The sequence below is a fragment of the Pyrus communis genome, chromosome 2 (assembly GCF_041283825.1).
Source record: "Pyrus communis isolate YQ-2024b chromosome 2, ASM4128382v1, whole genome shotgun sequence".
Classification (NCBI taxonomy): Eukaryota; Viridiplantae; Streptophyta; class Magnoliopsida; order Rosales; family Rosaceae; genus Pyrus; species Pyrus communis.
Window position 1 is genome coordinate 13,240,421 of NC_142566.1, and position 72,089 is coordinate 13,312,509.

At 39.3% G+C, this 72,089-nt stretch overlaps 2 protein-coding genes and 1 pseudogene across 2 annotated transcripts; 1 reads left to right on the forward strand and 2 right to left on the reverse strand.

Annotated features, from left to right (window-relative positions):
• Nucleotides 1-11,682: 11,682 nt before the first annotated feature.
• On the reverse strand, nucleotides 11,683-13,162 carry LOC148698587 (fructose-bisphosphate aldolase 2, chloroplastic-like). Its single transcript, XM_088678360.1, has 2 exons — nucleotides 12,873-13,162; nucleotides 11,683-12,726 (listed from the first exon to the last, which is right to left on the reverse strand). Exons 1-2 carry the CDS (start codon nucleotides 13,160-13,162, stop codon nucleotides 11,715-11,717), a joined length of 1,302 nt encoding a protein of 433 aa, XP_088534486.1. The 3' UTR covers nucleotides 11,683-11,714.
• Nucleotides 13,163-28,296: 15,134 nt separating this feature from the next.
• On the forward strand, nucleotides 28,297-53,059 carry LOC148698588 (uncharacterized). The gene is made up of 2 exons (XM_088678369.1): nucleotides 28,297-30,567; nucleotides 52,976-53,059. Exons 1-2 carry the CDS (start codon nucleotides 28,297-28,299, stop codon nucleotides 53,057-53,059), a joined length of 2,355 nt encoding a protein of 784 aa, XP_088534495.1.
• A 4,031-nt stretch (nucleotides 53,060-57,090) lies between these two features.
• Nucleotides 57,091-57,984, reverse strand: LOC148698589 (inositol-tetrakisphosphate 1-kinase 1 pseudogene; annotated as a pseudogene).
• Between the last annotated feature and the right edge of the window lie 14,105 nt (nucleotides 57,985-72,089).

Sequence of the window (72,089 nt, forward strand, 5' to 3'; positions counted from 1 at the left end):
AATGAGAAGTTGTTATCCTCCCCTTCTCCCCCCCCTTCCCCCTCGCCTGATGCTAAGGATGAATAACTTAGAGACAAAGTTGTATGCACCAGCTCCAATAAAGTAGTCAGGATAAAGCAAAACTAGGCATACTATGTTGCTTCAACTAGTAGTGGAGGGTTCAATGGAAAATCTTTTCCCCCAAAGTTGACAACACCACCACTTTATAAGCCTCCATTAATGGCCAATTAGGGGGGGAATGGACTCAAACTGAAACAACTAGAAATGGTTCTGGAAGAGTGAGATCATCTATGAATATGCCAAAACATGGGGAAAACCAATAGCTCAAGAATGAAGTAGCTAATTTAAGGAGGCTAATCTTGCAAAATGCACAGCCTCTGGCTTGCCCAATGTTAAAGATAACTTACCATATTGTGCCTACATTAATGAATAGAATCATTTTCCTCCAAACTTCAAGATGTCTTCTGTCCTCGCTTTTAGTAAAGAGAACTTCAACATTTCTTCAAGGGATCACATTTTTAAGTTCTCTAACCATTGTGTAGCATTCGAAGATAAACCAAACTACAAGTTAAGGCTGTTTGGAAATTATTTGACATGATTAGCTTCTTAGTGGTACTCTCTCTTGTCTTCCAACTCCATTGCTAATTGGGATCAAATGGAGACGATTGTCAATGAATAGTTTTATACAGTAAAACTTGAGGTGACATCCAAGACCAAGTGGACGTAAACAATATGAGCATAAGTCAACTAAGGATTTCATGATAATGTATCAAAAATACCATAATGAGATGCCAACCCCTATAAACCATAGGCAACTCATTGCAATTGCTCAAAAAGCCCTAAGGTTGCCGCCGAAAAATAAGTTATATCATCTGTAATTCAATAAGCTGAATAAACTAGTGATTGCAACCACTAAGTATGAAAGGTTGTTTGTTGAGGAGTAACATCTTAAGCACTCTTTAAGCCTCCATTTTTTGTGAGCAAGACTCGAATTCATATCTAGAGCTTGAAGATTTTGGACAAAATGAAGACAAGGGAGCATCTAGAGGGAGAGATAGAGGTTTATGCTACAAAGATGATTCCACCATTCAAACCATTGATGGTGAAAGGATTGGTCAAGCCAATCAAAGATCAAAAGGTAGTAATGAAAGATGAAGGGTTTGTGCCTACGAAACCATCAAAGTTCCAAACCTACTCATTTATCTCACCAAAGTCTGCAGACATTTATGAGGAGTTAGTAAAAGCCAGGGTGACCTTGCTCGATTCTAGAATTCCGTAAACCTGAAGAGATTACATAAAAGAAGTATTGCAAAATTCATTACACATTCAACCACTTCATTACAAATTGTGTGCAATTCAGGTACTGGATTTAAAACATAACTGTCAATGGAAGACTACTACTAGAAAAGAAGATCGCAATGATGATCAATGTTGATCCATGTCATAAGGCCCCAGCCAATATGGTGAATCTAAATTGGCGTGAGAGAAGCAAGGGGAAGTTCACCTTGGACATAGGGTGAGAAAAGAAGAAAGAGAGAGAAACGTGGGTGTAGCAAAAGGTTGCTCGATAGGCCTAAGACTACAATAATCAAGGAAATTGTTCTTTGTAGTAGGTCTCAATGTAAGTCTAAGCTGCAAATCCGAACTCCCAGAGCCATAATTAGCAAGGACTTGCGAAGGAAAGGTAAGAAGCAATTGAAAGATGCCTTAGCCCCCAACCAAAATTATAAACCTTACAGTCCGAAAGAAAAAAGGATGAAAAGTGATAGTATGTTTAGAAGGTTAGTGATGCGTGATTTATACGCACACAAATTAAACCCTCTTTTCGTCAAATTGTAGTATATGTATAAGTAGGGGTCGTTCTAGACCGGGGATTAGGAGGGATTGTTAACCACTTGGATTTGACTCAAAAACGTAAAATAACAATATGAAACACTATACTAGACTCAAAGAATGCAAAACTAAACTTTAAAACACTAAAACAAACCAAAAGACTCAAACATCACCCAAAACACTCAAAACTGCCTTAAAAACACTTTCTGGGCAGTTTTGAGCACTTTGGTGAATTTGGACGAATTTGTGTAATAAATTGAATCAAAACACTTAGAAACATAAACTAAGACACTTTCTAACTAAATTGGACAATAAAGTAAAGGGGGATTTAGATTTATACAAAAATTGAAATAACAAAACAAGTTAATAAACTAAACAGATTGTAAAACGAATTTGATGGAATGGAATGAATGGATGATAGAATGGCTAAGGGGTTCATCTCCATACATGTTATACTTGCATAATAAACGATTTCCAATTGCATTTCAACAAATCATTAATTCTCAACACCCCAAGTTAACCGTGATGCACTAATTAACCTTCAAATCTTCCTAACGTTATTGAATTGGATGATTGCATACGACAACCCAAAACATTCCCCACAAGTCCCCTATATGATTGCATAATAGAGATACAAGCAAGAATCATTACGCTCTATGAAAATTATAAGTGTTGACGAGGCATTCGTTACTATGATTGCATGAAACTTATGCCAAGAATTCGTTTAACGCGATTGTTTATAAGCAACCTCCACTACTTGTGAATATAAGTTCGTAACTATTAGGTGAAACTCACTTATATTCTAGCGTCATATTCATGCATGAAAATTAAGCGTGCACTCTCAATAAACATACATAAATAAGTTATCAATCAAACAGTTAAACAAATTGAATCCACAACTTATGAAACACAATTAGAAGTAATCAAATCAAAATGCAAGCATAAACATATATTTCGAATTACCCCCTAACCAAGGGGGATTTAGTTCCTCATGGTACAAAACAAAGAGAATCAAAGAAACACCTAAACATTCCAACAACTCAAACTTGAATTGTATGAATGTTTAGGTCCTCTTCTCTTCCATTCCTCATTCGTACAAAACAAAGAGTATTGAAATTAAACATTGAAATCAAAGAAACACCTAAACATTCCAACAACTCAGACTTGAATTGTATGAACGTTTAGGCACTCTTCTCTTCCTCTTCGTTGTAGCACAAGGTCTAAGGATAGTTTGATGGTGTGAATGGTTTGGGTAGTGGTGAAAATGGAAGGATGGTGTTTGGATTGTAAGGGAGACTCACGGCACAAAGGGGGAAGTGTTTGTGGTATGTACAATGGAATGGATTTCTGAAATGGAAGTGTGTATGAAATGTGTATGAATGAGTGTGAATTGTGTTGTGAATGGAATGTGTATGGTTTTTATAGGGAGATGAATGGATGGGAGAGGGAACATGATAGCTAGGTTAAGTGAATGCATGTGCAAAACAGCTAGGATGGCTGAAATTGTAAGGGGAATGCATGTGCAATGTTGGAAATCTAATGGGAGAAAGGTGGATGCATGTGTTGGCTGATTTAAAGAATGTGAGGGAATGATGAAAGGGGAAACATGACAGCTAGGATGAATGCATGTGGAGTGCATGTGCAATGTTTTAAAGGATGGAATGCATGTGAATATGCTAGAAATCTGATGGGAATGAATGATTAAATGTGAATGGCTGATTAGAATCTAGGGTGCATGTGGGTTAGAAATGCATGTGGGTGAATGTTTGAATGATTAAAGGGGAAACATGACAGCTAGGTTGGTTGGTGGCTGCCATGGAGGTGTGGAATGATGGAATTGCACAAGGGGAATGCATGTGCACGGTTTTGGTGTGGAGAAATGATTATGGATGCATGTGTTGAATGATTTCTTGGGGAGGGATGTGGAGTGGCTGGAATGATGAAAGAATAAAAGGTGCATGTGGGTTAATTAATTAAAGGGAGTGCATGTGCAATGTTGTTGTTGGTGCAATGATGGAGGAACAAGTGCATGTGGCTGAAATGTGGAAGGTGTGTGGCTACTTCAAGTAGGAATCCTTGTGACATCAACTCTTCAATTTCGTCCATTCCTTTTGCTCCAAGTATAAGTTATCCCTTCCAAGTCCAATTTTGCTCCAAAATGCTCCAAAATGCATCTTTTTGCTTCCTTAGCCAGATGAACCTAAAAACACACGAAAATGGCTTAAACGCCAAAAAAAACTATGAATTAACAATATAAATGCACGAAAACAAGCTAAGTAAGTCGCCTAAATATGCTCCTATCAGTTAGGAGGATGTTCAAAGAAGAAAAACTTATCTGAAATATTTTGCAACTATCAGCCATCCCAAGTTGCGAATAACACTCATCTTTAGAGAGAAGTAAGCACCAAAGAGATAGTGGACGTCAACATCCCTCCATCATCTAGCAAGAGCAGCTCAAAAAGGAAAGGGCTAATAAGGCATGTGAAAGTTTTGGCCCCAGAAAATAGGGCGGCATCAGCCAAGATTGGCCAAAAGTGGTTTGTTGTATGAAATAATGGCTAGCCTATTGATAGGAGCATATTTATGTGACTTTGTTAGCTTGTTTCTTTGCATTTAGTGAGTTAGTTTCTATTTATTATAGTGATTTAGTTTATTTTCGTATTATCGTAGGTCCAATTGGTGAAAATGACAATAAAGGGCTAAATGGAGCATTTCAGAGCAGTTTTGGGCTTGGATTGGTTAGCTTGCGTATGGAGCATAATGCATGGACATTTTTGGAGTTTTACATGTGCTAAATATGTCCTACAATTTGGAGAATCAAATTTGGAAGTTTGGAAGACAAGGAATCAGCTGAAAAGAAGGAACCTTATCCAATCTTATCCAAACTAACCTTATCTAATCCTATCTTATCTCATCTTATCCAAACATTATCCCAAGTTATCCAACATTATCTCAGATTGTTTCCAAGTGCAAAATGAGTCCTTATCCTATTCTAAATCCTTCCTATCTGATTCAAGGAGTCCTAAAGTAATGCAAAGACCCTGTCATTTTCCTCATTGGTTTCTACCAAACCCTAGCCTATAAATACACATTGTTGCCACAACTTTCAGGGAGCAAGTTTTTTTTGAGAGAAAATAGGGGTGTGCCGCAGGTTTCTGAGAGTTCTTAGAGACTTGTGCTGTGCTTGCAAGGAGAAGGAGGACTTGTGTCGTGACCCTGCATCCAAGGATTGTGCCGAATCTGCCTTTGGATTGCTGGAGCGTTTCTAGGTGTATTATATCCTTTGTTTTAGTTCAATGTTTAAATTAGATTGGTTTCGTTTAATTGTCGACATGTGGAACTAATTTCGTTTTAGCTAGAGGTGAATTCAAAGCCATGAACATATGTGAATTGATTACATCCAGTTATTGTTTCATAAATCTTGAATGCAATTTACTTATCTGTTTGATTGATAACTGAAGGAAAATTTATGTCCCAGCTAAGAACATGTAAAGAACATTTGAATACATAGGCAAACTATTAACAAATTAAAGTAGGCATGCATCCAAAAACAATTCATAAAACCCATGACTTTCAAAGCCTAGTATATGGTGAACCATAACTCTTTAACAACATTAAAGAGAAGAAAGGATTTAGAGAATCATTACCCTTGTAGCTCATCCTTGATTACACAAGGGATTCACCCAAGTGGAGGGCCTTCAAGTCACCTCCTTTGCTTCCTTGAGGATTTGAGGATATGTTCTCCAAAACACCAAAAGCTTGATGTCTCCAAGTCTCTACACCAAAGATTAATTGTGAAGATAAAAATGGATGACTTAGGGGAGAGGAAATTGCTAGATATCCCTCCCTAAGTGGCCGGCCTCCCTTGTTGAAATAGAGAGAATAATTTCACCCAATTTCATCAAGAAAAACCCTAAATGAAATAAAGTTATAATTTTGAATTTATACTTCATTTCTTGTGAGTGGCAAACTTGTAATTAACACAAGTTTGGTATCCCTCACTATTCATGGCCGGCCTCTCTAAGTGTTTGGGCTAATTGCCCATTTTGTTTTAGTTGTCATACAACTTAAGCATAATGGGCCTTGTGGACCAAAACACTTTTGGGCCCCTAAACCCAAAACCAACTTAGAAGTCCAATACGAACGTTTCGTATAATTAATTAACTAATTAATTAACTTTGACCATACTTCAATTAACCATTTAATTGCTTATCCATTTCATTTAATTACTTCACTTTCATCCTTACTCAGTGTACGATCCATTAGGTTCCAATTAGCGAGGCAGTGGGCGATGTTACTCTTAACTATCGATTGTGAATTGAAACCATATTTCAATTCTCCCTTAAGATTAGTGTTTGCTAATCTTTAGGGCTTCCACAAACCATGAGTGACACCTAGCAGCATGTCATGGTTACCTAAGCTAAGTAGAAGTGGTTGGAGAACCTATCCAGTTACAACTACAATGCAATACGGTCATTCTCTAATACAATACTCTTAATCACATTGTTGAAGTGATAGTTGAAGGAAGATTTGTGAAAAACAAGTTCATTTGAGCAACATCAACAACATGCAATTAACAATTAAATGGCGGAATCATGTTTATATGCACTCAAAAACAAAACTTAACCCATGAACTTCAAAGCCTAGTAGATAGGTGAACCAAGACTCAACTCAAAATAAAGTGAGTTGAGAAATCAATACCTTTGTAGATTCCTCTTTGCATAAGCAAAGGCTAATCACCCAAAGAGAGGGCCTTCATTCCTTGCATCTTAGATCCATGGATTTGGATGGATGAAAAGGTTTCTCCAAGTTCCCAAAATTGAGAACCTCTAAGTCTCCACACCAAGGCATATTGTAGAAGAAATGAGTGACCTTGGAGGAGTTTGATTGCTAGATGATCCCTCCAAGGTGGCTGAAATTTTAGAGAGAAAAGAGAGCTTGTGTTCTCATCCTTTCCCCAAAAATTGAACTTTTAATGAATTTTGGCTATAAAGTCATACTTATTCCTTAATTCATTTGAGTGGCAAACTTGTAAATAAGTCCAAAACCACTCCTTCTTTAACATGGGATTTATTGGGCTATTTGGGCCTTTGTGAATCATTATTCATTAAGTTGTCACACAACTTAAGTCAATGGACTTGACGTTCGAAGCCCATTGGGCCTTAAGGTCCAAAACTATCCAGTGGTCTTTTAACGAACTTATTCGTTTGATTAATAATCATATTAATTAATCCTTGCCATAAATAATTAAACCATTTAATTATTCTTGCTCATCTCCGTTGAATCTTCAATCTCTATGTAAACACGAAAAGTTCCTGAAACAAGAAACAAGAATACCGTGTACAAAATATCTTTTTGTGTTTAATGATTTTGGGGTTACAATCTCTTTGTAATTTGATCCTCTGATTCTATCTTCGTAGGGTGTAGGTTTGTGGATGAGCTGTTGATCCAAAGGGCCGTCGGGGCTTGATCTAGGGATGAACAGTTGATGAACGGATCTTCGAGGGCTTTTGAGCTTGATCTTGAATACTGGGTGTATGGATTTCTTCAAGGGGGCCGTCGGAGCTTGATCTTGAGGGTTGATGGATGAGCGGATCTTCAAGGGCTTTTGGGCCTAATCTTGAAGACTGAGTGTATGGATTTCTTCAAGAGGCCGTCGGGGCTTGATCTTGAGGGTTGATGGATGAGCGGATCTTCAAGGGCTTTTGGGCCTAATCTTGAAGACTGATTGGATGTGTGGATTTGTTGAGGTTGTTGATCCAAAGGGCCGTTGGGGCTTGATCTTAGGACGAACGGATGATGAACACTTTCTTCAAGGGGCCGTCGGGGCTTGATCTTGAGTCGGCGGAAGTTCTTCAAGGGCCGTTGGGGCTTGACCTTGAAGGAGGGTTTGACGAAGAACGAAGAGTGTTTTCTTGATCCTTCGGGATTTGCTTGAGAGCTTTAGAGTTTCAAGGCTTCAAGGTTTTGGTGTGATGTAAATTCCCTTCTTTCTTTCTTTCTTCCTTTCTTTCTTTCTTTCTTCCTTTCTTTCTCTCTTTCTTCCTTTCTTTCCCCCCCTAAATGAATGCCTTGGCTTCCTATTTATAGAATTTCAAAACTTGATTTTTGGATTTAAATAATCAGATGAAATAAATCATTTCTGCCAAGTAATGACACGTGTCCTATTTGATGACTTTTCCAATTTATTTCGATTTTTCATTGAGTCACACGCTACATGTAAAATTTATGTGACACGTGAGTGTTGAAATTTTAATTATTGGTCAACATTCATTTCACCGAAATTTCGATGTCCACAAATGCCCCCACTTCAAGGCGCGTCGTAGACATGTGCTTGTCACGTGTAGAAGATGCGTTTTGAAGTCCCTTAATGTAGATGTCAACCCAAGGGCCGTCGAGGCTTGATCTTGAATTGAGCTGGAAATTTCTTCAAGGGCCATCGAGGCTTGATCTTGAGTTCGACTGGAAGATTTTCTGGTTTCCTCCAATCGTTGATTTTCCACAAGCTTAATCTTGAACTGGGCTGGAAGATTCTTTTGGTCTCCTCCGAAGGTCTGAACTTACTCCTTTTATCTGGAGTTGAATTTGATTCAAGGGTGGTGAACACTTGATTTTGAATCGGACTTGTGATTTCTTCAAGGGCCATTGAGGCTTGATCTTGAACTGGGCTGGAGGATTCTTCTGGTCTCCTCCGCTCGTTGATTTTCCTTTGTGCTACTCTTGAACTGGGCAGCAGGATTCTTTTGGTCTCCCCCCGAAGGTCTACGAGCGGTTTCAGGATATGGCAGGCAAGTACGAAGTGGAGGTGCTGACCTGTTTCTTTGTTCAATCTTTCCAATTCGTATTGAATACGAATCGGAAAGATTGAAGTTTCCTTGTCCCTTCTCTGGCAGTGTATCAACCGTTGAAGATGACTACTCGAGAGCAATACTAGGTAAGCAATCAGGAATAGATTCCAGGTAGTCGGTTCCAGATCGGAAGACTTACTCCAAGTGCCGCTGACTGCTCTCTTTCACTTTGCCATGCGAGTAATAACAGGGACTAAGGAAAAGACAGGGAAAAAGCATGATATGAGATACCTTTGCTTTCGAAGAAGCAGCGAATAAATCAGCACATATATTTGTTGTGCTTGTCTCCACATGCTTCGATGTATCATTTTCGCTTGCCTTACTTGCTCCCCTTTGCAGAAGTGGTATTTCCTTATGCAGGTTTAGCATCTTCTCTTGTAGTATTTGTCCTCCGATGCAGGAGTTGAATGCAACCTTTGCATTTAAATGGTGCTTCACTCCTTGGTGGCAACTGGTTTGAGTGGAGGTTCCGACATATTGCTTCCTCTGTCCTTATCTTGGCAGGTGAGAACAAGGGCAAAGGAAAAGATAGGGAAAAAGCATGATATGAGATACCTATGCTTTCGCCCTTGATGATATGAGATACCTTTGCTTTTGAAGAAGCGGTGAATGAATCAACACATGCTTCAATCTATTGTTTCCTCCTGGGTCATCTGTACTCCAGGCATCTGGTATCTTCAAAGGTTGAATAGGTTTTCTCAAAGGAAGAAGAAGAATTGTGTATTTCGAGAGGCTTTGCTGGGAGTGCGCCCTCAGAGGTGAGGAAGAGTTGGGCATTTTCTTCAGGTCTGCCTTGCCATAAGAGACGAAGGTCGACACATATAGGGATTTCTTAATAGCAAGTGGTGGTACCGTTCTTTTACCCTTGTCGACAAACGTCTCTTCGATATCTGAACGACGTCTCTTCGATTTCTGAACGACGCCTCTTCGATTTCTGAACGAGCGCCACTTTTGACAAAGTTGCACGCGTTTTCTGAAAAGCAGAGAAAGCGTCGCCGAACTTTGCGCTTGTCGGCTAAAGACGTGTAGTTGCGATGATGGCCTCCACGTGTTCTCGACTTTGTCAGATATCTTTTGACAAAGTTGAACGCATTTTCTGAAAAGCCGCGAACGCGTCGCCGAACTTCACGCAGGAAAATCCGGATTTTTGAATCGGTGGTCGTGTCGCTTGGCTTTTTACAGAGGTATCGATCATTCCAACATACACACTCTGAAAATTGCCCATTCTTGAAAATCGTCTCCGGCCTTTTGAGAATTATCTTCATCCACCCATTCTCTCTGAACACCTTTGAAAAAAATGACTAACTCATCGAACCTTTGCTTAGATTTGAGTCTCAGCAGCGATCCGGTTGCACCCGGTCAAGGTAATGTATGGCGCCCTTCTTTTTTATCTTCTAACGGTCCTCTTACAGGTGAAGACTTCGTGATGCAGGACGCCACAACAGCTACAATAGTAGCTAGGAACCTCCTCACTCCAAAAGATAGTAGGCTGCTGTCAGGACGGTCCGATGAGTTGGCCGTTCAAGAGTCACTCGCTCTCAGCGTTCAGTGTGCAGGCTCTGTGTCCAACATGGGCCAACGCCTACTTGCTCGCTCCCGTCAGGTTGAATCGTTGATGGCAGAGGTGGAAAGTCTCAAGCAAGAGATCAAGCAGCTGAAGTATGAGAATAGAAGTTTGCACGTGCTTGCAAACAACTATTCGACGGGCATGAAGAGGAAGCTTGATGAGCTGCAAGAATCTGAAGGTCGGATTCAAAGTGATCGTCAAAGGTTTTCGTCTTTCCTCCAGAGGCACCTTTTTCCTGGGTCTTCCAACGTTTGGCCAAGTATTGAGGCCTCGAATGCTCTATCTTCGATGCCTCCCGCTCTGATGCCTTCCGCTCCGAGAGTTTTGCCAAATAATGGGGCTTCACGTGAACATCCTTTGTGAAAGCTCCAATCTTGTATTTTTTTTTTTTTTTTTTTTTTCATGCTTATAATTTCTTGAAGATTAATGGACATGCTTTATTTTATTCAGTGTATTGTGATAAATACAGATAAAACATATACATCACTAAGATTTTTTTTATTTTTTTATTTTTATTTTTATTTTTATTTTTATTTTTATTTTTTTTTATGTTGGATAGTGGCCAACTTGGCTATGCTTTTGGCTAGACAACAACTTGCAAATGCTTTTTGGCTATAAAAAATTATAAAGGAAGAAAAGGAGAAACATCTTTCCTTGTTTTGAGGAGGAAAAACAGGAAAATGTTTTTGTTTTTTTTTTTTCAACACCCGTTGGTTCAAGAAGCACCATCATTGTTTTTATTATATATATATATATATATATATTTATATTTTATTATTTTTTTTTTTTTGGATGGTGCTGTCCAGCCAGATTCCATCATTTTTTTTTTCTTTATATGGTGATCGGCAAGGCTGAGTTTGTGAGTGAAAACCCAGGCCGAGTCCGAGAGAAGACGGAGGAGATCTTTGGGTGTGAGTTGACAAACTTGGATTTTGTCAATCACATTCAAAGGCAGCAGCCATGGCGGAGGTGCAGAAGCAGCCAGATCTTGAAGTAGTGCAAAGCGTCGAGCTTCGCGATCGGCTAGTCGTTTGACAGCGGTCACTGAAGTTCTTCTCCAATTCAAATGCAGCAGCAGAGGCAAGCAGATGTGAGTTGACAAACTTTGTTTTTGTTAATCATATTCACAGGTAGCGACCATGGCGGAGGTCGATGATCGAAGGGAGAAGGCCGCGCTACTCAACCTTAGAGAGAGACAAACTGCCCATACAGCAGCATGAAGATCTTACTGGGGTAGATGGGCAGAATGGAGAGCATGGACGAAGAGCTCAACGAAGACGCTGCAGACGACGTCGCTGGAGAGCTATTGAACTGCTGTTGCTGTTTGCTACAAGGGACACCGCTCGCTGCGGAGGGAGTGCGCTGGAGCTTGTACCTGCGCAGCTTCCATGGCATACATAATATGAAGCAAGTTGCTGTCTTGTTGGTCAGAGACGAAGATTTTGACAGAGAAGTGAAGAGAATCTTCAAGCGAACTTCATGTTTCTGCGGTGGTGCCACCTCCACTTCCTCAATTGACAGCGGCTTCCCCGCTTCCCATGCCACCGCGGCTTTGCACTTGATAACCTGACCAGCCGTTGACATTCTGGAATGAGCTTCTGTTTTCTTGTGATGATTACTGTATTTTTGTAATGAGCGATGTGATTGATGGCGTTCAAAAGACAGTGCTTTTGGTTCATTGCATTCAGGTTGAGGGTTGCTTCTGCTTCGGATTGTCCCCCTGACAAAAACATGATTCCAGGTACTGCAGGAGGAACTCTCCTTTTAAGAACTGTGAGGGTAGCCTTTGCAATGGCTTCTGGAGTAGCCTTTTCCTTGTGTTCAGCCCCTGGGGTAACCATGCTGGGCTTAAGAAGGATTCCTTCGAACACCACATTGTTTTCGGCCAAGTAATAGAAGACTTTGGACCAGACCTTCTCTGCCACTTCAAGTGTCCTTTCGATTGGGTGGTCCCCGTCGAGAAGAATCTCAGGCTCTACAATGGGCACAAGGCCATTGTCCTGAGAAATGGCAGCATAACGAGCAAGTCCCCATGCAGCTTCCTTAACAGCTAGAGCAGAAGGACCACAAGGAATGCTAACAACTGTACGCCATTTAGCAAAACGAGCACCTTGCTTGTAGTACTCAGCAGATCGTGAAGCCAATCCATCTAAGCCTTGGCACCAAGATTCATTGTTTGATCCCGGCAGGGGGACCAAACCCTTGTCAACTTTGATTCCAGGTACAATTTTCTGGTCACACAACACATCCACAAATTTCTTCCCATCGGTTGTAGACTGGTAAAGTGTTTCCTCGAAAAGAATGGCACCAGAAATGTATTCGCCGAGGCCAGGAGTGGTCAACAAAAGCTGCCTGTAAGCCTGTCGGTTAACCTCGGTATTGTCCAACCCAATAGAGTCTAACCTCTTTCCACAAGTTGCATTTGATTCATCAATGGCAAGTATACCACGACCAGGGGATGCAATGGTTTTAGCGGTTAGTGGTCATGTCCTCCGGTCTTTGCCAACAGTAGTGGTCAGTGTTCCCATCTCCGACCTCTCCGTAGAGGACATTGGGTTCAGGATGAGCTTTGATGAAATAGTCAGTGCCCCATTTGACAGCCTCCATGGCATGGCCGAGCTCACCGCTTGCAGCCATTTGCTTGCCGTACTCGATTATAATCCAGGACATCATTGTCACCTGCATCATAGTACCCTCCCACCAGATCCACCCTATTGGCCTTGCCATCGTACAAGCCAGAATTGGATCTCCAAGTGACTCTCTGGTTGCGGGGAAGAAACCCAGATCTCTGAGCTTCAAAGAACAGAATGCTCTTGCTCAGAGCCTGCCCGTAGTCATGGCCGGCCAAAGCAAAAGGCAAACAGAGCAGCAGAAGCAGAGGAGCCATGGAAATTACCCTCACAAATTTCTCCATATCAGCAGTAAAACAGTAAGAAGATGGAAGCTTTTTCTTTGCTTTGAAGCTGTAAAAAAAAAAAAAAAACAAAAGAAGAAGGCAATGTGTGGTGGTTTATCAGCTAAAATTTCTGATAAACCAAGGAGAGGGAGTTGGGAGAGAGAAGTGGAGGGATTCAAATCTGGCGGACCAGAGCTAAAGCCCCTTGTCAATAGAATCGGAACCACCATTGTCAACCCTAGAGCGCTTAGCATCTCCGCCGTTCAACAACCGAGCCGCGATCTCCTGCGCCTTCTGCTTGGTCAGCTGGAAATCTTCCATGGGGGGAGGAACGCTGTTGTACGACGTCGGTGCAGGGTCGGGGGACGATGACTTGATGGGGGCCGAGAAGCCGGTGACTCTGCGGGTGGACGGCGGCGTTTGCTCCTCATACTTCCGCTTGTTCCCTGAATCTGGACCGGATGAGTATTGGGCTTCGTCGGCCATTGTCGTAGCTGTAGAGGAAGAAACCCTAGAAGATAGAGAGAGATGGGGGAGAGAGCTGGGCCTGGATTTGGGCTGCTCCTTCTTGTGGAACTTCTGTTTGTTTGAGTTGGCATGGGTCTTTAAGTGTAGGCAAACCCACTTTAACATGTATAATTTTTTTTTTTTTTTTTTTTTTTTTTTTTTTTGAATATACATTTTTTTTTTAATACATAGTAACATATGTATATATATATATTTTTTTTTTTAATACATAGTAACATATGTATTTTTTTCTTTTCTTTTGTAATAAAATTGACTTTCTTTAATGAAACATTTATTTATTTATTTTGATGTGACTGTACTTGAAGTTTTGAAGTTTCAAGTTGCCTACGTACTCTTCCAACGAAGAGATCAAGTCATAACGTAGTTCAAATGAGTGATGGTTTTGATGATGATTTTGCCGTACACAGTTTATGCTCTTGCGGGCCAGGAGCATTTGATTGTCGCCTTTTAGGCTCGTGCGAACGAGGAGCTTTTGGTTGTTGTTGTCAAGCGATCTTAGAGAGGCGTTCCTTGCAATCTTCATAGCAAGGAGTCTTGACTGAGTGATTGAAGAAGTCTTTTGGGAAGAAATCGCGCATCGTGATGGCAACGGACGATCTTTGTGTCATAACTTCATCATCCTCAACACTTTCATGTAGCTTTGAAGGTTGACGGTAGCTGCTTTGCCCCCTTTCCGATTGGTGAACTTGTGGAGGAGACCTATGTTTCTTGTGCATTTTCTTTGGAGTGACATAAGTCCATCCTTCATCTTCACTTGACTTGACTGACATGGTTTTGGAGTACGCCCCCAGCGGTTGCGGTAAAGATTTTGAGTTCAAAGAGCCAGAAGTGACGGAGGTATAGTTTGATTTCACCACATCATTAAGATCTAGCTCGATGATTCTTTTCTGAGCCAACTTCATGATGAGATCTTTTAGCACAGAGCACTTTTCCGTCGGATGACTAATGAAGCGGTGGAATTTACAGTACCTTGGACTGTCAGTACGGTTCATCTCTTCCGGCCGTTTATACTCAGGTAGGTCGATCACCTTTTTTTCCAGCAAGTCATCTAACATGGCAACCACGTCAGAGTCGGGGAATGGATAAGTCTTCTCCTCAAGCTTTTTCAAAGTGCGTCTACGTATCTCTTGATCACGAAAAGCTTCGGTTTGAATCACCTTGCCTCGTGTATGGGTTCTGACTGGAGTTGTGTTGACCGTCATTGCTTCCTTAGTGGGTTTCCACGCAGCCTTATCCACCTTGGGCCCCAAAACTTTGTCATTCTTGTAGTCGGCGATCTGTTCTTTCTTCCCATGACGGGTGATGCTTAACTCCATATCATGGGCGCGGGTGGCTAACTCCTCAAATGTTCGTGGTTTGATGCCTTGAAGGATGTAGTGTAGTCCCCACTGCATGCCTTGAACGCACATCTCAATGGCAGAGGTTTCAGAAAGCCGATCTTTACAATCCAGACTTAAGGAGCGCCATCTATTTATGTAGTTGATGACAGGTTCATCTCTCCACTGTTTCGTACTGGTCAGCTCTAGCATGCTTACAGTACGACGAGTGCTGTAGAAACGGTTGAGGAATTCCCTTTCTAGCTGGTCCCAACTGTTGATAGACTCAGGTTCGAGGTCAGTGTACCAGTCAAAAGCGTTACTTTTCAGCGAACGCACGAACTGTTTGACGAGGTAGTCTCCCTCTGTCCCAGCATTGTTGCAAGTTTCAACGAAATGGGCGACATGTTGCTTCGGGTTGCCTTTTCCATCGAACTGCATGAATTTTGGGGGTTGATAACCCCTTGGCATCTTCAAAGCATCAATCTTCTTGGAGTAAGGCTTTGAGTACAGTACGGAGTCATGCGAGCTTCCTTCGTACTGTGTCTTGACAGTGCTTGCGATCATCTCCTGTAGCTGCTGGATAGAGAGAGATCCCATGAATGCCGTTGCTTGGTCTAGCTTCGGCTTCTCTTCAACTTTCTCTACTGGTGGCTCCTCTTCTTCGTCGTCTTCTTTCTTTAATAGGCCAATATTTGGGTCGACTTTCACGTCGGGCAGCGCATCTAGTTGGTTGACAAGTGCGGCAATCTGCAAGTCCTTCTCTTCCACAGTTCGTGTGAGCTTTGCGATTGCTTCATTCATCCGAGCTAGCTGCTCCTCGATTGAAGTTGCTCCAGTGGTCATGACTTGCATGGTTGTACTGCCGCTCGACTCAGCGTCGGAGAGTAGGGACTCTGAGTATTTCCTCGGGCTTTCGTCTTCTTTACCTTCTTGAACCGTGATGTAGAAAACATCTTGGATCTCTTCTTCAGTGCCGTTCTCTTGGGTTTGTTGGCATGAAGATTTGCCAGTGTGGACGATGATGCGCCTCCTTACCTTCAGTGGTCCTTTTGTGTCGACCTCTAGGATTGGTTGGCGCTCCATCCTTGAAGGAATCAAGCTTCGAGCGTCGTCTTTTTCTCCTAACCCATCGAGCTTTTCTTCCTTTGGTGTTGTCTTCCTCTTTCCAAATCTTTCTAAAGTTGATCGTTGCAGAGGAGAGATAGCTGTGTTGCTTTGTTTCTTAGGCTTTAACAACCTTTCAAAAACAGAGCTTTGGGATGTCGGCGCGTTAAGCCTCTTGAAGACAGAGGTTCGGTCTTGACCACCAATGCGATTAAGCACTGAAGTTCTGGAGCTTGAATGGCTCATCCTATTGAAGACCGACGTTCGAGGGGAGGGTTTAGGCTCTTCTTGGTCTTGTTCAATGCTCACGCTGATGTGTTGAGCGCTAGCTTTCTTCACTTTGCTTGAAATCTTCACGGGTGCATTTGGTGTGAAGCCAAGTCCAGCCTTGTTGTTGTCAACTCCATAATCATGCTCCTTCAACTTCTTTTGAGTCTCGGTGAGGTCGCGATCTTTGTTGTTGACGGTGTTTGAAACCTTCTTTCCAAGATTTGAAGAGGAAGCAAAGTCATGCCTAGCCTTTGACATGAGTTCGTAGGCATTTGGGTTGAAGCCTTCTTCGGTCCTCTTAGTTGGAAGAGAGCTTGGTTTCACTATAACACCATGTTGCGCCTCCAGACGGTTGATGAGTCCGGCGGTTTGCAAGTTTTTCTCCTCTGCAGTCTTTATCAGCCTTGCAATTGTTTCCTTCATCTGAACCAGCTGTTTTTCAATGGAGGTAGTGCCGATAGTCATGACTTGTTCTTTGTTTGAAGCCATGGACTGTGCTTTGAATATCTTGAACGGAGACAGAGATGAGAGGTAGAGATGGTCCCACCGAGCGTGCCAAATTTGTAAACACGAAAAGTTCCTGAAACAAGAAACAAGAATACCGTGTACAAAATATCTTTTTGTGTTTAATGATTTTGGGGTTACAATCTCTTTGTAATTTGATCCTCTGATTCTATCTTCGTAGGGTGTAGGTTTGTGGATGAGCTGTTGATCCAAAGGGCCGTCGGGGCTTGATCTAGGGATGAACAGTTGATGAACGGATCTTCGAGGGCTTTTGAGCTTGATCTTGAATACTGGGTGTATGGATTTCTTCAAGGGGGCCGTCGGAGCTTGATCTTGAGGGTTGATGGATGAGCGGATCTTCAAGGGCTTTTGGGCCTAATCTTGAAGACTGAGTGTATGGATTTCTTCAAGAGGCCGTCGGGGCTTGATCTTGAGGGTTGATGGATGAGCGGATCTTCAAGGGCTTTTGGGCCTAATCTTGAAGACTGATTGGATGTGTGGATTTGTTGAGGTTGTTGATCCAAAGGGCCGTTGGGGCTTGATCTTAGGACGAACGGATGATGAACACTTTCTTCAAGGGGCCGTCGGGGCTTGATCTTGAGTCGGCGGAAGTTCTTCAAGGGCCGTTGGGGCTTGACCTTGAAGGAGGGTTTGACGAAGAACGAAGAGTGTTTTCTTGATCCTTCGGGATTTGCTTGAGAGCTTTAGAGTTTCAAGGCTTCAAGGTTTTGGTGTGATGTAAATTCCCTTCTTTCTTTCTTTCTTCCTTTCTTTCTTTCTTTCTTCCTTTCTTTCTCTCTTTCTTCCTTTCTTTCCCCCCCTAAATGAATGCCTTGGCTTCCTATTTATAGAATTTCAAAACTTGATTTTTGGATTTAAATAATCAGATGAAATAAATCATTTCTGCCAAGTAATGACACGTGTCCTATTTGATGACTTTTCCAATTTATTTCGATTTTTCATTGAGTCACACGCTACATGTAAAATTTATGTGACACGTGAGTGTTGAAATTTTAATTATTGGTCAACATTCATTTCACCGAAATTTCGATGTCCACACTCTACCTTACACGGTGTACGATCCATTAGGTTCCTTTTAGCGAGGCAGTGGGCGATTCAAACTCTTTCAAATCGATTGTGAATTGAAACTTACTTTCAATTCTCCCGTTAGTGATATTACACTTTTAGGGCTTCCACAAACCATGGTTGACGCCTAGCAGCATGTCATGGTTACCCAAGCTAATCAGAAGAGGTGGAGAACCTATTCAGTTTTAGGATTACAAATGCAATACGGTCTTTCTCTAATACAATACTCTTGACCACATTGTTTGGTTTGATAGTTTATTCATGTCTACTATCCAATGTGAGTCTTGTGCTTATATGATTACCTTGAATGTGATTTGGAACACATTCCTAAATCTCATTCATACTCTGGCCAGAGATTCTAAATCATATCATAGAGTATTCTCCCTCAAACAGTTTGAAGGTTAGAGATCCCTTGTTGCGCATTCACTTGTCTCCATGGCTAAGTGGCTTAACCCCAACGATGCCGTGGACACCCTCCTGATGGAGTGACTTTGACATAATCAAAGATTAAGGACCTAACCACAAGACAACTGTGATGCCTCAGGTCAAAAGACTAATTTGCATTATCCCAACCATGAGTTCTCATGTGACATGAATATGAGAACTCTTCGTTGATCGTGTTTAGTGAACTCATTCTCTATTGAGCACCTACGTACTTGTCTTGATGTCACACACACCAATGACTCGAGACTAGTCACTCTCCCTGAGAGAAGACATAGCACGTACTGATCTTAACGGACTGTCAATGCCCAATTGACAATCCTATGATCAGGAACGTTTAGGATGTGTCAACGAAAGAATGGTCTCATGAATCTAACTTCTTTAGATCGCATTCTTCCAATCACATATTCCTTGGACTTATCGTTTAAGCATATAACATTTATATGAGACGGCTCAAACAATAATCTTTGCCCTTTACATTAAACTAGATTAGTTTAACATGTGAAATGTCCATAAAGTATCATCATATGATTGGTTTTAGGGCACATTTCCAACAATCTCCCACTTGCACTAGAGCCAATCAGCTTAGTCATCAGTGATGATACCTCTTCTGTAGTCATTTCATAAATGGCTGAGTAGTAGGCCTAGACAATGGATATCTATATGTTATCCATAGAAGCAACCTTGAGAATAACGACGTCACCATTATACATGATTCTCAATCATGTGGTTCAGTCTCTCATTTGAGTTCGGACCTTGATGAGACCTTGATTCCCTGGCTTGAGCTATCGCCCCATTAGTGTCATACACTTTCTGGTTGGAACCGAATGGAGAGTTCATAAATGAACTTTCCCATCCAAACAACAATGTTGTAAGCTTCTATATGGCAATATATTTTGCATACATGATGGAACACATTAAAGTCATTACTTTTAACGTTTCCACCCAAATATCTCTTTAGTCATAATAAAGAGATATCTCATTATCACTTCATTCATAATGAAGAGATATTCTATGATGGATTAGATTCATAATCTAATACATTTACGCTTCCATTACGTTACTCTAATTCTTCCTCATTCTTGAGACTCCATCCTTAGTATTTCTTAAATACCTAATGATTCACTTGACAGTTGCCATGGTTCTGATCCTGGGCTTGCACTGATATCATCTTGTACCGTTCTAGGTACAACTTATATCAATGTTTTCATACAATATGAAATACATAAATCACCTTTCTGCGTATGCATAAAGGATTCTATTTACGCGTTATTTCTTTGGGAGTCAAAGGGTACATTCCCTTTGAGAAGAACAACTTCCTAGTTTCACTAGAATTGTCATTCTAATTGAAGTTTATCATCATATGAGAAACTTCCTAGCATCTCTTGTCTATTTTAGGGATTGATATAATCCAATTATATCTTGAAATATATCATTATAGATTTCCATCCCATAGACTATATCTCCCATATACATTCTATCATTATAGAATGTTTAAAGTCATAACTTTAACGATGAAGAATTCCTTTCATTTTCAAAATTAATATATATCATGTATATATATTCAAATTTAGGAATATGATTAACTCCCACTAATCTTTTGTAAACCTAGTAAACAAAAGATTCATTTACATCTTTATGAGAAATCAAACGATTTGATCCTTTTTCTCATAAGATGCTTATAGCTCCCACTAAGTGTAGTCATAAGGATTTTCATTCTTATTTCTTTCGAATTAAGAGGTGTAACTCTATGACATAGTCATAAAGTTCAAACCATTCAACTGAGACGATTTATAAATCCTTCTCGACTACCTTGGAGCTTGTGGTGTAGGAACTGGTTGTTATATTTGTTGATCATATCAAACAAATATTGCTTATTAGCACACAACCCCAAATCTTAACATGTTTAAGATTTGTCTTTCTTTCCAACTACATCTTATGGAGTTATGAAAATTTTGGAAGATCTTCTAATTGACAATCATATTGTTTTAGAAGTATATATATCCTATATATGGGTAATAGATAACATCCAACGAACTAAATTTTATTCAAGTTCGTTCTTCTCCTAATGGAGAAATTCATTATCTTATGATGCTATTTTCCTTGATATCTTTCAAGGAAACTCATCTAAAGTGTTATCTTTCCTTGGATCAAATCTAAGGAGGTAAATACTTTAGACGTCTTACTCATCTACTTACATTTCTTGAATTCTTTGAAACCTTTTGCAAAGTATTCGGACTTGTGTTTATTCAAAATAAACTATAGTCCAACCGAGAGTGATCTTCGGTGAATGTCATACAGCATGAGTAGTATTATGTTGTGGACAAGTGCCACTAACATCTAAGTGAATTAACCTCAACAACTTTGTGATTCTTTCTTCTTTCCAAAAGAATAAAGATTCGAACATTTCGCCTCTATACAATTTTAACAAGAAGGTATTGGATCCGGATCTAACGTTCCAAAGCATCCATCTATGACCAACTCGTAACTTATGTTTTAGAGGTATCACAACTCAGTTGGGATTAGTCACTACCTTGCAACCTTTTGGGTTTTAAGCATCATCGTATTCTAAACAGTTAAACTACCGCATCATCTCTACTATAGAGACAACCAATTAAATTACAATAATCTAATTATTGATTAATAAAGAACAATGTTTTGTCAAACAAAACATTTATCCATCTCTACTATAGTGACGGATTTAAGTTCCTTAAAATTGGAATGTAAAGACAATCTTTAGTGTTTTCCAATTTCTTTGGTAGTTCATATGAGGAAGTAAGTACAATCCGCTTTCGCAGAGATCTATATTTTATTCACTTTCCGAATGTGAAGTACTTTCTCTTCTGTCATTAATCTTCTACTTTTTATTAGCACACTTTCAGAACAATTGTAAAACATAGTTGCTAATATAGAATCATGTATTCAAGTAGAAGAACCAACTGTTTTGAACTATTTCAAGAACATATTACAACACCTTCGAAAGGTGTGTTCTTGACACTTGCAAGACATTTCTTGCAAATACCCCTTCCAATGTCCATCATTTCATAGAGAAAGTTTGTTCCCTTGGAGTTATTTTGCCTTCTTCATTTGACTTCTCCTTTGACTACAATAGTCATGGTCCCTAAACTCCCACTATCTCTCTTGAAACTTATTTCAATTGTGTTATACACATCAAACAATTTGGAGAGTGTGTGGTTATTGTTCACTTTATAGTTTACAATAAACTTAGTGAACCATTAGGATAGGGACACAAAGGTGAAGTCCTTGCCTAATTTCCGTCTCGTTAAGTGGTTTAACACTTCAACACTCAATGATTCAAAATCATCATAAGTCCATGTTGATGGACTCTTTTTGTCAACCAACCATTATGTTCTAAACATAATTACAAACTTTCAAGAGTTGTTCAAGGCAACTCTCATTTCTTCATACAACAATTTGTATTTGAAGAATTATGACATTAAAAGTGTTGTCCTTCTCATGTTAGACTTATCTAACATATTCTTCCAATGATACATTATCAATAGGAAGATTGTGAGGATGAGACTACTTAGTTACATCTACAAGGCATTAAAGACAATCTATGGGTTTGTAGAACTAAGTTCGGAAATTAAAGCATTCGGCTTTTCTTTGTCAAGTTTTGGATAGCGTTTGCAAATATATTGGTAAACAAATACATAACGAATATAAATTAATTGATTTTAAGCCATTTGATTCGGGTCTTTAAATCAAATAGCACCACCCACTATTTTTGGCAAATTCCATATCCCTCATCGGAATTCGAGAGTTTTGGAGGAAACTCTTAGTAGGGTATGGGAGGCTCACTATTACCAAGCCCACCTCACGATGATACGATGTTGGCTAGCATTAATAATAATGAGAGAGTACTCTTACTCATTTGCATCTCTTGCAAGTACCCATCTTATTTGGCCTCTAGAGAATGTTGCCTCACAATGATATGATATCGGCGCCATTGCACTTAGTTAAGTTATTCCCACCATGCTTAGTTCATGAAGGGGTTCAAGAATAGCCTCACAATGATATGATGTTGGCCATCCTCGTTGCCTACACTCACCTCATCATATGCGTATAGACTCCTCCTGAGTGTAAGCATGCACTTTGTACTCCCCCATGATAGGGTGAAGCCTGTGTACAAGTCACAAACGATTGGAGCCTACCACGGTGGAAGGCCACGAAGAGATATTCAAAGCATCTTTCGCTTATCAACTTAATAATGGTTTGGTTGAGGGTTTTAGGTCTCATCACATAAATATTCATTTTAATCTAATTAAAACAATTTTGATCCTATTACAACTATTGGTCCATTTGATTGATTTAGTTGTATATAATACTCCCACTAAGCTTTTAAAACGGTTTTTAAAGCAAGAGTATATGATACTACTAACATAAGGTTTGCATTCATTGATGGACTATATAGTTGCCTTAGGGCCTTAGGATGACTATGAACCTTTGATTCGATTCAACACGAGCCTAGTGTTGAATCTCGGTCTAGGGATGGTGATTGATTTTAGTTACGCGTTTAATCACATTAAGGCGTGTTGTCTTATTGGGCGTTGGACCCAACTACTCCAATTTCATGCATATCGAATAAAACAAGAAAGGAGTACTTCAAAGTAAATAAGAGCTTATGCTCTTTTACAACAATTGATCAAATCAAATTACTTTAAAGTAAAGAAGAGCTTATGCTCTTTTACAACAATTGATCATATCAAATTACAACCAAAATTTAATCTACTCATTCCCATGGTTCAAACAAATTTGAAACGGCCATTCACATAGCTCAATTATCGTAGGCTTAGGTTCATAATCACCCTTTCTTTAATTAATTAACGCTTTAACTAATTAAACTTGAATGCAACATTTTCATTTGGTTTTTGTATCCATAGAATTGATTTAAATGGAGCTAAATGAAATGAAAATCCAATTCTCATTTAAAGAGACAAAACAATTTTGTTCTCTACCTAATTTGGGCCAAAATGCTATGACCTCAACTTTTGGGCCATTTTGCAAAACTTAAACTTTTGGGGTCACTTTGTAAAAACACAAAAGTCCACTACTTCATGTAATTACAACTATAACCCAAAAATTTCCACAAAAGCTAAAACTTCATTAAAGGAGCAAAACAATTTGTCCTTTTAGTGATTTTGGACCTTTACGTAAAAACGTAAACTTTTGGGTCAAACTACAAATACACAAAAGTATCAAAACTTTATGTAATTGCATAAAAGCCCCATAAGGACCCTAATTGAGTAGGGTGGCCGGCCATTGAAGCAAAGTAATAAAAAAAATTTCAAAGTTTTTGTAAGTGGGGTGGGTGAAATGGAATAAATCATTACACACCTACCCACTAAAATTTCTTTAATCTTTCAAAATAAATATCTAATATATTTAAACATAAGAAATATTTCAAAACAAAAACTTTATGAAATAAATCAAAACTTTGAATCAAAACACCAAACCTTTTGTTCTTGGCAAGAACATATCAAGAACAATGAAGAACATCCATGAAAACCCATAAGAGCTCCATGAACATTCTTCACCCAAAAACATACCAAAACCACTCCAACTTAAGGGAAATAACATACAACCATACTAGGGTACATAGGGGTTCCAAAAGTCACTTTAAAACACTTTTAACAAGTCAAACAAGAACCCAAAAATCCACCCTTTGGATTTGGCCGAATTTCCCCAAAAACATGGCACCAAATTTTAGCTCCAAAATTCATGCTCATATGAACTACATCTACAACATTTGAGATGGCAAATTTTCTAACAAAATTTACATACAAAGAAGCAAGAATAAAGCTTGTAACAATTACAACATTCAAATCACAAACTATGAACTACAAAACCCAAAAGGATTCACCAACTACTAGACTTAGGCTCTGATACCACTTGAAGGAAGATTTGTGAAAAACAAGTTCATTTGAGCAACATCAACAACATGCAATTAACAATTAAATGGCGGAATCATGTTTATATGCACTCAAAAACAAAACTTAACCCATGAACTTCAAAGCCTAGTAGATAGGTGAACCAAGACTCAACTCAAAATAAAGTGAGTTGAGAAATCAATACCTTTGTAGATTCCTCTTTGCATAAGCAAAGGCTAATCACCCAAAGAGAGGGCCTTCATTCCTTGCATCTTAGATCCATGGATTTGGATGGATGAAAAGGTTTCTCCAAGTTCCCAAAATTGAGAACCTCTAAGTCTCCACACCAAGGCATATTGTAGAAGAAATGAGTGACCTTGGAGGAGTTTGATTGCTAGATGATCCCTCCAAGGTGGCTGAAATTTTAGAGAGAAAAGAGAGCTTGTGTTCTCATCCTTTCCCCAAAAATTGAACTTTTAATGAATTTTGGCTATAAAGTCATACTTATTCCTTAATTCATTTGAGTGGCAAACTTGTAAATAAGTCCAAAACCACTCCTTCTTTAACATGGGATTTATTGGGCTATTTGGGCCTTTGTGAATCATTATTCATTAAGTTGTCACACAACTTAAGTCAATGGACTTGACGTTCGAAGCCCATTGGGCCTTAAGGTCCAAAACTATCCAGTGGTCTTTTAACGAACTTATTCGTTTGATTAATAATCATATTAATTAATCCTTGCCATAAATAATTAAACCATTTAATTATTCTTGCTCATCTCCGTTGAATCTTCAATCTCTACCTTACACGGTGTACGATCCATTAGGTTCCTTTTAGCGAGGCAGTGGGCGATTCAAACTCTTTCAAATCGATTGTGAATTGAAACTTACTTTCAATTCTCCCGTTAGTGATATTACACTTTTAGGGCTTCCACAAACCATGGTTGACGCCTAGCAGCATGTCATGGTTACCCAAGCTAATCAGAAGAGGTGGAGAACCTATTCAGTTTTAGGATTACAAATGCAATACGGTCTTTCTCTAATACAATACTCTTGACCACATTGTTTGGTTTGATAGTTTATTCATGTCTACTATCCAATGTGTGTCTTGTGCTTATATGATTACCTTGAATGTGATTTGGAACACATTCCTAAATCTCATTCATACTCTGGCCAGAGATTCTAAATCATATCATAGAGTATTCTCCCTCAAACAGTTTGAAGGTTAGAGATCCCTTGTTGCGCATTCACTTGTCTCCATGGCTAAGTGGCTTAACCCCAACGATGCCGTGGACACCCTCCTGATGGAGTGACTTTGACATAATCAAAGATTAAGGACCTAACCACAAGACAACTATGATGCCTCAGGTCAAAAGACTAATTTGCATTATCCCAACCATGAGTTCTCATGTGACATGAATATGAGAACTCTTCGTTGATCGTGTTCAATGAACTCATTCTCTATTGACCACCTACGTACTTGTCTTGATGTCACACACACCAATGACTCGAGACTAGTCACTCTCCCTGAGAGAAGACATAGCACGTTGATAGGAGCATATTTAGGCGACTTACTTAGCTTGTTTTCGTGCATCTATGTTGTTAATTCATAGTTGTTTTAGTAGTTTAAGCCATTTTCGTGTGTTTTTAGGTTCATATGGCTAAGGAAGCAAAAAGATGCATTTTGGAGCATTTTGGAGCAAAATTGGGCTTGGAATGGATAGCATATGCTTGGAGCCAAAGTGTTGGACGAATTTGAAAGCCTTGTATGCACTTTGGACATAGAACAAAGGGCCTAGCCCAATCAAACAATCCTTTGAGCCATGCAAAACCTCTAGCCCAATCAACAACCCTTAGCCACATGCATTCACATGCATCACAACCCCAAAACCATCAAGAAACACCCATTGCCGTGCCTTGCACTCCCCCTTGCATTTTCAGCCATTCCACTTCATCATTACACCACCTTCTCCATCTTTATTCCACATGCATTCATCATAATTCACCCTAGCTACCACCATTCACACACACATGCACTCACATGCATTCACACACACTTCACACAAACAAACAACTCAATGCCGTGCCTTCCTCAACCATTTTAGCCACATTCTTCACATGCTTTCCAGCTTTCCACCTTGCATTTCCAGATTATTCCTTCATCATTGCATCCATTCCTCATGCATTCTTCATCATTGCACCACAAATCACTCATCCCACACTCAATGCCGTGCAATCCCATTACCTTTCCAGCTTCCTTATGCAATTCCAGCATGCATTCACATGCATTTTCAGCACCATTAATACCTTTGCCGTGGCATTCATTCCCCTTTCCAGCTTTCCCTTTCATTTCCAGCTCTAACTCTTCATCATTGCTGCCACCTACATGCATTATTCATTAACCTTTCATCATGTAGCCAGAAAATTAGCAAGAAAACATCAATGTCGTGGGCTTTCAATGCAATTCCAGCATCTTCACATGCAATTCCAGCTTTCACATGCTTTCCTACCTGTTTGTTCATCATTAATTAGCCACTTGCATGCTTAAACAAACAGCCATTTACACCTTCATTCTCCTACAAAAGCCCTTGCATTCACTCCCCAAAACATCTCATTTTTCATACACAACACACAACACAAAATCCTCCATTCTTGCCGTGCATATCCCTTCATTTTCTGCATATTTTCTCTTCATTCCAACCACTCCAACCACTCCTCATCCCCCAAAAACTCACCTTAGACCTTGTGCTACAACAACGAGGAAGAGAAGAGTGCCTAAACGTTCATACAATTCAAGTTTGAGTTGTTGGAATGTTTAGGTGTTTCTTTGATTTCAATGTTTAAATTCAATTCTCTTTGTTTTGTAATGGAAGAGAAGAGTGCCTAAACGTTCATACAATTCAAGTTTGAGTTGTTGGAATGTTTAGGTGTTTCTTTGATTTCAAAGTTATGAGGAACTAAACCCCCCTTTAGCTAGGGGGTGATTCAAAATACATGTTTATGCTTGCAATATGAATTGATTACTTTTGGTTGGAATTTCATAAGTTGTGGATTCAATTTGTTTAACCGTTTGAATGAATATGACGCTAGAATATAAGTGAGTTTCACCTAATAGTTACGAACTTATATTCACAAGTAGTGGAGGTTGCTTATAAACAATCGCGTTAAACGAATTCTTGGCATAAGTTTCATGCGTATTCCATAGTAACGAATGCCTCGTCAACAGTTATAATTTTCATTGAACTTAATGATCTTTGTTGAATGTCTCTATCATGCGTATTCCATAGTTAGGGACTTTGATTAAGAATAATTTGGTTGTAATGCGTATTCCATTCAATCCAACGAATCTAGGGAAATCTGAAAGTTAATTTAAGTGGACCTAATTAACTTGGAGCATTGAGTTTCATAATTTATCGAAAGACCAACCGAAAATCAATCTTGTATGCAAGTGTAACATGTGTGGAGAAGAACCCCTTAGCTATTCCATCATCCATATTTTCATCACATTCATCTTTACTATCTGTTTTAAATTATAATCTGTCCGTTTAATTTAATCTCGTCCAACTACAATCACCCCCCCTTATTTTGTTAAGTCTTAATCATTTGATTTGTCTTATTTTATGTTTTTGAGTATTTGGAGTCTTTTAAACCTTGTTTTGAGTCTTTTAGTTTGTCTTAGTGTTTTAAAAGTTAGTTTTATTTATTTGAGTCAAGTATTTAGCATCCCTAGTTAATCCCCGGTTAGAACGATCCCTACTTACATCATTACTACAATTGTCACAAATAGGGTTTAGTTTGTGTGCGTATAATTATCGCATCAAATTTTGGCGCCATTGCCAGGGATTAGCAAATTTGCTAATCCCTTATCTTGAGTCTTGTTTAAATTGTTTAGTTTCTGTTTTGTTTTAATTTTTTTTTTTTTTGCACCGTGTGTATGTGTTTTGTTTTTTTTGCCAAGTCTACTAAGTTGATTACTTATCCTGTTTACTCTTGTGTGTAGGTACTAGTTTATGACCCGTAGCTCACAACCTGTTCGTGAGCATATCTCCGACTTTGACGGTGATTTCGAGAGGACTTTGAGAAGGAAAAAGAAATCACAAGCATCTAATCCTCCTAGTCCCGAACCTGAATTTAAAGAAGAAGTACCAACCATGGCAGTGGACAATCGGACCATCAAGGAGCTCTCTGCCTCAGGTATGGGCAATGCCGCTCCTTTATGCATACAATACCCTACGGCAGCTGAAGGTAAGACAGAAGAATTTGAACTTAAGTCTAGTTTATTACATCATATTCCTAAATTCCATGGGTTGTCCATGGAAGATCCTAACAAACATCTTAAGGAATTTGAGGTAGTTTGCTCATGTATGACACCCGTCAACGTTGATGGGAGTATTTTGAAGATGAAGGCCTTTCCATTCTCACTTATGGACAAGGCCAAAGATTGGTTGTTTGAATTGTCTCCTGGAACTGTCAATTCTTGGGAAAGTATGAAACGTGCATTCTTAGAGAAATTCTTTCCCACTGCAAAGATCATTCTCTTGAGGAAACGAATTAGTGGCATTCAACAAAATCAAGGTGAGTCGTTCCCATCTTATTATGAACGTTTTAAATCACTTGTTGCTTCATGTCCACAGCACCAAATGAAGGAGGAGCTGCTCATTCAATATTTCTACGAGGGACTCCTTCCCATGGAACGTCAAATGCTAGATGCTTCGGCGGGTGGTGCATTAGTGGACAAGAATCTAATGGATGCCAAAGCTCTAATTGCCAACCGAGCACACAACGCTCAACAATATGAAGGTGTTGGACAAAGAGAGGGGCCACGACAACAAAGTGTGAATGAGGTAAGTGCAATTTCTGATATTCAGTCACAATTGGCTAATCTTACTTCTCTCGTGTCTCAGGTTGTCAAGGGGTCAAAACCACAAGAAAACCAAGTGTGTGGCGTGTGTTCAATGCAAGGGCATCCATCGGAGACGTGCCCTCAGTTAATAGAGAATGGAGGATGGGAATCTGCCAATGCCGTGGGTTTTGGGAACCAAAATCAACCACGCCATGATCCATACTCTAATACCTACAATCAGGGTTGGAGGGACCATCCAAATTTCAAATGGCGGGATCCTCAACAACCCCAACAACAAGGAGGATTTAGGCAGCAACCACCGGGCTTTTATACAAAGCCATTCATCCCCAATCAAAACCAAGTGCAATCTGCCCCAACAACCTCAGGTATGTCTTTGGATAATGATCAAGTTGTTAAGTTACTTACTACTTTGACGCAGGAAGTACAAACTCAAAATAAGGAGAGACAAATCCAAGACAAACGGGTGGATAATTTGGAGAAGCAAATGGGTCAAATTGCCGAGTTTATGGGGCAAATTAGAGAACAAGGCACATTGCCTAGTTCAACCGTTATGAACCCGAAGGGAGGATTTGAAACCGCTAAGGCCATCATGTTGAGAAGTGGTAAACAGGTTGGAACGGACTCAAATACATCCAAATCAAGTCAAGACGAGGAGGACAAGTTGCTGCAAGAAGAAGCACGGGGAGCAAAGCCCACGGCCAAGGATGACCAAACCTGGCCGAATTCATCTAGTCCTCCTAAACCATTCCAAACCACCGAGGTAAGTCCCAATTCAACTTTTTCTAGTTCTATTCCACTAAATGTGCCCTTTCCTGGCAGGTTTAGGCAATCAAAGAAGGAAGAAGCTGAGAAGGACATTCTAGAGACCTTTCGGAAAGTTCAAGTTAATATTCCGCTCCTTGATGCGATTAAGCAAGTCCCGAGGTATGCTAAGTTTTTAAAAGAACTTTGTACAACAAGAAGAAGGATTTCAAACAAAGAGGTGGTTCAAGTAAGTGAAAATGTCTCTGCTGTGTTACAAAGGAAATTACCCCCTAAATGCAAAGATCCGGGTAGTTTTACAATTCCGTGCGTTATGGGTAATACTAAGTTTGAACAATGCATGTTAGACTTAGGGGCTTCGATTAATGTTATGCCATACTCTATTTATGCATCTATGAACTTAGGTGAGCTTAAAAATGATGGTGTGATAATTCAATTAGCCGATCGTTCTAATGCATATCCAAAGGGTGTTTTGGAACATGTTTTGGTACAGGTTGGTAACTTGATTTTTCCAGCGGATTTCTACGTGCTTGACATGGAGGATTCACCCCATTCCACCCCATTGCCGATTCTATTAGGGAGGCCCTTCATGAAAACAGCCCGCACCAAGATAGATGTGTTTAAAGGAACTTTAACGATGGAATTTGATGGGGAAGTTATTGATTTCAATCTTTCTGAAAGTATTAAATTTCCTAAGGACGATCATTCTTGCTTTTCTATTGATATAATTGATGATTTGGCGCAGGATTTTCTCGATTGTTTGGAGAGGGATACACTTGAAACAACAATTTCACAAGGAATTGGGCAAAAATCTGGTTTTGCCGTGCCTAGAAGTGTGGAGGAGGCCGAGATAGTGGCTGCCCTTGAGTCACTACCTCAACACCATGGTAAGCCTTCTAACCCAATTTCAATTTCAGTTTCCACTAATAAGTTGTTACCCTCAATGATTCAGGCACCCGTACTTGAGCTTAAACCGTTGCCCGATCATTTAAAGTACGTCTATCTGGGAGACAACGAGACATTGCCCGTCATTGTCTCCTCATCACTCACCGCCATAGAGGAGGAGAAGTTGATCCGAGTGTTGAAAGAGCACAAGACGGCCATTGGGTGGACTTTGGCCGATATTAGGGGAATTAGCCCGACTACGTGCATGCATCGCATACTTCTAGAGGAGGGGGCTAAACCAACTCGAGAGGCTCAGCGCCGTCTCAACCCTCCAATGATGGAAGTTGTGAAAAAGGAGATTATCAAACTTCTTGATTGTGGAGTGATTTATCCGATCTCTGATAGTCGTTGGGTGTCACCGGTGCAATGTGTTCCAAAGAAGTCCGGAGTGACAGTGGTGAAGAATGCCGAGAATGAGCTTGTGCCAACCCGTATCCAAACAGGTTGGCGTGTGTGCATTGATTATAGGAAGCTCAACGCCACCACAAGGAAGGATCACTTCCCTTTGCCGTTCATTGATCAAATGCTTGAAAGGTTAGCCGGTCATTCTTTTTATTGTTTCCTTGATGGTTATTCTGGATATAATCAGATTGTCATAACGCCGGATGACCAAGAAAAGACAACTTTCACGTGCCCCTTTGGTACTTTTGCTTATCGTCGCATGCCTTTTGGTTTATGCAATGCTCCGGCCACGTTTCAAAGGTGTATGGTAAGTATCTTTTCAGATTTTGTGGAAAAGATTATTGAGGTATTTATGGATGATTTCAGTGTGTTTGGTGATTCATTTGATGGTTGTTTGGAAAATCTCACAATAATTTTGAAACGATGTGTAGAAACTAACCTTGTGCTTAATTGGGAAAAATGTCACTTTATGGTTAGACAAGGCATAGTTCTAGGGCATATTGTTTCTGAAAGAGGAATTGAAGTGGATAAATCGAAAATAGATCTTGTGCGCTACTTACCCTTTCCTACTTCGGTTCGAGAGGTTCGTTCGTTTCTTGGTCATGCAGGATTTTATAGGCGATTTATCAAGGACTTCTCCAAGATCTCAAACCCTCTTTGCCGTCTCCTCCAAAAAGATGTGGCATTTGACTTCAACGAGGAGTGTGAGAAGGCGTTCAATCACCTCAAAGAAATGCTAACTTCGGCCCCTATCATAGTTCCACCGGATTGGAGCCTTCCTTTTGAGCTTATGTGCGATGCTTCCGATTACGCATTAGGAGCTGTTTTGGGGCAAAGGAAGGAAAAGAGGCCGCATGTTAACTATTATGCCTCTCGGACTTTAAATGATGCACAATTGAATTATTCTACCACTGAAAAAGAACTTCTTGCTGTTGTATTTGCTTTAGATAAATTCCGTTCTTATTTGCTTGGTACTAAAGTTATTATTTATATTGACCATGCAGCATTGAAGTATTTGTTCACCAAGAGAGAGGCCAAACCACGACTCATTCGTTGGATGCTTCTTCTCCAAGAATTCGATATCGAAATCCGGGACAAGAAAGAAAGTGAAAACGTGGTGGCTGACCACTTGAGCCGTATGGTGCATGAGGAGGATGCCGTGCCTATCATAGAGACATTCCCAGATGAGCAACTGATGTCCGTCAAGGTAAGTGAACCCTGGTATGCTGATTTGGTGAATTATTTAGTGTCTAAACATGTTCCTAGTGAATTACTTAAACACCAATGTGATAAATTGAAGAAAGAGGCACGGTTTTATGTGTGGGATAACCCGTATTTATGGAAATATTTGTTGGAAATGTGCCCTAAAACCAATCATATGATGATACTTTATGGACATTTCACATGTTAAACTAATCTAGTTTAATATTAAGTGCAAAGATTATTGTTTGAGCCGTCTCATATAAATGTTATATGCTTAAACGATAAATCCAAGGAATATGTGATTGGAAGAATGCGATCTAAAGAAGTTAGATTCATGAGACCATTCTTTTGTTGACACATCCTAAACGTTCCTGATCATAGGATTGTCAATTGGGCATTGACAGTCCGTTAAGATCAGTACGTGCTATGTCTTCTCTCAGGGAGAGTGACTAGTCTCGAGTCATTGGTGTGTGTGACATCAAGACAAGCATGTAGGTGCTCAATAGAGAATGAGTTCACTGAACACGATCAACGAAGAGTTCTCATATTCATGTCACATGAGAACTCATGGTTGGGATAATGCAAATTAGTCTTTTGACCTGAGGCATCACAGTTGTCTTGTGGTTAGGTCCTTAATCTTTGATTATGTCAAAGTCACTCCATCAGGAGGGTGTCCACGGCATCGTTGGGGTTAAGCCACTTAGCCATGGAGGCAAGTGAATGCGCAACAAGGGATCTCTAACCTTCAAACTGTTTGAGGGAGAATACTCTATGATATGATTTAGAATCTCTAGCCAGAGTATGAATGAGATGTTGGAATGTGTTCCAAATCACATTCAAGGTAATCATATAAGCACAAGACTCACATTGAATAGTAGACATGAATAAACTATCAAACCAAACAATGTGGTCAAGAGTATTGTATTAGAGAAAGACCGTATTGCATTTGTAATCCTAAAACTGAATAGGTTCTCCACCTCTTCTGATTAGCTTGGGTAACCATGACATGCTGCTAGGCGTCAACCATGGTTTGTGGAAGCCCTAAAAGTGTATTATCACTAACGGGAGAATTGAAAGTAAGTTTCAATTCACAATCGATTTGAAAGAGTTTGAATCGCCAGTACCTCGCTAAAAGGAACCTAATGGATCGTACACCGTGTAAGGTAGAGATTGAAGATTCAACGGAGATGAGTAAGAATAATTAAATGGTTTAATTATTTATGGCAAGGATTAATTAATATGATTATTAATCAAACGAATAAGTTCGTTAAAAGACCTCGGGATAGTTTTGGACCTTAAGGCCTAATGGGCTTCGAACGTCAAGTCCATTGACTTAAGTTGTATGACAACTTAATGAATAATGATTCACAAAGGCCCAAATAGCCCAATAAATCCCCTTAAATTCGGCCATTTAGAGGAGGGTAGTGAACTTGGCTTAATTGCAAGTTTGCCACTCCATTGTGAGGTGGTATAAAGACATCTTTATGGCCATTTCATCCTTAGGGTTTTTTCTAAGGAGTAAAGATGAGAACAAACTCTCCTTTCTCTCTAAAATGGCCGGCCACTCTTGAGGAAAACATCTAGCAATCTTACTTCCTCAAGGTCACTCATTTCTTCTCCAATCTTACCTTGGTGTGGAGACTTAGAGGTTCTCAATTTTGGGAACTTGGAGAAACCTTTTCATCCATCCAAATCCATGGATCTAAGATGCAAGGAATGAAGGCCCTCTCTTTGGGTGATTAGCCTTTGCTTATGCAAAGCGGAATCTACAAAGGTATTGATTTCTCAACTCACTTTGTTTTGAGTTGAGTCTTGGTTCACCTACTTACTAGGCTTTGAAGTTCATGGGTTAAGTTTTGTTTTTGAGTGCATATAAACATGATTCCGCCTTTTAATTGTTAATTGCATGTTGTTGATGTTGCTCAAATGAACTTGTTTTTCACAAATATTCCTTCAATATTGCCCTGACCAAGTTATACGTAGGTGTGTGCACGATTCTGAGTTTAATGTTATTCTAACCTTTTGTCACACTTATGCTTGTGGGGGACACTTTGGCACTCAAAGAACAGCACTTAAGGTGTTAGAATGTGGTTTCTATTGGCCTACCATTTTTAGGGATGCTAGAACATTTTGCATGTCTTGTGATAGATGCCAAAGAACGGGCAATATTGGTCCTAAACAACAAATGCCGCAAACCCCCATTTTTAGTGTTGAAATCTTTGACGTTTGGGGTATTGATTTTATGGGTCCCTTTCCTTCGTCACATGGGTTTCTGTATATATTGCTTGCTGTGGACTATGTGTCGAAATGGGTGGAAGCAAAAGCCACCCGAACTAATGATTCTCGAGTGGTTGCAGATTTTGTGAAAACTAACATTTTTGCAAGGTTTGGAATGCCACGAGTGCTAATCAGTGATGGAGGTTCCCATTTTTGCAATCGAACCATCGAGGCGTTGCTCAAGAAATACAATGTCATGCATAAGGTGGCCACACCTTATCATCCTCAAACGAGCGGGCAAGCCGAGGTTTCGAATAGGGAAATCAAGCAGATTCTTGAGAAGACCGTGGGGTCTACAAGGAAGGATTGGAGTTTGCGCTTAAACAATGCATTGTGGGCGTATCGCACTGCCTACAAAACCCCCATTGGGATGTCACCTTTTCGGCTCATCTATGGGAAACCATGCCATCTTCCCGTCGAATTAGAGCATCGTGCACATTGGGCCGTCAAAACATTCAATATGGACCTTGATGCCGCAGGTTTACATAGGAAGCTTCAATTGTGTGAGCTTGATGAAATCCGAAATGAAGCATATGAGAATGCCCGGATTTACAAGGAGAAAACGAAGGCATTCCATGACAAGATGATTCGTGCCAAGACGTTCTCTATTGGGCAGAAAGTGTTGTTGTTCAATTCTCGCCTTCGGTTGTTTCCGGGTAAGTTGCGTTCCAAATGGGTTGGTCCTTTTATTGTCACTAATGTTTTCCCTCATGGTGTAGTACAAATCAAAAGTTCAAGGACGCAACAAGAATTCAAAGTGAATGGGCATCGATTGAAGCCCTATTACGAGACGTTTGAGGAGCATGTCGTGGAGGAGGTACCCCTCCATGCCGTAGAACCTAGTCAAGCTTAAACGGAGGTACCGTCCGGCTGCAAGACGTAAAAGAAAGCGCTACTTGGGAGGCAACCCATGCATTCAACAAAGGAAGACTTAGAAAGCACTCCAATTCCAGATTCCTAAAAACTCTTCTCTTTGTTGCTATTTCGTTTCTGCCTTGTTAGGTTGTTTAGTTGTTATTGTTTGTTTGTTTATTAATTGTGTGAGTCTATGATTGTAACATTGAGAAAATGTTTGATTTATTGATAGGCACTGCTAAACAAAGAAAGATGGAGCCTTCACAAAGGGCGTTTACTTGAAGCCCCACTACGAGGCGTCGAAGCAGAAGGCATAGAAGCGGGAGGCATAGGGGCAGAAGGCATTGGTGCAGAAGGCATCGGAGCTAGAGCATTCCAGGCCTCAATACTTGGCCAAACGCTGGATGACCCAGGAAAAAGGTGCCTCTGGAGATAAGCCGAAAGCCTTTGACGGTCACTTTGAATTCGACCTTCGGATTCTTGCAGCTCATCAAGCTTCCTCTTAATGCCCGAATAATAGTTGTTTGCAAGCACGTGCAAACTTCTATTCTCATACTTCAGCTGCTTGATCTCTTGCTTGAGACTTTCCACCTCTGCCATCAACGATTCAACCTGACGGGAGCGAGCAAGCAGGCGTTGGCCCATGTTGGACACAGAGCTTGCACACTGAACACTAAGAGCGAGGGACTCTTGAACGGCCAACTCATCGGACCGTCCTGACAGCAGCCTACTATCTTTTGGAGTCAGGAGGTTCCTAGCTACTATTGTAGCTGTTGTGGCGTCCTGCATCACAGAGTCTTCACCTGAAAGAGGACCGTTAGAAGATAAGAAAGAAGGGCGCCATACGTTACCTTGACGCGGCGCGCCCGTTTCACTGCTGAGACTCAATTCTAAGCTAAGGTTCGATAGGTTTGCCATTTTTCAAAAGTGTTCAAAGAAATGGGATGGATGGAGTTAATTCTCAAAGGGCCGGAGTCGATTTTCAAGAATGGGAAATCTTCAGAGTGTGTTTGTTGGCGGTGATCGATACATCTATAAGAAGCCAAGGCGACGCGTCCACCGATTCAAAAGGCCGGAATTTCCGGCGTAATTTTGGCGACGCTTTCTCGGCTTTTCAAAAGACGCGTTCAACCTTGTCAAAAGATTTCTTCTTTTCAGACAACACGTGGAGGCCATCATCGCAATTACACATCTTTAGCCGACAAGCGCAAAGTTCGGCGACGCTTTCTCTGCTTTTCAGAAAACGCGTGCAGCTTTGTCAAAAGGAGCCGCCTCCGCACTACTACGTGTCGTTCAGAAAGCAAAGGGGCGTCGTTCAGAAATCGAAGGGGCGTCGTTCAGAAATCGAAGAGGCGCCACTATTTCAAAAAGCCGGATTTGCGGGATCAAAACGTTTGTCGACAAGGGTAAAAGAACAATACCACCACTTGATATTATCTCTATATATGTCGACCTTCGCTTTTTTTGGCAAGGCAAACCTAAAGAAAAATGCCCAACTCTCTCTCACCTCTGAGGGTGCACTCCCAGCAAAGCCTCTTGAAATACTCAATTTTTTCTCCCCCAAAGAAGATACCAGAAACCTGGAGTACAAATGAGGCAGAAGGAAACGGTCGATCGAAGCATGTGGAGACAACCACAACAAATACATGTGCTGCTTCATTCGCCGTTTCTTCAAAAGCAAAGGTATCTCATATCATCAAGGTCTAAAGCAAAAGTATCTCATATCATGCTCTTTCCCTGTCTTTTTCTTTGTCCTTGTTCTTACTCGCATGGCAAAGTGAAAGAAGCAATCAGCAGATCCATTCCTGATTGCTTACCTAGCGTTGCTCTCGAGTAGTCATCTTCAACGGAGCAAGTAAGGCAAGGGAAAATGATACATTGAAGCATGTGGAGACAAACATAGGCTGAGTTATCCTCCAACCCTTTTCAATACGAATTGGAAAGATTGAACAAAGAAACAGACCAAAGGGGTAAGCTCAGACCTTCGGGGAAGACCAATTGAATCCTGCTGCCCAGTTCAAGAGTAGCACAAAGGAAAATCAACGATGGGCGGAAACCAGTTCAAGAGTAAGCCTGTGGAATCACAAAGATCAAAGCCTCAATGCAATCACCAAGGAGAAGAGGGAATTTACACTCCAAAACCAGATTTGCGTCCCTAAACTCTTCTCTTTGTTAATTACATTCTGCCATGTTTAGTATGTTTAGTTGCTGTTTATGTGTTTACTTTTGTTTGGTGTGTTTTAAGCTTGAATCATTGAGGACAATGTTTGATTTAAGTGTGGGGGGGGGGGGGGGGTAACTAAGTATTTTTTGATGCAAAATTCGTGGGATTTTATCACCCATAACTTCAAATGTTGTTCCTTGCTGTTTTAAGGTGTTTTTAAGTTGTTTTAGAGTGTTTTAAGTATGTTTTGTTTTTATAACTCCGAAAATCACATAAAAATTTGAAAAACCTGTTTTAAAAAGCCTAAAAAGAGTGTTTTGAGTCGTTTTTGTGTGTTTGTGTCTTAGGGTACCTTCCAACACAATGATAAGGATTTGGTTTGTAATTGCATGATGGTTAAAAAGAGTTATTAACATGGAGAAAAGTTTGATTTACTCTTGGTATATGCTTGGTTATGGTTATAACATATGACTTCACATGCAATCATAAAAGAAAAATTCGTTTTTGTAACATGCTTGAAGGAAGAAACTCATAATAAACGCTACATCCCTGTGAGACTCGAGCCATTACTTTCTTTGGAGAGTTATTTTCTGTGATTCTTTGTTTTCTAAAGTTGTTGCATGATCTCATTATTCCTTGCTTGGTTGCTACTTAGAATGCAATTGTATCATGATAGAACTAAATGCTAGAACTTATATCCGTTTCATTCAAAGCATGACATTGAATTGCATAATATATATCAAGATGAAGTTGTGTTGTTGCCACCATAGCCAAATAGCCTTACTTCCCATATTTCGTATATATTAGTTTTAACCCCGTTGAGCCTCGTTTAGCCTATTTTCTTTGCTAACCACATCACCCCTTACCTAGTCTAGAGTAGGACTTTCCTATACCCTTGTTCTTGAAGTATAGTGAGCATGACTTAAATGAATTCCTTTTGATTAATATGTTGCAGAAAATAAGTGTGGGGGAAGGGATTTTTGTGTGTATGTATGTGCATAAGTCTTAAAGGAGGCACGGGAAAAAGAAAAAAAAAATAAAATAAAATAAAATGTGAGAAAAAGAAGAAGAAAAGAAAGAAAAAAGAGTGAAAATAAGTGAGAATGGACTCACAAGTGTGATTGTTGAAGAAAGGGCCCAAAAAGTTTGAAGATGGCCCTAAGTTTTGTGTGACTTCCCCTTGGGTGTTCAAAGTTAACTTCTGCGTTCTAAAGGGAATTCTAAGTGCCTAATTCAATACTTTGCTCACTATTGCTTAAAGAACGTTTGTTTTTCCTATCCTTTCTTTGTTAAGCCAAACACCTTTAGCCCCGTTACAACCCTTATGCTTTTATCTTGATCGTTATGTGTTCAATAATGTGGAGTTTGGAATTGATATGAGCTTATGGTGTCACTGGTTCTCGCATCTAAGTAGGAGCATTCCATTCTTGAGATCATATCTAAACATGCTTATTAACTCCAGAAAATGCTTTCTTTGTTATAACATATGTGAGATACTAGTCTTTCATGTTTACATCAATCTCTCACATATAACTAGTGTAGGGTGTGTAGTCAGAAAATCTGTGTGAAAATAGAGTGCATTCTAGTAAGGAATTGAGTAAATTCTTTAAAGCATGTTACTACAGTTGAAATGTGTTTTAATTGCTTAATTGTGAACTAGTATGTGGTGACTATGATTAAGAATGTACTTAAGTGTAAAGATGGCTAAAATCTGTGAGAATAATGATTTTTAATTTGTCATGTGCATTGGAAATCCCTAAGACGGTTGTTGGAAGGTTTAGGTTGTGTTTTACTTGTTTAGTGTCGTTTTGTTTATTTGTTATTATTTTGTTTTGCTCGAGGACTAGCAAAAGCTAAGTGTGGGGGAATTTGATAGAAGCATATTTAGGCGACTTACTTAGCTTGTTTTCGTGCATCTATGTTGTTAATTCATAGTTGTTTTAGTAGTTTAAGCCATTTTCGTGTGTTTTTAGGTTCATATGGCTAAGGAAGCAAAAAGATGCATTTTGGAGCATTTTGGAGCAAAATTGGGCTTGGAATGGATAGCATATGCTTGGAGCCAAAGTGTTGGACGAATTTGAAAGCCTTGTATGCACTTTGGACATAGAACAAAGGGCCTAGCCCAATCAAACAATCCTTTGAGCCATGCAAAACCTCTAGCCCAATCAACAACCCTTAGCCACATGCATTCACATGCATCACAACCCCAAAACCATCAAGAAACACCCATTGCCATGCCTTGCACTCCCCCTTGCATTTTCAGCCATTCCACTTCATCATTACACCACCTTCTCCATCTTTATTCCACATGCATTCATCATAATTCACCCTAGCTACCACCATTCACACACACATGCACTCACATGCATTCACACACACTTCACACAAACAAACAACTCAATGCCGTGCCTTCCTCAACCATTTTAGCCACATTCTTCACATGCTTTCCAGCTTTCCACCTTGCATTTCCAGATTATTCCTTCATCATTGCATCCATTCCTCATGCATTCTTCATCATTGCACCACAAATCACTCATCCCACACTCAATGCCGTGCAATCCCATTACCTTTCCAGCTTCCTTATGCAATTCCAGCATGCATTCACATGCATTTTCAGCACCATTAATACCTTTGCCGTGGCATTCATTCCCCTTTCCAGCTTTCCCTTTCATTTCCAGCTCTAACTCTTCATCATTGCTGCCACCTACATGCATTATTCATTAACCTTTCATCATGTAGCCAGAAAATTAGCAAGAAAACATCAATGTCGTGGGCTTTCAATGCAATTCCAGCATATTCACATGCAATTCCAGTTTTCACATGCTTTCCTAACTGTTTGTTCATCATTAATTAGCCACTTGCATGCTTAAACAAACAGCCATTTACACCTTCATTCTCCTATAAAAGCCCTTGCATTCACTCCCCAAAACATCTCATTTTTCATACACAACACACAACACAAAATCCTCCATTCTTGCCGTGCATATCCCTTCATTTTCTGCATATTTTCTCTTCATTCCAACCACTCCTCATCCCCCAAAAACTCACCTTAGACCTTGTGCTACAACAACGAGGAAGAGAAGAGTGCCTAAACGTTCATACAATTCAAGTTTCAGTTGTTGGAATGTTTAGGTGTTTCTTTGATTTCAATGTTTAAATTCAATTCTCTTTGTTTTGTAATGGAAGAGAAGAGTGCCTAAACGTTCATACAATTCAAGTTTGAGTTGTTGGAATGTTTAGGTGTTTCTTTGATTTCAAAGTTATGAGGAACTAAACCCCCCTTTAGCTAGGGGGTGATTCAAAATACATGTTTATGCTTGCAATATGAATTGATTACTTTTGGTTGGAATTTCATAAGTTGTGGATTCAATTTGTTTAACCGTTTGAATGAATATGACGCTAGAATATAAGTGAGTTTCACCTAATAGTTACGAACTTATATTCACAAGTAGTGGAGGTTGCTTATAAACAATCGCGTTAAACGAATTCTTGGCATAAGTTTCATGCGTATTCCATAGTAACGAATGCCTCGTCAACAGTTATAATTTTCATTGAACTTAATGATCTTTGTTGAATGTCTCTATCATGCGTATTCCATAGTTAGGGACTTTGATTAAGAATAATTTGGTTGTAATGCGTATTCCATTCAATCCAACGAATCTAGGGAAATCTGAAAGTTAATTTAAGCGGACCTAATTAACTTGGAGCATTGAGTTTCATAATTTATCGAAAGACCAACCGAAAATCAATCTTGTATGCAAGTGTAACATGTGTGGAGAAGAACCCCTTAGCTATTCCATCATCCATATTTTCATCACATTCATCTTTACTATCTGTTTTAAATTATAATCTGTCCGTTTAATTTAATCTCGTCCAACCACAATCACCCCCCCTTATTTTGTTAAGTCTTAATCATTTGATTTGTCTTATTTTATGTTTTTGAGTATTTGGAGTCTTTTAAACCTTGTTTTGAGTCTTTTAGTTTGTCTTAGTGTTTTAAAAGTTAGTTTTATTTATTTGAGTCAAGTATTTAGCATCCCTAGTTAATCCCCGGTTAGAACGATCCCTACTTACATCATTACTACAATTGTCACAAATAGGGTTTATTTTGTGTGCGTATAATTATCGCATCACACGTACTGATCTTAACGGACTATCAATGCCCAATTGACAATCCTATGATCAGGAACGTTTAGGATGTGTCAACGAAAGAATGGTCTCATGAATCTAACTTCTTTAGATCGCATTCTTCCAATCACATATTCCTTGGACTTATCGTTTAAGCATATAACATTTATATGAGACGGCTCAAACAATAATCTTTGCCCTTTACATTAAACTAGATTAGTTTAACATGTGAAATGTCCATAAAGTATCATCATATGATTGGTTTTAGGGCACATTTCCAACAATAGTTTGTTTCATGTCTACTATCCAATGATATACTTCCCTATATGATTCGCTTGAATAAGATTTGGAACAAACTTCCTAAGTCATATTCATATGCTTTGGCCAAAGACTCTCGAATCATATCTTAGAGTATTCTCCTTCCACCATGGAAGGTTAGAGATCCCTTGTTGTGCATTCATATGCCTATATGACTAGATAGCTTGACCCTAACCATGCTGTGGACATTCCAAAGGAATGCCATTTGACACGATCAAAGATCAAGGACCTAACCATTAGACATCTATGATGCCTCAGGTCAAAGGACTACTTTGCATATTGTAACCATCGAGTTCTTACATGACATGTATGTTTGAACTCTCTTTTGATCATAGTTCAGTGTACTCGATTACTCTTTCGAGCACCTATGTGTTTGTCTTAGTGTCCAACACTAAATGACTTGAGACTTGTCATATCCATACTTGAGTCGACATAACACATACTAACCTTAGCGGATTGTCAATGCCCAATTGGCAACCCTATGGCTAGGAACGTTTTAGGAATGAACATAAGAGAAAGGTCTCGAAAATCTAACTTACTTAGATCACTTATCTCTTAGATCAAATACATTCCTTGGATTCCCTTATTACTTAAACACAAGATACAATAAATAGTGATTAACAATAAGCTTTGCCCTCCATTAAACATATAAAAGTTTAATACATTAAGTATTCCAAAAAGCTATTACATCAAATGAGTGGCTTTGTGGGCATACTTCCAACAATAACTTATTCTTGTATGTTGATTAAGGAGGCCTACTTAGTTTGCATGCATGAATTTGATGCTAAAATATAAGGGAATTTCACCTAATAGTTATGAACTTATATTTATAAGTAGTGGAAATCACTATTCATGATTGTGCTAAGTAAATTCCTAGCAGGAGTATCATGTTTTTCATAGTTACGAATGTCATGTCAATGCTTATGATTTTCATAGAACTTAATGATCTTTGATATGTATCTCTATCATGCAGTTCATATGGGGAACTTGATAAGAATAATTTGATTGTGTCGTTGAGTCCAATTCAATGAATTTAGGAAAATCTGATGGTTAATTTGTGCAGTTCACGGTTAACTTGGGGCATTGTCATTCATGGTTTATAGGAATAATAACTAGAAATATGATGGTTAAATTTCGTCCAAACCAAACCCCCCGCCATTTTGTCATGTTAGTTTAGTTTAAAATTCGTTCAAACTTGTCCCCCGTTAGTATTTTGAGTCAAGTTAAGTCTAGAAGTCATCCAAATCACCCTTTAGTTCCAGTTTTGAGTCACTTTGTTTGTTTTGCGCAGTTTTAAGTCATTAGAGTCTAGTTTTGTGTTTTTAAGTCTAATTTGTGTTGATTAGCATCCCTTCTAATCCTTGGCTTAGAACGATCCCTACTTACGTATATTACAATTGTCTAAAAATGGTTTAATTTGTGTTTTAGTTTCTACCACATCACCTATACAAGAGATGAGGGTCTAAATAACGAGAAGGGTGCAGAGGCATCATAAAGCTTATAAAAATTTACATAATGCTTTGTCCCGGGCCCACAACATGAGGTTTTGAGCGATGAGAAGCTTTATTAATACAAAGTTTGGGAGGTAATGATTTTCCAAATCAACATTACCAAGGGGTTTTTAACCTCTATCCCGGGCTCAGAAACTTACTATGTTATGCTCTGTTACTTATTTTCTCTAAAAGTCTGTTTACCATGGGAAGATTCTGTTTACCTTGGGAAGATTTATTGGATTAAGATTTTATTCTGTGAATAAGGAAGCAAGGGATGAGAGGAAGAAAGAATTCATGCAAACACATGTTTACTATCAAAATTCCATGAAAAAGGCACAAAAAGTACAACTATTTGAGAGGTAATGTTTATTATCAAAATCCCATGATATCGCAAAGGAAAACTTTATGAATACTAAGTTTGGGAGGTAATGTTTTTCTGAATGAACATTACCAATGCGGTTTTTGAGCTTTGTACCGAGCCAACTAACTTACTCGTGTTCTGCTCTATTACTTATTTACTCTAAAAGTTTGTTTACTTTGGAAAGATTTATCGATTAAGATTTTAATCCGTGAATAAAAAAGCAATGGATGAGAGGAAGAGAGAATTCATACAAACATATGTTTATTGTCAAACTCTCATGAAAAAGGCATGGAAAAGTACAATTGTTTTGGGGGAGACATGCTCTCACCCCCGGAATAGAAATTCTCCTATAAAGACTACGAAATAAGCTTAGCCGAGGTCATCAACTCTGATGAAATCAAGCAGTCATCAGCATTCACTCCCATATGAATGCAAAGAGGGTTCCTATAAAGAATCCTCTGGAACATCTCAATACTTTGTTGGGATTGAACCCGTATGCGAAGACTGCAAGGAGGATATTGCATAAAGATGAATGTTATGGAGCAAGTTGTAAAAGCATAAGATGCTATTATGTGAGTATATGTTAACTTGTTTTTGCCTAGTCTTGTTTGGCAAAACTAGTAAGCAAAACATGGTTATTTGGTTTTACAATCCTAAACATCAAAGGCTCATAGAGGGAACTGGGCTCAAAAAGAAAACTATGGAGTAGAGGATGAGGCTTTGTAGTGCAGACAGAGAGAAAGAAATCTGAAGAGTCCTAACCGAGAAAAAGCTATTTAAAGACAAAGCAACAAGCAATTTAACCATTGAATACAAAGAGTCTTTGCCTAGAGATCGATGGATACAGAGATCGAAGCTACTCATAAATGAATGGCAGCCTCTTGCAAAATGTGCCCACACGATACGCATAATCATTATTTTTGTGGCGCAGCACTCGAGACCGCACGTCCAAATTCGAAGCGTCTCCACTACACGACAAGAAATTAGATCACCACGGGATGAAAGAAGACTAAGCAGTACGTATTCAAGTTTACTCCAAACGGCATGGTCTGGATAATTATCCGAAGTGTCTCCACTACACCACAAGAAATTAGATCACCACGGGAAGAAATAAGACTAAGCAGTACGTATTCAAGTTTACTCCGAAGGGCATGGTCTGGATAATTATCCATCCTCAAGAGGAACAAGTTGTCTTTTAGATGCATAGTTAGGGGCAATTGCAGGATTATGATTTTCTAGGGTCGAAGTAAGGCTGATCGGAATATTGTTACCTTAGAAGTCCGGTCTTGGACTTAACAGCTCCGAGCGAAATTGGACTAGATAGAACATTGGTGCCACCATCATCCTGTTCCAACGCAATAGGTGAAGTTCGAGCGACACTGCTAGTATAACCATGCTTGTTCCACAAGACACGAGATCAGATTCCTCATAAGTCTTGAAGTTCCTACAGGAATTGGTGTGCACCACAAATAATCACAACTCCTAAGAGGGTACAATATCTACTTCTATATATCCTCTTGGATTCTTACGGTTTAGAACAAGGATTCTATTCTAAAAAGACACTACATGAAAATAAATTATTAGGGGCGATCAATTAGGGTCAGATTAAAAGAATTGCACCTATTAATGAGTTTTTAAAGATGGAAATATTAATTGCCTCTACTAGTATTATTACGTGCATTTAAAATAGCACTCAGTAACTACTTAGTACCATGGTCTAATAATATTTCTCTTCACTTGTAAGTGAGAGGTCTTAGGTTTGATTCTCGCCAAAGACGAACTTGGACCATATTATTGCTAGTCTATTGTAAGGCTTATTCTACCCCCTCCCCCTTAGTGTAGATAATATTTTTTGTTAAAAAAAATTAAAAATTAAAAAGAATAGCACCCAATTTTAAAGAGGGATTGGGTGGAAAATTGCCTCGAGAAAAAAAAAAAAAAAAAAAAAAAAAAAACCCAAAATTTTGCAATTGTCATTTTAAATAACTAGGTAAAGGCTCCTATTATTATTTGTTTTAATTAAATGTCTTTTTAATAAAGGGAGACGATGATTACTAGATTCAGTTTAAGGCTTTAAGCATTTTGCGTCTATTATTATTTGGTTTAATTAAATTTCCTTTTTAATAAAGGGAGACGATGATTACTAGATTCAGTATTACATTACATTAGAATAGACGATGAATTTCAATTCACCTCTATTTTTATTCTTTGGGATGAGTACATTTGGGTCGTGTAGGACTACATACGTACGTGTAAAATATTGAATATGTTTCTAATTTGTCTTTTGTAGGTTAATTTGGATATATTTCTAACTTGTACTCTTTATGGTGCAGAAATTATCCAAGAGGATTGCTTTGTATCCAGAAAGTTGAAAGCTTGCTTAAGGTGAGTGTGATTGCTTCTTAATTGGCAAGGTGTAAATTCTTCGTCATGTTTTTATCTGTATTTTTTGTTTTGCATAACAGGAAAAAATGTATAAAGGGTGGGTACATTTGGATCGCTCCACCAATGAGTATAGTGTAGGGTTGTATTTGTTTATAAATGAATTCATTGCTAATTCTAATCGTAAAGATAAGATAATATATATGTCCCTGCAAACAATGTTGCAACCGTTAATATAAAAATATAATAGCTGTCAAGGGGCATCTTCCTTGGAATGGAATGGATCCTGTGTATGTAACAGCTCGTTGGACGCATCATGGGAAGACCTATATCAGTTCATAAATAAATACAATTCAAATAGATTTTACTGACGAACGGAGACTGGTGAAATGTATGGCTTCCTTAATGATATTTTGAAATTGTACCAAATCAAGTGCTTGAGAAATCTGACTAATATGGCTTTCTCCATGTTTATGGAGATTTTTAGCGATATGTTTGCCTGATAGAAATTGTTTGCCAAAATCCTTAAAACAAGCCAAAGGAATTATTGATGATTTGGGACTTAAGTATGAAAAGATTGATGATTGCCCTAACGATTGCATCCTATTTTGGAAAGATACATCAAATCTAGATGTATGCATGCGTTGTGGTGCTTCAAGATAAACAATGAAAAAAATGGCAGATGGTTCTAGTAGTAAAGTAGGCTAAGATTCTTCAGTATTTTCCGCTTACACCAATGTTGAAGAGGTTGTGTATGTCAAAGCACACTGCTGAACATATGAGATGTATGCAACTGAATGTCCTAATGATGGATATATGAGACACCCATCATATTCTCCTACTTGGAAGCATTTAGATGCTTTATATCCCGACTTTGCGTCCGAAATTCGTAATGTACGTTTAGGATTTGGAAGTGATAGGTTTAATATAATCCTTTTGCAAGCTTGACCAATTTGCATAGCACTTGGCATGTGGTAATTTCTGTTTAAATGTGTATGACACAACCCTTGTCTCTGTTGATTTCGAGCCCTCATGCACCTGGTAATGATATAGGCATATACCTAAAGCCCTTGATTGATGAGTTAAAAGAACTATGGGAAGCTTGTTCCAACATTTACGATGTTTTTTCCAATCAATCATTCAACATGAAAGATGTTGTATTGTGGACTATTAATGGCTTTCATGCGTATGCCAACCTCTTAGGATGGAGTACAAAAGGGTAAGCTTGCATGTCCTCATTATAATCACAAAACATGATCAAAGCGTTTGCCCAACTATCACAAGCAAATCTATTTGGGTCACTGGAGGTTTTTGCCTATTACGCATAGATTTCGAAACATGGCAACATTATTTGATGACAGCTGTGAGGGAAATGCAGTACCAAGGATGCCAGTGGGATCTGAGTGTTTTGCTTAGTTGTCTATTTTGACATTTACTTTTGGAAAAACACCAACTCCCGAAACTAATGGTTCAAAGAAAAGGCAAAGAAGACGCTCTAATGTCCCAAAAGAATCAAGAACTCGTGCTACTAATCCATGGAAAAAGAAAAGCATTTTCTTTTCTTTACCACATTGGCAACATTTGTTGATATGTCATAATTTAGATCTAATGGACATTGATAAATGTATTTCAGAGATAATTTTACACACATTGTTGGGGGCTGAAAAGAAAATGAAGGATGGACTTGAAGCTCTTGCCAACTTTGAAGTTTCAAAAAAATAAGAACTCTTCATTCTATTCAGCAAGGATATAGGACATACTGACCTCCTTCTATTTTTCATCAAACGTTTCTCGATGTGTCAATGTCAAGGATAGAAAGATGTTTGGTTTAAAGAGTCATGACCATTGATGAGTCCATATTATACTATATATTTTACCCTAATCTTAGTATTAATTTATTGATTATTTTAGTAGAATTTTGATACTTTGTTATATATTTCCAATGTCGGACATTCGACTTCCTCTGAAGCATAAAGTGATTAAACAAATGAATTTTGGAGTGATTCCAATTGGAGGATGTTTGTGAGTCTTTCAAGATGAATGTATCAAAATTCCAGATTTTTCTACCAAGCTGTTTGACTGTGACGATAAAATTAAGACCCAGCGCACAGCTTTCCCAGATTGATGTTTCTGGACATTTTGGGTATTTTAGAGGTCAAATGGTATAGTTTCAGAAAGATTCCTTCTGAGGATTTGTAGGGGACGTCTTCAGCTTTCAAAAGAGACCTTTTGGGACTAAATTGAAGTTGATTTGGTCAGTCAAAAGTCTAATTTTATGAGAAGTCCGAATTTTAGCTCAAATAGGAACCTTTTATTTTCTGTTTTATTATTATATTATGTTTCCTAGTTTTATTCTAATACCTTTTAGGGTTTTATTTTATAGTAGCATAAATAAGGCTTTTTAGCCATTAGGGAAAGAGAAGGCACGCACTACTCTAGAGGGTTTTTGAAGTTTATTTTCTAGGTGTTTTCTATCATTTTTCCATTTCAATAAAATTTATTTTGTTTTATGATTGTTCATAATTAATTTTCGTTTGCTAGGGCAATACCTTGAGCCTTAGCATGAATATGTAGTTTTTATTTAATTGCTTATGATATTATGTATGCATGCTTTAAATTATTAATCATTGTGCCTTAAACTGTCTCTATAGCTTAATGCTTAGCTACCATTAGGATGTTTAGATAAGTAATCAGATGCAATTCGGTCGGAATGCCACCGAAGGATTGAGTATTGCTTCTTGTGATTGACAGTTGTCACTGTAAACACGAAAAGTTCCTGCAACAAGAAACAAGAATACCGTGTACAAAATATATTTTGTATTAATGATTTTAGGGTTACAATCTCTTTGTAATTTGATCCTCTGATTCTATCTTCGTAGAGTGTAGGTTTGTGGATGAGCTGTTGATCCAAAAGTCCGTCGGGGCTTGGTCTAAGGATGAACAGTTGATGAACGGATCTTCAAGGGGCGTTGGGCTTAATCTTGAAGAATGGGTGTATGGGTTTGTGGATGAGCTGTTGATCCAAAGGGCCGTCGGGGCTTGATCTAGGGATGAACAGTTGATGAACGGATCTTCGAGGGCTTTTGGGCTTGATCTTGAAGACTGGGTGTATGGATTTCTTCAAGGGCTTTTGGGCTTGATCTTGAAGGTTGATGGATGAGCGGATCTTCAAGGGCTTTTGGGCTTAATCTTGAAGAACGATTGGATGTGTGGATTTGTTGAGGTTGTTGATTCAAAGGGCCGTTGGGGCTTGATCTTAGGATGAACGGATGATGAATGATGAACACTTATCTTCAGATTTTGACGAAGAACGAAGATAGCTTTCTTGGTCCTTCGAGATTTGCTTGAGAGCTTTAGAGTTTCAAGGCTTCAAGGTTTTGGTGTAATGTAAATTTCCTTCTTTCTTTCTTCCCCTTCCTTTTTTTTTCTCCCTTCCAAAATGAATGCCTTGGCTGCCTATTTATAGAATTCCAAAACTTGATTTTTGGATTTAAATAATCAGATGAAATAAATCATTTCTGCCAGGTATTGACACGTGTCCTATTTGATGACTTTTCCAATTTATTTCGATTTTTCGTTGAGTCACACGCTACATGTAAAATTTATGTGACACGTGAGCGTTGAAATTTTAATTATTGGTCAACATTCATTTCACCGAAATTTCGATGTCCACAAATGCCCCCACTTCAAGGCGCGTCGTAGACATGTGCTTGTCACGTGTAGAAGATGCGTTTTGAAGTCCCTTAATGTAGATGTCAACCCAAGGGTCGTCGGGGCTTGATCTTGAATTGGGCTGGAAATTTCTTCAAGGGCCATCGAGGCTTGATCTTGAGTTCGACTGGAAGATTTTCTGGTTTCCTCCAATCGTTGATTTTCCACAGGCCTAATCTTGAACTGGGCTGGAGATTTCTTCAAGGGCCATCGAGGCTTGATCTTGAGTTCGACTGGAAGATTTTCTGGTTTCCTCCAATCGTTGATTTTCCTTTGTGCTACTCTTGAACTGGGCAGCAGGATTCTTTTGGTCTCCCCCGAAGGTCTGAGCTTACTCCTTTTATCTGTTTCTTTGTTCAATCTCTCCAATTCGTATTGAAGAGGGTTAGAGGATAGCTCAGCATATGCGGTTGTTGCTTGTCTCCACATGCCTCAATGTATCATTTTCACTTGCCTTACTTGCTCCCCTTTGCAGAAGTGATCCCTTCTCTGGAAGTGTATCAACCGTTGAAGATGACTACTCGAGAGCAACGCTAGGTAAGCAACCAGGGAATAGATTCCAGGCAGTCGGTTCCAGATTGGAAGACTGACTCCAAGTGCCGGCTGATTGCTTCTTTCACTTTGTCATGCGAGTAAGAACAAGGACAAAGAAAAAGACAGGGAAAAAGCATGATATGAGATACCTTTGCTTTCAAAGAAGCAGCGAATGAATCAGCACATATATTTGTTGTGCTTGTCTCCACATGCTTCGATGTATCATTTTCACTTGCCTTACTTGCTCCCTTTGCAGAAGTGGTATTTCCTTATGCAGGTTTGGCATCTTCTCTTGTAGTATTTGTCCTCTGATGCAGGAGTTGAATGCAAACCTTGCATTTGAATGGACCATCACTTCTTGGTGGCAGCGCAAGTTTGAGTGGAGGTTCCGACATATTGCTTTCTCTGTCCTTGTCCTCGCAGGTGAGAACAAGGACAAAGGAAAAGACAGGGAAAAAACATGATATGAGATACCTTTGCTTTCGCCCTTGATGATATGGGATACTTTTGCTTTTGAAGAAGCAGCGAATGAATCAGCACATATATTTGTTGTGCTTGTCTCCACATGCTTCGATCTACCATCTCCTCCTGGCTCATCTGTACTCCAGGTATCTGGTATCTTCTTTGGGGAAGAAGAAAAAATTCAGTATTTCAAGAGGCTTTGCTGGGAATGCACCCTCAGAGGTGAGGAAGAGTTGGGCATTTTCTTCAGGTCTGCCTTGCCATAAAAGATGAAGGTCGACATACAAACGTCTCTTCGATTTTTGAACAAGCGTCTCTTCGATTTCTGAGCGAGCGCCTCTTCGAAAAAGTAGTCACGGGTGCGGCTCTGTCACCACGCTTGTTGGCAAAGGCGCGTAGTTGGGATGATAACCTTCACGTGTTTTCAACTTTGTCAGAGATCTTTTGACAAAGTTGAACGCGTTATCTAAAAAGCCGCGAAAGCGTCGCCGAACTTCACGCAGGAAAATCCGGTTTTTTGAATCGGTGGTCGTGTCGCCTTGGCTTTTTATAGAGGTATCGATCACCTCCAACATGCACACTTTGAAGATTGCCCATTTGTGAAAATCGTCTCCGGCCCTTTGAAATTTAACTCCATCCACCCCTTCTCTTTGAACACTTTTGAAAAATGGCAAACTCATCGAACCTTAACTTAGAATTGAGTCTCAGCAGTGATACGGACGCGCCGCGTCAAGGTAACGTATGGTGCCCTTCTTTCTTATCTTCTAACGGTCCTCTTACAGGTGAAGACTCCGTGATGCAGGACGGCACAACAGCTACAATAGTAGCTAAGAACCTCCTCACTCCAAAAGATAGTAGGCTGCTGTCAGGACGGTCCGATGAGTTGGCCGTTCAAGAGTCCCTCGCTCTTAGTGTTCAGTGTGCGAGCTCTGTGTCCAACATGGGCCAACGCCTGCTTGCTCGGTCCCGTCAGGTGGAATCTTTGATGGCAGAGGTGGAAAATCTTAAGCAGGAGATCAAACAGCTTAAGTACGAGAATAGAAGTTTGCACGTGCTTGCAAATAACTATTCGTCGGGCATGAAGAGGAAGCTTGATGAGCTGCAAGAATCTGAAAGTCGAATTCAAAATGACCGTCAAAAGCTTGCGGCTTATCTCCAGAGGCACCTTTTTCCTGGGTCATCTAGCGTTCCACCCAGTATTGAGGCCTGGAATGCTCTAGCTCCGATGCCTTCCGCTTCGATGCCTTCCGCTCCGAGAGTTTTGCCAAATAGTGGGGCTTTACGTGAACAACCTTTGTGAAAGCTCCAATCTTGTATCTTTTTTTTTTTTTCACATATGTAAGCACATATCTGTAATTTATCAGAGATATCAATAAATAAACTTTATTTTATTTAGCGTAATGTGCTAAATAGAGCGCATATATATATATATATTTTTTTTTTTTTTTTCACATGGTGCCGGTGCACCAAGATATCTTTTTTTTTTATTATTATTATTTTTTTCCTTTTCTTTGCTTTCGGTGGTGCTGATCCACCAAGATAGATCTTTTTTTTTTATTATTATATTTTTTTTCTTTGCTTTCGGTGGTGCTGATCCACCAAGATAGATCTTTTTTTTTTTTTTAATAATATTTTTTTTATATATATATTCCCCACATGGTGCAGGGAGGAAATGCAGAGGAGCTTGGAGTAGTAGGAGGTAAGAGACGGAGAAAGTCTTTGGGTGTGAGTTGCCAAACTTTGGTTTTGTCAATCACATTCAAAGGCAACAGCAGAGGCAAGCAGATGTGAGTTGACAAACTTTGTTTTTTGTTAATCACATTCACAGGTAGCGACCATGGCGGAAGTGCAGAAGCAGCCAGAGCTTGAAGTAGTGCAAAGCGTCGAGTTTGAAGACCGGCTAGTCGTTTGACAGCGGTCAATGAAGCTCTTTGTTGATTTTGATCAAGGTGGCCAGAGTAAAGCTGAGGGACTTGCAGGCGAGGAGCTGCATGGATGGAGAGGAAGAAGTGCCTTGTCGTGTTCCGTCATCTCAAGCTTGCTCGACGACCCAACAACCACCTGTCCACCGCTGTCGACGACGGCGTCTCCAAGCCCGCCGCCGTGCAAGAATCTGCAGCTGGCTCCGTTCTTGCAGTAGCCTCTGGCGAAATACAAGCAGGGTTTCCACCCAAACCCTGAGTTGGGGTCCTTGATGCGATAATTTTATACGCACACAAATTAAACCCTCTTTTCGTCAAATTGTAGTATATGTATAAGTAGGGATCGTTCTGGACCGGGGATTAGGAGGGATTGTTAATCACTTGGATTTTTTTCAAAAACGTAAAATAACAATATGAATGTATTTCTAACTAATCTAACACTTTAAAATAAATGGGGGATTGGTTTTGGATGAATTTAAACTAAAACAGAAACTTGGAATTAAAACAGATTCTAAAAACGAAATTAATGAAATAGAATGATGAACAACTAGTTAGAGGGTTCCTTATCCACACATGAACATAAGCATATAAATTGATTCCCAGTTATGACTTCAACAAACGATGAATGACAATGCTCCAAGTTAATTAGGTTCGCTTAAACTAACTTTCAGATTTCCCTAGATTCATTGGATTGAATGGGATACGCATTACAACCAAATTATTCCTAATCAAAGTCCCTAACCATGGAATACGCATGATAGAGACATTCAACAAAGATCATTAAGTTCAACGGAAATCATAAACATCGACTAGGCATTCATAACTATGGAATACGCATGTTAATCCAGCCTAGGGTTTACTAAACACAATCGTGACTAGCGATCTTTACTACTCATGAATATAAGTTCATAACGATTAGGTGAAATTCCCTTATACCCTAGCATCAAGTTTAGACATGCAAATTAAGTGTCGACCCTCAACCCACATACATAAACAAGTCTTTAATCAAAACAGAAAAGTAACCCACATCTAAAGTTCATGATTTCATAACTGGAGTAAATCAAATCATAACCAACATATGTCCATGGCTTCAAATTCGCAACTAAAAAGAAGTTAGTTTCACATGTTTAACATAATTGAATAACAAGTTAAATTTCACATGTTTAACATAATTGAATAACAAGTTAAATTAAACATGAAAACAGAAACAAGAAAAGAAAGAACAAATGGATGGAAAGTTAGCTACGGGGTTCATCTCCACATATGTTATACTTGCATAATAAAACGATTTCCAATTGCATTTCAATAAATCATTAATTCTCAACACTCCAAGTTAACCGTGATGCACTAATTAACCTTCAAATCTTCCTAACGTTATTGAATTGGATGATTGCATACGACAACCCAAAACATTCCCCACAAGTCCCCTACATGATTGCATAATAGAGATACAAGCAAGAATCATTACGCTCTATGAAAATTATAAGTGTTGACGAGGCATTCGTTACTATGATTGCATGAAACTTATGCCAAGAATTCGTTTAACGCGATTGTTTATAAGCAACCTCCACTACTTGTGAATATAAGTTCGTAACTATTAGGTGAAACTCACTTATATTCTAGCGTCATATTCATGCATGAAAATTAAGCGCGCATTCTCAATAAACATACATAAATAAGTTATCAATCAAACGGTTAAACAAATTGAATCCACAACTTATGAAACGCAATTAGAAGTAATCAAATCAAAATGCAAGCATAAACATATATTTCGAATCCCCCCCCTAGCCAAGGGGGGGTTTAGTTCCTCATACAAAACAAAGAGAATTAAAATTAAACATTCAAATCAAAGAAACACCTAAACATTCCAACAACTCAAACTTGAATTGTATGAACGTTTAGGCCCTCTTCTCTTCCTCTTTATTGTAGCATAAGGTCTAAGGGATGTTGTTGGTGTGTTGAATGGATTGGGGAATGATTGAAATGGAAGAGGAATGGTGTTTGGATTATAAGGGAGAGATGGGAAGCCACGGCAAAGGAAGTTTGGTGGTGTGTTTGTGGTGTGTTGTGTATGAAATGAGATGATTTGGTAATGGGAATGCAAGGGCTTTTATAGGAGAAATGGAGGTGCAAATGGCTGTTTGTTTAAGCATGCATGTGCTGGAATGTGGTGGAAAACAGCTAGGAAAGCTGGAAAGCACAAGGATCCCACGGCATTGACAGTTTTTGATGTTGGAATTGCATGTGTGTGGGAAGCTTTCTTGCTCATTTTCTGGCTGCATGATGAAGAGTTAATAAATAATGTATGTAGGTGGCTGTAATGATGAAGAGTTAGAGTTGGAAATGAAAGGGAAAGCTGGAAAGGGGTATGAATTCCACGGCAAAGGGTGAATGGTGCTGTTTTGCATGGAATGGTGGCTGTTTTGCATGTGAATTTTGTTTGTGTGAAGTGTGTGTGAATGCATGTGGGTTAAATGATTAAAGGGGGTGGAAGATGGCTGAATGATAGATTGAATAATGAGCCTCTAGGGTGGAATAAATGGTGCGGCTGAGATGGGATGATGAATGAATGGAATGAAGTGTGTATGCACGGTTTTGGTGTGGAGAAAGGGGTGAATGTGTGGCTGATTTGTGGTTTAATTAATGAAAGAATAAAGGGTGCATGTTTGAAGGATTAAAGGGACATGTGGGGTGTAATGCATGTGGCTTGTTTGTGGAATGTAGGAGGGGATACACGGGTTAGGCTTGGTTGAATGATGATGATGCATGTGATTGGTGGGAACAAAAGGGGGAAGCAAGGCACAAGGGTGCTTGAGTGAATGATTGTAGGTGCATGTTTGAATGATTTCTAAGGTGCATGTGGGTGAAAATGCATGTGGATTAATGAATGAATGGTGGTGTAATGATGAAGTGTGATGACTGAAAATGGCAAGGGAAGGCACGGCACAATGTTGTTTTGGTTCTTGAAATGCATGTGAGTGCATGTGAGTGCAATATGAAAAGAATGACTAATTAATGTATGTAGGGAGCAGCTAGGTTGGAAAGGTGTGGATTGTGGCTGCAATTTAGGGAAAGGAAATAGGTTTAATGCATAAATAAAAGGGCAAAGTGGCTGCAATGATGAAGACAAGCTGGAATTAATGTGGAAGGCACGGCAATGGATGGTTTCTTGATGGTTTTGGGTTTGTGATGCATTGTTTGATTGGGGTAGAGGTTTTGCATGGCTCAAAGGTTTGTTTGATTGGGCTAGGCCCTTTGTTTTATGTCCCAAAGAGCATACAAGGCCTTCAAATTCGTCCATCATCTTAGCTCCATGGATAAGCTATCCAATCCATGCCCAAAAATGCTCCAAATAGCCTCAAAATGCACTATCTTGCTCCCTAAGCCCTTAGAACCTGAAAACACACAAAAGAAGCATAAAGGACTAAAATAACTAGAGAAACATAACGTAAATGCACGAGAACAAGCCATTTAAGTCGCATGAATATGCTCCTATCAGTCCTCCAAGCTCACATCGATGACTGAGCAACTTCGTCGGTGGAGCGGGGAGCGGAGCTCTTGTGTGTTTTGGTTTTCTTCAGATCTAGGCTGAAGGAAAACATGTGGGTGCTGCCATTTTTGGACTGCTTCGTGTTGTTGTTGCAGGTATAGAGAAACGCAGGGGTTGCTAGCGTATAATAGATTCTTTGCTGACCAAAGTTTGTTCAAGAAGACACCTACCTGCAAAACAAAATTACTGGGAAAAAATGAAGAGAAGAGAAACGTAGGTTTTGTACCTTCTGATTGTTGTTTGTGGTTTGTTCCCCTTCCCTGCAAGACTCAATTCGAAATCGCCGGCAATGGGATTAGTCTTACGTTGCTTCTTTTCTCTGGCAGTCCACTCAACTGGGTCTAGCCCAGTTATGACATATTTATCCCCATGGATGGACCGCATCACCAGTGGCCCAGAAACTTCATCAGCTTTTTCTTTCCCATACAATTGCTCGACCAGTGCAACAGCAAACTCCATGGTAGTACCAGGTCATTTTTTTACAGAGCAGCACGCAGACTCCCCTGCTTCTCGGAAACCCTCCTGCCACTGCATCTTAAAGATGACGCCGCCATGGTTCACAAACTCTTGAAGCACAATTGTGGGCTTGAGGTTGTCGAGAACATTGTGGTTGAAAACCAGCGCCATTTTGTGCGACTTAGCGCTGCCGTCGTCCACCAGTGGCTTCGCGATTACCGGAAACTTTAGACCCTCCCACGCCTGGCGATCAAACAGCGTTTCCTTGTCGTATATTACAATCTGCTTTGGAATCCCAAACGTGTCGCTCTCGTGCTCGATTCTCAGCTCCGAGACCACCTGCAACATGGAAATCCGATTGTGCAGGCGCTCGATTGCCTCTGGCGCGTCGATTATAACCCCGTCAGGGTTCTTGACCCTGAACTCCGCCAACTCCCGCTTCCAATCGTCTCCGTAGAGCTTGTGCAGCACGCAGTCGAACGGCCCCTGATCTGCCAGCGAGCGCTCAGTGTCGATCCGAACGAGATCGATTCCCCGCGATCTGGCTAGGTTGACCAGCGACTCTTGGATGAAGCTTTGCTGCTTCTTGGGCAATGAAATTGGCAGCGGTTGCTGCTGGGTTTGTTGTTTGTTGGAAGGGGAGGAGGAGGACAAGGAGGAGATGAAATCGAAAACAATGGCTTTCTGGGAGGACTGAAAGTTACCGTACCAGATGAGGTTGATGGTAATTTTACCGGAGAGGAGAGGGCCGTTGTGCTATTTGAGGAGCTGGGTTTGGTCTTGGACAAGCTCGCTCAGCTTCCTTGTTGCCAACGAGACTTGGAACAACCTGCTGGAACCGAATGAAACTTGGAACAAGGCGGCCACAACAAACAGCTTCATAAGCCACTGACTAGAATTCGAACCCATGTTTTCTTTTCCTTTTTTTCTTCTCTCTAAAAAAAATATTAGATTTTGGAGAGGTTCTTCAGATAAGAGCTGGGAGGGGTTGAGATATAGGTGTAGAAACGGAAGCCAAGAATTGAGCGGAGCTGTCGAAGCTGTGCCTGGGCCCAGATGTGGGCTTCAACGAGGGTCTGCACCGTCCGTTTTTTCTAGGGCCTCGAGGTCCATCTACTAAGCCTGGGGCTGCTACTGTATATAAGGAATATATATATATATATATATATATATTTTTTTTTTTTTACGCAGAATATTGTTGCATTTGTAATGAAATTGACTTTCGATAGTCAAACATTTAATAAAACCTAATTTAATTTTTTATTTTGATGTGACTGAACTCGAAGTTGAATGTTCGAGCTGCCTATGTACCCTTCCAAAGAAGAGATTAAGTCATAACGTAGTTCAAATACATATATTTTTTTGTTGGTGCCGTACACAGTTTATGCTCTTGCGGGCTAGGAGCATTTTGTTGTCACCTTTTACGCTCGTGCGGACAATGAGCTTTTGGTGCCATTTGCAGTTTCAGCTCATGCAAGCAAGGAGCGTCTTGGTGCCGTTTGCATTTTCAGCTCATGCAGGCAAGGAGCGTTTGTTGTCGCCTTTTATGCTCGTGCGGACAAGGAGCTTTGGTTGTCGCCTTTTAGGCTCGTGCGAACGAGGAACGTTTGGTGTCGTTTGTAGTTTCAACTCGTGCAGACAAGGAGCTTTTGGTGTCGTTTGCAGTTTCAGCTCATGCAGACAAGGAGCTTTTGGTGCCACCTTTTAGGCTCATGCGAACGAGGAGCTTGTGGTTGTCGCCTTTTAGGCTCGTGCGAACGAGGAGCGTTTGGTTGTCGCCTTTTAGGCTCGTGCGAACGAGGAGCTTTTGGAATTTGTCAAACGATCTTAGAGAGGCATTCCTTGCAATCTTTATAGCAAGGAGTCTTGACTGAGTGATTGAAGAAGTCTTTGGGGAAAAAATCGCGCATCGTGATGGCAACGGACGATCTTTGTGTCATAACTTCATCATCCTCAACACTTTCATGTAGCTTTGAAGGTTGACGGTAGCTGCTTTGCCCCCTTTCCGATTGGTGAACTTGTGGAGGAGACCTATGTTTCTTGTGCATTTTCTTTGGAGTGACATGAGTCCATCCTTCATCTTCACTTGACTTGACTGACATGGTTTTGGAGCATGCCCCCAGCGGTTGAGGTGAAGATTTTGAGTTCGAAGAGCCAGAAGTGACGGTGGTATAGTTTGACTTCACCACATCATTAAGATCTAGCTCGATGACCCTTTTCTGAGCCAACTTCATGATGAGATCTTTTAGCACAAAGCACTTTTCCGTCGGATGACTAATGAAGCGGTGGAATTTACAGTACCTTGGACTGTCAGTACGGTTCATATCTTCTGGCCGTTTGCACTCAGGTAGGTCGATCACCTTTTTGTCAAGCAAGTCTTTCAACATGGCAACCACGTCAGAGTCGGGGAATGGATAAGTCTTCTCCTCAAGCTCCTTCAAAGTGCGTCTACGTATCTCTTGATCACGAAAAGCTTCGGTTTGAATCGCCTTGCTTCGTGTATGGATTTTTACTGGAGTTGTGTTGACCGTCATTGCTTCCTTGGTGGGTTTCCACGTAGCCTTATCCACCTTTGGTCCCAAAACTTTGTCATTCTTGTAGTCGGCGATCTGTTCTTTCTTCCCATGACGGGTGATGCTTAACTCCATATCATGGGCGCGGGTGGCTAACTCCTCAAATGTTCGTGGTTTGATGCCTTGAAGGATGTAGTGTAGTCCCCACTGCATGCCTTGAATGCACATCTCAATGGCGGAGGTTTCAGAAAGCCGATCTTTGCAATCCAGGCTTAATGAACGCCATCTATTTATGTAGTCGACGACAGGTTCATCTCTCCACTGTTTCGTACTGGTTAGCTCTAGCATGCTTACAGTACGACAAGTGCTGTAGAAACGGTTGAGGAATTCCTTTTCTAGCTGGTCCCAACTGTTGATAGACTCAGGTTCGAGGTCAGTGTACCAGTCAAAAACGTTACTTTTCAGCGAACGCACGAACTGTTTGACGAGGTAGTCTCCCTCTGTCCCAGCATTGTTGCAAGTTTCAATGAAATGGGCGACATGTTGCTTCGGGTTGCCTTTTCCATTGAACTACATGAATTTTGGGGGCTGATAACCCCTTGGCATCTTCAAAGCATCAATCTTCTTGGAGTAAGGCTTTGAGTACAGTACGGAGTCATGCGAGCTTCCTTCGTACTGTGTCTTGACAGTGCTTGCGATCATCTCCTGTAGCTGCTGGATAGAGAGAGATCCCATGAATGCCGTTGCTTGGTCTAGCTTCGGCTTCTCTTCAACTTTCTCCACTGATGGCTCCTCTTCTTCGTCGTCTTCTTTCTTTAATAGGCCAATATTTGGGTCGACTTTCACGTCGGGCAGCGCATCTAGTTGGTTGACAAGTGCGGCAATCTGCAAGTCCTTCTCTTCCACAGTCCGTGTGAGCTTTGCGATTGCTTCATTCATCCGAGCTAGCTGCTCCTCGATTGAAGTTGCTCCAGTGGTCATGACTTGCATGGTTGTACTGCCGTTCGGATCAGCGTCGGAGAGTAGGGACTCTGAGTATTTCCTCGGGCTTTCGTCTTCTTTACCTTCTTGAACTGTGATGTAGAAAACATCTTGGATCTCCTCTTCAGTGCCATTCTCTTGGGTTTGTTGGCATGAAGATTTGCCAGTGTGGATGATGATGCGCCTCCTTACCTTCAGTGGTCCTTTTGTGTTGACCTCTAGGATTGCTTGGCGCTTCATCCTTGAAGGAATCAAGCTTCGAGCGTCATCTTTTTCTCCTAACCCATCGAGCTTTTCTTCCTTTGGTGTTGTCTTCCTCTTTCCAAAAGGCTTACCATTATCTTCAAATCTTTCTGAAGCTGATCGTCGCAGAGGAGAGATAGTTGTGTTGCTTTGTTTCTTAGGCTTTAACAACCTTTCAAAAACAGAGCTTTGGGATGTCGGCGCGTTAAGCCTCTTGAAGACAGAGGTTCGGTCTTGACCACCAATGCGATTAAGCACTGAAGTTCTGGAGCTTGAATGGCTCATCCTATCGAAGACCGACGTCCGAGGGGAGGGTTTAGGCTCTTCTTGGTCTTGTTCAATGCTCACGCTGATGTGTTGAGCGCTAGCTTTCTCCACTTTGCTTGAAATCTTTGATAGGAGCATATTCATGCGACTTAAATGGCTTGTTCTCGTGCATTTACGTTATGTTTCTCTAGTTATTTTAGTCCTTTATGCTTCTTTTGTGTGTTTTCAGGTTCTAAGGGCTTAGGGAGCAAGAAAGTGCATTTTGAGGCTATTTGGAGCATTTTTGGGCATGGATTGGATAGCTTAATCATGGAGCAAAGAGGATGGACGAAATTGAAGCCTTGTATGCTCTTTGGGACATAAAACAAAGGGCCTAGCCCAATCAAACAAATCCTTTGAGCCATGGAAAACCTCTAGCCCAATCAAACAATCCATCAAAGCCATGCAAAAAACACCAACACATGCACTCACATGCATTCACATGCATTTCAAGCACAAAACACCTTCAATGCCGTGACTTCCCCTTCATTCCAACCATTCCACATGCAATTCCAACCTAACCCACATGCAACTTTTCATCATTGCACCACAAATCAGCCACTCACATGCATTCACACACACTTCACACAAACAACAAGTCTTTGCCGTGCCTTCCACACCAATTCCAGCTTTTCTTCATCATTGCAGCCACTTTGCCCTTTTATTTATGCATTAAACCTATTTCCTTTCCCTAAATTGCAGCCACAATCCACACCTTTCCAACCTAGCTGCACCCTACATACATTAATTAGTCATTCTTTTCATATTGCACTCACATGCATTCACATGCATTTCAAGAAGCAAAACAACATTGTGCCGTGAGCTTCCCTTGCATTTTCAGCTTTCCTCCTTGCATTCACATGCATTTCCAACCTAGCATTCCATTCTTTAATCATTCCTAGCTGCCATTCACATGTTCTCCCATCCATTCTCTCCCTATAAAACCATGCATTGCATTCATACAATTCATTCATTCACTCCCCATTCCATCTCTCCATTTCTCACACCACAACTAACACAAACACTTCCCCTTAGAATCCAAAACCGTGAGTCCCCCTTCCACTTCTCCTCCATTGCTTCCATTTCCACCACTCCCCAAACCATCCACACCATCAAACTATCCTTAGACCTTATGCTACAACGAAGAGGATGAGAAGAGGGCCTAAACGTTCATACAATTCAAGTTTGAGTTGTTGGAATGTTTAGGTGTTTCTTTGATTTCAATGTTTAATTTCAATTCTCTTTGTTTTGTACGTATGAGGAACTAAACCCCCCTTAGCTAGGGGGTGATTCGAAATATATGTTTATGCTTGCAATATGATTTGATTACTTCTAATTACGTTTCATAAGTTGTTGATGCGTGGTTTTTACGCACACAAATTAAACCCTCTTTTTGTCAAATTGTAGTATATGTATAAGTAGGGATCGTTCTGGACCGGGGATTAGGAGGGAATGCAAATCTCTTGGAAACTGACTCAAAAACGTAAAATAAAGTTTAAAACACTAAACTAGACTCAAAGAATGCAAAATTAAAGTTTAAAACACTAAGACAAACCAAAAACTCAAAATGCTTTAAAAAACACAAACTAAAATGATTTCTAACTAAATTGACATTAAAGTAAAGGGGGATTTAAGTTTATACGAAATTAAATTAAATGAACAAATTAAAACAGAATGTAAATATGGAATTGATGAAATGGAATGAATGGATGATAGAATAGCTAAGGGGTTCATCTCCATACATGTTACACTTGCATAATAAAAAGATTTCCAATTGCATTTCAACAAATCATTAATTCTCAACGCCCCGGGTCAATTAGGTCCGCTTAAATTAACCGTCAAGTTTTCCTTAAGTTAATGAATTGGATGGGTTAGCGCAACGCAATTCACAACATTCTCCAAAAGTCCTTTACGTGAAAAGCACAATAAAGATACAATCAAAAATCATTAAGCATCATGAAAACTTTAAGTGTTGACGAGGCATTCGTTACTATGGAATACGCATGAAACTTATGCCAAGAATTCATTTAACGCGATTGTTTATAAGCAACCTCCACTACTTGTGAATATAAGTTCGTAACTATTAGGTGAAACTCACTTATATTCTAGCGTCATATTCATGCATGAAAATTAAGTGTACACTCTCAATAAACATACATAAATAAGTTATCAATCAAACGGTTAAACAAATTGAACCACAACTTATGAAACGCAATTAGAAGTAATCAAATCAAAATGCAAGCATAAACATTTATTTCGAATCACCCCCTAGCTAAAGGGGGTTTTAGTTCCTCATTACGTTGAAATCAAAGAAACACCTAAACATTCCAACAACTCAAACTTGAATTGTATGAACGTTTAGGCACTCTTCTCTTCCATTCCTTATACGTACAAAACAAAGAGAATTAAAATGAAACATTGAAATCAAAGAATCACCTAAACATTCCAACAACTCAAACTTGAATTGTATGAACGTTTAGGTCCTCTTCTCTTCCTCGTTGTTGTAGCACAAGGTCTAAGGTGAGGTTTGGGGGATTATGGAAATGTGGAATGGAGTGAGGAGTGATGGAAATGGAAAGATGGTTTTGGATTCTAAGGGGACTCACGGCAAAGAGAAGGAATGGAAGTGTTTGTGGTGTGTTGTGTATGAAATGAGATGTTGAGAATTGAGGTGTAATGGATGCTTATTTATAGGTGAATGAAGGAAGGAAAGAGGGAATATTGTAGCTAGGAGGGAATGAATGATTATGGGTGCATGTGATTGGAATAATGAAGGGGGAATGTATGTAATAAAATAGCTAGGAAAAGTTGTGGAAAGCTGGAATTTCAAAGGGGATCCCACGGCATGGCTTGTTGTTGGTGCTGAAATTGCATGTGTGTGCATGTGTTTGTGTTTTCAGGATGGTTCTTTGTGTTGTGAAGAGAATAAATGTATGATGGTGGCTGAATGATTAAAGGGAATGAATGGGAGTGACACTAGGTTGGTTATGCATGTGGAATGTGGCTGAATTGTTGGTGAAATGATGAATGGGAAAGCTGGAATTTCAAAGGGGGAGCCACGACATGGATGTTGTTTGAATGTGTAAAGTGTGTGTGAATGCATGTGAAGATGCTAATAAATAATGCATGTAGGGTTAGGAAATAAAATCATAACTTAAAGGGGGATGATTAAAGGGTGTTGAAAGGTTTGAAATGCATGTGTAATGTTGGAAAGGGATTGGGAATGCACGGCTTTGGGGAAAGAATGAGTGGATGTGCAAATGTGTTTTAATTAATGAAAGTGTTTGGAGAATGAATGCAATGATGAAGAGTGAATAAAGAATGCATGTAGGGTTAGCTAGGTTGGCTTTGTTTGGGTGCATGTGTGTTAATGGTGGTTTTGCATGTGAATTGATGGATTGTTTTTTATGGAATTGATGGTTCTTTGCATGGCTATAAGGGAGAGAATAAGAGAGAATGGGCTAGGCCCTTTGTTTTATGTCCAAAGTGAATACAAGGCCTTCAAATTCGTCCATCCTCTTGGCTCCATGGATAAGCTATCCAATCCATGCCCAAAAATGCTCCAAATGGCCTCAAAATGCACTTTCTTGCTCCCTAAGCCCTTAGAACCTGAAAACACACAAAAGAAGCATAAAGAACTAAAATAACTAAAGAAACATAACGTAAATGTACGAGAACAAGCCATTTAAGTCGCATGAATATGCTCCTATCAGTTGTGAATTCAATTTGTTTAACTGTTTGATTGATAACCTATTTATGTATGTTTATTGAGAGTGCACGCTTAATTTTCATGCATGAATTTGACGCTAGAATATAAGTGAGTTTTACGTAATAGTTATGAACTTATATTCACAAGTAGTGGAGGTTGCTTATAAACAATCGCGTTAAACAAATTCTTGGCATAAGTTTCATGCAATCATAGTAACGAATGCCTCGTCAACACTTATAGTTTTCAAAGAACTTAATGATTCTTGCTTGTATCTCTATTATGCAATTCATGTAGGGAACTTGTGGGGAATGCTTTGGGTTGTCGTATGCAATCATCCAATTCATTAACTTAAGGAAAACTTGACGGTTAATTTAAGCGGACCTAATTAACTCGGGGTGTTGAGAATTCATGGTTTATTGAAATGCAATTAGAAATCTTTTTATTATGCAAGTGTAACATGTGTGGAGATGAACCCCTTGGCTAGCATCCATTCATTCCATTTCATCAATTTCATATTTACATTCTGTCTAGTTTATTAACTTGTTTCGTTATTTCAATTTTCGTCAAACCTAAATCCCCCTTTTGCTTTAATGTTCAATTTAGTTAGAAATCAATTTAGTTTGTGTTTTTAAAGCATTTTGAATCTTTTGGTTTGTCTTAGTGTTTTAACGTTTAGTTTCACATTCTTTGAGTCTAGTTTAGTGTTTTATATTGTTTTTACGTTTTTGAGTCAGTTTCCAAGAGATTAACAATCCCTCCTAATCCCCGGTTCAGAACGATCCCTACTTATACTTATACTACAATTGTCAAAAAGAGGGTTTAATTTGTGCGCGTATAATTCTCGCATCAATCTTCGCGGGTGCATTTGGTGTGAAGCCAAGTCCAGCTTTGTTGTTGTCAACTCCATAATCATGCTCTTTCAACTTCCTTTGAGTCTCAGTGAGGTCGCGATCTTTGTCGTTGACGGTGTTTGAAACCTTCTTTCCAAGATTTGAAGAGGAAGCAAAGTCATGCCTAGCCTTTGACATGAGTTCGTAGGCATTTGGGTTGAAGCCTTCTTCGGTCCTCTTAGTTGGAAGAGAGCTTGGTTTCACTATGACACCATGTTGCACCTCCAGACGGTTGATGAGTCCGGCGGTTTGCAAGTTTTTCTCCTCTGCAGTCTTTATCAGCCTTGCAATTGTTTCCTTCATCTGAACCAGCTGTTTTTCAATGGAGGTAGTGTCGATAGTCATGACTTGTTCTTTGTTTGAAGCCATGGACTATGCTTGAATATCTTGAACGGAGACAGAGATGAGAGGTAGAGATAGTCCCACTGGGCGTGCCAAGTTTGTAAACACGAAAAGTTCCTGCAACAGGAAACAAGAGTACCGTGTACAAAATATATTTTGTATTAATGATTTTGGGGTTACAATCTCTTTGTAATTTGATCCTCTGATTCTATCTTCGTAAAGTGTAGGTTTGTGGATGAGCTGTTGATCCAAAAGGCCGTCGGGGCTTGGTCTAAGGATGAACAGTTGATGAACGGATCTTCAAGGGGCGTTGGGCTTAATCTTGAAGAATGGGTGTATGGGTTTGTGGATGAGTTGTTGATCCAAAGGGCCGTCGGGGCTTGATCTAGGGATGAACAGTTGATGAATGGATCTTCGAGGGCTTTTGGGCTTGATCTTGAAGACTGGGTGTATGGATTTCTTCAAGGGCTTTTGGGCTTGATCTTGAAGGTTGATGGATGAGCGGATCTTCAAGGGCTTTTGGGCTTAATCTTGAAGAACGATTGGATGTGTGGATTTGTTGAGGTTGTTGATTCAAAGGGCCGTTGGGGCTTGATCTTAGGATGAACGGATGATGGATGATGAACACTTATCTTTAGATTTTGACGAAGAACGAAGATAGCTTTCTTGGTCCTTCGAGATTTGCTTGAGAGCTTTAGAGTTTCAAGGCTTCAAGGTTTTAGTGTAATGTAAATTTCCTTCTTTCTTTCTTCCCCTTCCTTTTTTTTTCTCCCTTCCAAAATGAATGCCTTGGCTGCCTATTTATAGAATTCCAAAACTTGATTTTTGGATTTAAATAATCAGATGAAATAAATCATTTCTGCCAGGTATTGACACGTGTCCTATTTGATGACTTTTCCAATTTATTTCGATTTTTCGTTGAGTCACACGCTACAAGTAAAATTTATGTGACACGTGAGCGTTGAAATTTTAATTATTGGTCAACATTCATTTCACCGAAATTTCGATGTCCACAGTCACATCTCGGCCAGGGCCCCCACCACATCCTGAGCTCGACTCCACCGTAGCACGATATTGTCCGCTTTGGGCCCTGACCACGCCCTCATGGTTTTGTTTATGGGAACTCATACGAGAACTTCCCAGTGAGACCCATCTTGGGAATGCCCTCACGCGAACTCACTTAACTTAGGAATTCCTACGGAACCCGAAGCCAATAAGCTCCCAACAAGCCTCGTGCTAGGTAGAGATGAGAATACACATATAAGGCTTACAAGATCCTCTCCCCTGGGCGATGTGGGATGTTACAATCCCACTTTAGGGGCCTGACGTCCTTGTCGGCACACTTCCAGCCAGGGACGAATTGCATGTTTGATATATGTTATAGCTTGAATGCCACAAGTAGAATATGCATAAGGAAAACCTAACCTTCAAAGTTGCATGTGTAATTCATAAGTGGAAAAATTACATAAGATTGTTAAAGGGACGGCGGAACCCTAGTGTCCTTTTATTATTATTTTCTAAGATTGTTCCCTTTCAAATTGGTTTCTTTAATTGTTTTAATTTAAAATTCGTTTTTAATATTCTAGGTCATAAAATCACATTTTTCCAAACTTTGTTTTCAAATAGTTAATTAAGAATTAGTTTAAATACAAATTACTCAATCAATCCCTACGGAAACGACCTTACTTGAACCGTTTATACTACAATTACCTTATTTGCTTGCAATTTCTTGACAGGATTTTTTACCACTTGCAAAAGTAGGGATAAAAACACTTAAAAATACTTCCAAGAGTACAAGGTTGTCGTAGTATAGCAGCTCATGCAAAGTCATTTTTCGCAGGGATTATTTGAATAATTTATTTAAATACCAAATAGTTAATCAAGTATGCGTGTTTTTGATGGATATTCATCAAATGTTTCTTGATGTGTCAATGTCAAGGATAGAAAGATGTTTGGTTTAAAGAGTCATGACCATCATGTTATAATGCAACATTTACTCTCGCATACAAATGATCTTACCGAACCTTTACCTTTGTTTTTCTCGAGTTAAGTGCTATTTTATGATGGTTATGTAGTAAAAAAGAATCTGAAGCATATTTCCAGCATTTGCAAAATAGGGTCGTATTGGCTCCTTGTCAAATAGAGAATATGCTTCCTTTTTTCTTCTTTGGTATAACTATTCACCTACTCGTTCGTCTAGCTTATGAGGCAGCAACTGGGGACCAATTCAATATCATTGGATGTATCCTATTGAAAGGTAACTAAATTTTGTCATTAAGTTTGCTTTCCCATTTTAAATGCTTCACTAACTCAAGGTACTTACAAATGTTGAAAAGATACGTTCGAAATAAGAATTACCTTGAAGGAAGCATTTCCACAAGGTCTCTTGGTGATAAGGTTGTATCATTTTGCTCAATGTACATATCAGATATTGGTAATCGTCGTACTCAACCTAGTCGTAGTGCTGATATTTCTACGCCTCGTTATATCTTTGGAGGTCTATCAATGTTTGCATCATCAGGTCATTGTATGGGTAAAGGCAAGCGTCTTATTTTCTAGAGTAAGTTGACTTATTTAACTTAAAGTTCATTTTTGCATGTTCCTTAGTAAGTGAGATTTCTCATTTAACTAGTTATGTCACTTCAATAGAAAAAACATATATGAGTTACAGAAAAAACCAGTCAATCGACGAAAAATCATTCGAGAGTTAGGGAATTTAAGAAATCAAGAATTCCCAACTTGGTTTAGGAATTATGTAAATGAAATGCATACAAAGGGTGATTCATCGACATCACAAGATTTACATCAGCTACCATATTGCCCGAATATAACTGTTAAGCAATATAGAGGTTGTTTGGGTAATGGTTACTGGTTTCAAATAAAGTTTGTTGATGACAAAAAAGAAAAGAAAAAAAAAAGAACTGAGGTGTATTTGTGTCTACACAAACTCCGAGTTATTCTAGTCAAAGAGACCCCAATCCAGTTTCAAGTTATGCTAACTACTACGGTGTCTTAACGAATGTTTACAGACTTGATTATTGTTTTCCCAAAGAATCTGATGCTAATGCATGTAAAGTAGTTTTATTTGATTGTGATTGGTTCAGCAATTCTAGAAAAAAAAAAAAAAAAAAAAAAAAAGGTTGATCAATATCCACCATCAACACAATTTTATCGTCCCTAGCCATGCCAGCCATCGTTGTTCCACCCGTGCCTCACCATCCTGGAGAGTTTACAAGAATGCTTAATGACACAAATTTTTTGCCGCAGGTCATTTCTACACATGAGAAGATTCCTACAAATCACAGTTAATGCTTTTGGTTTCATACTATTTGTGGTACTTAAATAAGTTTTTATTAACTTGTTGGGACAAGTTTGATACTTTTATATTGTATTATGTACTCGTTGAAACATTTCTGTTATTTACTTAGAAACAAGTTTGATAACTTTATTTTATGTTAACATTTAATGTTAAAATGTCAATAATAATGCATTTAGCTTTCGTAATATGAATTTAAATTTGGTTATTAAAATCAATTATAAAAATATTGAAATTTTATTAATTTAAATTTTATTTGGGGATAATATATCCACAGAAAATTTTAAAAAATATATATATATAATTAAATAATATATTTTAAATGCATATAATAAAGGAGAGGCATATATTTTAAATAATATGTTTTCCATATCAGATTAGCTTATGTGGCAAAAAATATATCAAGGGCGGAGATGAGTACCTATTTACACCATTTTTAAGTGCAAATCTAATATCCACAACTCTTAATTATTTGGTGCGGAAAACCTCATTATTTGCCCCTATTTTAAATTAATAGGTGCAAATGTTTTGGCCTTTACTCATTCTTAGTTTTGTAGTGAGGTCTCTTCCCGGTTGGTATAAATACACCCATCTAGGGTATGTTTCTAGTAGCGCAACCATGACACCCTAATTCTTTTGCCCAGTGCTTAAGTTGAAAATTAGTTACTAACTTGATTGTCAAAGAACCTTTGGCCGGCACATACCTAGGTCTTAGGCTTGCTCACAATTGGTCTCTGTTTTGCAAGTTATTTGGATTTGTGCCCTTACCATTCAAGGCGGTGCAAAATTTTGATTCCAAAATGCCTCTTTCAAACCAAAAATATTAGTGTCGTTGTTCCAAAAGAGGAGAGCGGAAATGAGTAATTCAAGCTTTAGAGTGATGGTAATGTTGGATATCATGATCATCTCGTAGATACCATTTTAAATGTATTTCTACTTGTAGATTTGTTCCCCTTCATCAACTCATTTTAACCATTCAAGGTCCTTCATCACTGGACAGCCTCTCCTTAAATTCAACTACTATATAAAAGAAATTCCCCTCTCATCAGGGTATGGAGAAAGGGAAAACCATGAAATCGAGGGCAGATTGTTCTCAACTGAAATGGGCATTTTTGAAGTCCATGCCGATCCTAGATCGTGCGCATCTCCATAAGGAAAGAAGAATATTGGAAGATTGAGGCCTGGGCGAGGGCGATGGAGTTGATTCAAGCGTCGATGGAGCCCATTTATTCCTTCGCCAAATTTGTGTACAGGATTAGACTTAAGAGCCATGGATTTCGAAGACAATATGGGTTTTAAGAATTAAAGGAGGACAGTTCGCAAGAAATTTCGAGTTTTCTGAGGATTGAAGTTTCTGGGAATAAACAGTAAAGTTAACTTGCCAATGTATTGTTTTTCAAGCATTTTCCATTAATTTTTCTTTTGATAGGAACTTTAATAAAAAGCTTCTGCTATCGTTTATTTTAATGAAAAATCACATTTTTACACTAAAAAATTAATTTTGGTACTATTCATTATACCCTTTATTTTGTCCTTATCATTAAAACTCAAAGTTTTCGAGCTCTTTCCATTAGTTTTCCTTTTATTATGGGAGTTTTAATGAAAAGGGCTTGAGCCAACAAATATTTAACCAAAAATCATCCTAAAATGTTATTTAACCAAAATGGCTCAAAGTTTAATAAAAAATCATCCAAAACTATTGTCTGCGGGCCATCAAATATTCAACCGAGTCCATGCACCACCATAAGGACCAAAACTATTGGTACTATCTTGGGAATGTCTCCACCTCCTCATCTTCTTTTTCCCTTCGTCTTTCCTTGAGCCACTTTCCTCATGCCTACTCTTCTCTCACCTTGAGCCATTTTCTTCATATATGATCTTCTTCCCCACCTCCCCATTTTCTTTTCCCTTCTTACTTGATTTCTCTTTAAATGAAGCTTTCTTCTTCTTTCCTAATGATTGCCCACTGTCACCTGCAACAAAATCGTGTCCCTACGGCAAGGGATCATCTTCATCATCTAACTGCCAATTCCTTGGTAATTCCCCAATTTCAAAAACCACCAAATCAAAGTGGAAAAATGAAGCATTCATCAAAACAAAGCAACCGAAACAAGTTCAAAGAAGTTTAATGGCAAAAATCGACGAAAAAGTGTCTGAAAAAAAAAATTAAAAAAAATAACCTCAGATACATTGTTTGTTTTGTTTGTGCACAAACAAACACTGTATCTGGAAAGAAAAGAACCAAAATCTAGAAACAGTGATTTAAATTCCAGAAACAGTGACTTAGATTCCAGAAACAGTGACTTAAATTATAGAAACAATGACTTAAATTCTAGAAACAGTGACTTAAATTCCAGAAATTCCAGAAACAGTGACTTAAATTCCAGAAACAATAACTTAAATTCTAGAAACAGTGACTTAAATTCCAGAAATTCCAGAAACAGTGACTTAAATTCCAAAAATAGTAACTTAGATTCCAGAAACAATGACTTAATTCTAGAAACAATCTATGTTTTAACCTTTGACTGTATGTTTTCTTTCATGCATGAATTGATTATATTTAAGAAATATGGTGCTTATTTTGCTTTGAATCCAAATACAGTGAATTTCACTATTTCTTTTCTAGCTTACATTTAAGAAAGAGTGACTTAGATTCCAGAAACAGTAACTTAGATTTCCAGAAACAGTGACTTAGATTTCAGAAACAATGTTAC

Coding starts and splice junctions, on each gene's coding strand:
- LOC148698587 (XM_088678360.1), bottom strand. CDS start 13,162: ATGGAGAAATTTGTGAGGGTAATTTCCATGGCTCCTCTGCTTCTGCTG. Junction 12,727..12,872: donor CAAGCAAATGGCTGCAAGCG/GTGAGCTCGGCC, acceptor GACATGACCACT/AACCGCTAAAACCATTGCAT.
- LOC148698588 (XM_088678369.1), top strand. CDS start 28,297: ATGACCCGTAGCTCACAACCTGTTCGTGAGCATATCTCCGACTTTGAC. Junction 30,568..52,975: donor CGATGGAATTTGATGGGGAA/GTTATTGATTTC, acceptor TCACATTCACAG/GTAGCGACCATGGCGGAAGT.